This window comes from Zea mays, chromosome 1 (assembly GCF_902167145.1).
Source record: "Zea mays cultivar B73 chromosome 1, Zm-B73-REFERENCE-NAM-5.0, whole genome shotgun sequence".
In the NCBI taxonomy this organism is placed as follows: domain Eukaryota; kingdom Viridiplantae; phylum Streptophyta; class Magnoliopsida; order Poales; family Poaceae; genus Zea; species Zea mays.
The window spans coordinates 141120022-141191774 of record NC_050096.1 but is presented as its reverse complement, the minus strand read 5'-3'; the positions used below and the strand labels follow the sequence as shown (position 1 = coordinate 141191774).

Here is a 71753-nt window from a genome sequence, read left to right as displayed (position 1 = left end):
TGAAGGACGACTTCATCACCAAGCCAGGGCCATCGCCGCCATGGTCTTCTCCGAGAATCCAGCCCGAGCAGGCGGCTCGGCTGGTCACCCCGAGGCCTCGGCCAGCTGTCCTCCAAGGACATCAGCCTGGCCCGAGGCCTCGGCAGATCAATTCCGGCGTCGGTCCCGCTAACGGACGACCCGGCCAGGCTCCGGCCGACCAAGTCTTCTTTTTCAAGCCAACTCTGCCTCTGTCCATGCTGACACCGCTACCCTTGGCCTCGGCTCATCGAAGAGCGGTCGAGGGGTTCCTTTAACTAAGCAAGAGAAGCCTCGGGCAGCAAGGCCGACCGAGCCGAGGGACTCCTACGCCTCCGGGATACGGACACCTCACTTGTCACCTTTGCACGGGGCAACTCACGCTTGGTGAAGCGGTTCAGACAAACAACAGGCGAGTCTTAGTGCTCAGAAATGAGGAAAAAATACATACATGTTCAGGCCCCGACAGCCACAATGAACAAAAACACTGGCATTCAAAGTGCCATTACAAACGGAACTCCGGTTCCACCTCCGCGGGTATGAACAACCCCACTCGCTGGGGGGGGCCTGCGGAGCAACAGAAGGCCGACGAACGGCACGCCGTCACCTGCTCCAGCAGCGGCGACGACGACGACTTCTGCTCCGGGGGGCCGAACAGCGGCAACAATGACCTCAGGGCGGATGCTGCTGCCAGGAGGCCCCCGCCCATGCCCAAACTCGTGAGGCAAGGACGGGCAGAAGGCCGTAGAGTTGGAGGTCGGTCCGTGGGCGGCCCCGGCTATCTCGTCGGCAGAAGAACCTCTTCCAGCTGCCGTGGCGGAAGCCGGCGCCGAGAGCGGCTCCGAAGCCACTCGGGTCCGAGAGCCAGGCACAGGGGCAGCTGCCAGCGCCACGGACAACAACCGCCCTTCCCCCCGATCACTGAGGGAAGGAGCGGGCCACCGCCCACACGGGGGCCAACCCCAACTCGGCACACTCCCCTCCCCAGCCCTGGTGATGAAAATCCTTGAGGCTGAGGGAGGGGCAGAGGCCGTGGCCCGGTTTGCTTTCCCCCGCCATCGAACTGGAGGTCACCATCTTGGGTGACCGCCGGCGGAGGGGCGCAACCGGGCCGCGTGATGAAAATCCTTGAAGTCGAACGATGGCTGAAAGGTACCAACTCCCACGGAGTTGCGTTCCTCCAACGACAAGGCGGAAGGGCTGCGGGCATCCCCCATCCGGGGGGCTTGGAAGGTGGAAAGACACGATGCATAAGGGAGCACGAAGACATGGTCGCCTTTCAAGGGGGTCGTCCTCCTTTTAAAGGCGACTCTCCCTACTCGCGTCCTCAACCGTCGTGGGCTGAGTCTTCTCCAACACGCTCCAAGGTCCTCCCCCTGCGGCGCGGGGGCTGGGTCCCACACGTCATGCAAGCCGGCCCAGAGCAGAAGAAGCCAAACCACCGCGCGCGGTGCATGCAACCGCCCAGCGGTTACAAGCGGCCCTCCACTTTTGCCCAGACCAGCGGGCGAGAGGGCGGGCGGCCATGCAGGCGGCATGCAACCGCGCCAAGTGGACGCACCTCTCCGACTTCCAGCACGCCCAGCATGGAGGCCCAGGCCCACGCGTCATGCAACCGGCGCGCCGGATGCTACGTGCGAGCAACTGCACCGCCACTCGCACCACTGCCACGCCTCCTCGACTGCGGAACCTGTACCGCAACTCGAGGCAACCCTGCGCACGACCCAGCAGCGCCAGCCTGGCGCGACGGACAATGCGGCCAAAAATGGGCCGGCAGTAATGGCGGTGGCAGGCGGGCCGGAGCAGCGGTCACGTCGTCAGCCAAGCTTACGTCCCAATCCGGGGGCAGCGAGAGAACCCCCTCTCACGGCGTGAAGACGACGCGCCCGTGTTCCGTTCCTCGAACGGCTCGCGCACGCGCAACGGCCGCCCCGCGAACCGCACGCCCCGTCGCATTAACTCCGCGGTGGGAAGGGCGGCGCCCCTGGCAGGAGGAGCGAGCAACGCTTCGCCTTCGCCATAATGACCGCGTCAAAAAAGGTACGCCGCGTCGTTCAATTTCGTATCCTTTTCCTTTTCCTCTTTCTCTCTCTTACAACAGGGACCGGGAAAGGGGGATACCCTGAAAAGGATCCTTCCCCGTGAAGGAACCAGGCTCCGGGCCTCCCTACTGATCAGAGGTTCGAAGGCTGGCCCCTCGAAGGGTTCAATAGCCGCCTCAGAGCACGTGGGCTCTACACCCACTACTGGTTAGAGGTTCGAAGGCCGGCCCCTCAGAAGGGTTCAACGACCGCCTCAGGCTACTCGGGCTCTGCGCCCACTATTGATCAGGGGTTCGAAGGCTGGCCCTCGAAAGGTTCACAGCCGCCTCAGACACAGAGCGAGGGATGACCATGGGTACGTTCGATACATAACCAAGGCTCGGGCTACGCTCCTGAGGTACCCTAGGACATTTCCGAGACCAGCGGGAACGATCTTGTAACGGAATCCCATCAGAGGGAGGCATCGAGCCCTCGGACCCCGTCGACAGGGGACCGGGTCCGGCAGATCACCCGCAGGTACTTTTGGGCGCGCCTCTGGGCCTCTAGCCGACCCCTAACGAATGGGGCACGGACGTCCACTCGGATTACCCGCCAGCAGCTCACCGGAGACACCATGTTCGGCGCCCACCGAGGGCAACATGGCGCTTCCCCCCCTCCTCCTTGCGGAAAGGCGACGCAGGGGCGTATGTAAAAAAGTCGGGTCTGTCCCTGATCGTCCTCTCGCCCTGTGCAGAGGCTCGGGGGCTGCTCTCGCAAAACCGGCTCCGACCAATCCGTTGACAGCGTCAACATACCAGCCCGAGAACTTGGGACCCGACCGTGCACCCGGGCTACGACCAGCTCGCATGAGGGAACGACCAGACCAGCCGAAGCATTACGCGAGGCATTAAGACCTTGAAGGAGTCAAACCACTCCTCCGAGGCCTCGGGGGCTACACCCGGCGGGTGCGCTCGCGCGCACCCACCGGAACAAAATACAACCGAGAAAGGCTGGTCCCCTTGCAAAAAAGTGCGACAAAAGCCTCCAAGCGAGTGCTAACACCCTTCGAGGCTCGGGGGCTACTGTCGGGGACCATAATTAGGGGTACCCTCAAGACTCCTAATTCTCAGCTGGTAACCCCCATCAGCATAAAGCTGCAAAGGCCTGATGGGTGCGATTAAGTCAGGGATCGGTCCATTCGAGGGACACGATCACGCCTCTCCCGAGCCTAGCCTCGGACAAGGGCAGTCGACCCCGGAGGATCTCTGTCTCGCTCGAGGCCCCCCTCCAGCGACGAACATATTCCCGGCTCGCCCGAGGCCCTGTCTTCGCTAAGAAGCAACCCTGACCAAATCGCCGCACCGACCGACCAAATCGCAGGAGCATTTAATGCAAAGGTGGTCTGACACCTTTATCCTGACGCGCGCCCTTCAGTCGACAGAGCCGAAGTGAACGTCGTCACTTCGCCGCTCCACTGACCGGCCTGATAGAAAGACAGCGCCGCCTGCGCCGCTCCGACTGCGGTGCCACTTGACAGAGTGAGGTTGACAGGCAGTCAGGCCCGGCCGCAGGCACCATAGGAAGCTCCGCTTTGCCCAACCCAGGGCTCGGACTCGGGCTAAGCCCCGGAAGACGGCGAACTCCGCTCCGCCCGACCCAGGGCTCGGACTCGGGCTAAGCCCCGGAAGACGACGAACTCCGCTCCGCCCGACCCAGGGCTCGGACTTGGGCTCAGCCCCGGAAGACGGCGAACTCCGCTCCGCCCGACCCAGGTCTCGGACTTGGGCTCAGCCCCGGAAGACGGCGAACTCCGCTCCGCCCGACCCAGGGCTCGGACTTGGGCTCAGCCCCGGAAGACGACAAACTCCGCTCCGCCTGACCCAGGGCTCAGACTTGGGCTCAGCCCCGGAAGATGACGAACTCCGCTTCGCCTGACCCCAGGGCTCGGACTCTGCCCTGACCTCAGCCGACGGTCTCCGCCTCGCCCGACCCAGAGGCTCGGACTCGACCTCGGCCACAGAAGACAGACTCGACCTCGACCTCGGAGGAGCCTCCACATCGCCCAACCTAGGGCACGGACCGACCACGTCGACAGGAGGCGCCATTATCACCCTACCCCGAGCTGACTCAGGCTACGGGAAACGAGACCGGCATCCCATCTGGCTCGCTCCGCCAGATAGGCAATGATGGCGCCCCACATGCTCCATGACGACGGCGGCTCTCAGCCCCCTTACGGAAGTAAGAGGACGTCAGCAAGGACTCGACAGCCCCGACAGCTGTCCCTCCACCAGGCTCCAGCGCTCCTCCGACGGCCACGACACCACACGAACCGGGTGCCAAAACCTCTCCGGCTGCCACGATGGCATGTACTTAGGGGGCTAGCTCCCCTCCGCTAGACACGTAGCACTCTGCTACACCCCCCATTGTACACCTGGATCCTCTCCTTACGCCTATAAAAGGAAGGACCAGTGCCCTCTTACAGAGGGTTGGCCGCGCGGGGACGAGGACGAGACAGGTGCACGCGTGAGGCCGCTCGCTCCCTCACCCGCGTGGGCGCTTGTAACCCCCTACTGCAAGCGCACCCGACCTGGGCGCGGGACGAACACAAAGGCCTCGAGATTTCCACCTCTCTCACGCCCGCCTCCGGCGACCTCGCTTCCCCCCTTCGCGCTCGGCCTCGCGCCGACCCATCTGGGCTGGGGCACGCGGCGACATTCACTCGTCGGCCCAGGGACCCCCCGGTCTCGAAACGCCGACAATTATCTAATTATCCCTACACTTTCCTTTTACTTTCCATTGTGCTTCTAAATAAGCATTTTGAACTATCATGGTCAGATTACATTTTTCAAAAATGTCATAAAAATTACAGTGGGTAAACATTTACCATTGGGGTTATTTTAGAAGTTGAGGCTGAAATTAATTCAGATACTACTTGAGCAAAATTATCAAAAGTAAGGGGAAAAAGGGCACTTTATACTATAGCTCTAATTTAGGTGAGGTCTCTGTACTAAATTTTATTTTTGTCCAGATTCATAGGTGATATTAGGCCTCTGTGTTAAAAATCACAGAAAAAGACCTACTGGATATTTAGTTGTGATTTTCTAAAGTTTAATGCCAAAAAGATACTTATAACTAACTTGTTATTTGAAAAATATCAAACAATAAAACTCATATTTTTCCTATATTCATAATAACAAAATATTAGTTATCCCAAGGTTGGGGGTGGTTTTTCCTCAGGATTATTTTTCTAAGATTTTCCTAAGTTTTCATTGTTTTCATAAAATAAAAGGAAATGTATTTCTTGTGCACTAACAGAGGGTCTAATAAAACTTTCCAGTGAACTATACTAAATAAGTGAGCTACAAAAATGTGGTTGCCCCCTGGTTCTTATTTTAAACTACCTTTTCTATTTTCTTTAACTTTAGGCTAAAAATGATTTAGTTGGCAAACCCTACCTTTCTTTGGTGCACTGAGGGGTTTACTATTTTAAACAGATTAGGGAGTGATTAAGAACATCTCTGATTTTTCTTAACCCCAGTCTAACAGTGTAACTATTTTTCCCTCTTTTATTTAGCTTTTGTCCAGAACACTATTTAATTCAAAACTTTAAATTCTTCTACAACACTTAGGGGGTTTTGTATTTTTCCTAAGTAGTTCACAATATTCAAAACCTAGCAAAATTGGTTTGACTCAATTTGGTTGAATAAAACTGAAGTTATGAATTTTACAAGCTCTGTTTGTATTTAAATGAGAAATGTTTAAAAGGTTTTCTGGAAAACCAGTTTACACCGAGGACCCTGGGCTTTTCCTAAAACAATCCTTCAACTTATACCCCTACGCAACTATTCACTTGAGTCTCTGACAAATCAAAAACCCCCCTGACTTCCCTTCCTTCTTCCCCGAGGTCCCTCCCCCCTTTTGAACAGTACCCGCGGAAGTAAATAGGGCGGCGTGGCTTACCGGCGGCGAGGGAGGTCCGGCGAAGGGCGGGGTTGGCTCCGGGAAGTCTTTGCTGTCACGGCGAGGTACGGCTCGACGACGGTGATGGCCGGAATCGACCGGTCCACGTGCGCAGGCGGGCGAGCTCGTCGGCGCCGGGTGCTTCGGCCTATCCACGACGATATAGTTCAATCCAAGGGCACGAGAAGCTTCACAGGGGTGCTAAGGAGTCTACCCATGCAAGGAATTGAAGAAAGGCTCACCGTGGGGCTCGGTCTATGCTCGCCGACGGTCGGGTGAAGTCCGGTGACCTTGATCTGGTGTCTCCGGCGAGGCAGAGCTCGATTCCTCGCTCTGGGAGCTTCACCGAGGCACGCAGAGTCTCTCTCGGGGGTCGGACGGGGCTGGGGATGGCTCGGTTGGCCGGTCTATGGTGGCAGGTTCTTGGGCGGCCGCTGGCACGCCGTGTGCAGGGCAAACGCCGGTGATCTTGCGCTCCGGCGAGGTTGAGAGCGAGCGGGGGCATACGGTTGAAGCCTTGGCTGGCTTTATAGGCGCGGGCGCGAGCAATGGCACGGGCTCAGCTTGGCACGACGCGGGGCGCGCGGGGTCGGCGTCGGGCGTGCTTTGGCGAGTTCAGGGCGCGTCGAACACGTGGTGGTGTGTTTCTGCCCTTGTTCAAAAGCTTGCTGAGATCGCAAATGTGCGAATCTTGGCAAAAATCCGGCGTAGACCTCTTCCTGGCACCTAGGGCTGTCTCTTGTATGTGAGTTCCAATGACAGATATGCCCTAGGTAGGGAGATATGCAGACGCCAAATCTGGGTTGTCTCACTGTTCACCCCGAGACAAAAGTGTTGTCAAATCGTGTCAAACGAATTTGGCTCGGGTTCAAACTTTTCCAGTGGGTTCCTTAGGTAGTTTGGATCCTTTTTGGTATTCAGACCAAGTGGTTTTGGCGGCATTTACTAAGTGAACACGTCTGATCTTTATATTAGGGTTTATTTTTGACTTAGAGAGGATTAGAGAGCTCTATTGTGCTTTCCACTTAAAGAATGGATTTGGGGTCTTTAAGGGGCCTTTTTGTAATGTTTCCCCTCTGCATTTTGTAGATTATAATGTTACTTAAACTTTGGTTAAGGGTAACTCATGATCTGCACATTTGCTTAACCTTTCCCCTTAAATCAGGGTTTTGGGAGTTAAGGGCTCAAGAAGGGCCTAGGGTTTAATCTTCTCTTGCCCAAGGTGATAATTGCATAAATGCTTGGGTAATGCTTTTGTCATTAACATTCTTAGTTAATACATGGTTTCCAAGGTTTTGGGGCTCCCTCTCCTCCACATAACCACATGAGATAACATGTCATCAGTGCAAGTAGGGAGTCAGGGCCTTGGTAACACCTGGGGTGTTACAGAGCTGATTAATTAGAGGAGTCTAGGGTGTAGTTTGCTTAGTCGTTGTGCCGTCAATAGGGGCTGGGGCATAGTGCTTGCTCTTCTAAAGGTGAGGTCTGGGATTCATTCGATTTGGTTTTGTTAGTCACCCCCCTTAGGGAGGAGTATTGTGTTTGTATGACCAGCTAAACATAACGGGTGACTATACAATAGGGGAATCTTTGTAAAGGCTACATAGTGAATCCCTAGCCATTCACCTCGGTAGTGAAGATAAGTGTTGGGGGCCTTCCTCTTCCAAAGGTCCTCAAAAACACGGCTAACCATTTTCTTCCAACATACTACTAAATATTACATGAGCTTCGTCACAAGAAAAGCTTCGACAAAACACAAGAGGAGCACGACGAAGCGAGCTTCGTCTAACAGGCTTCGTCACGGTGAAACGGGAAGTCGACGTAAGGAGAAGGTGTTCAAGTTAACAAGTGCAAATGGCGATACTATCCTTGTGATATTTTGTAAACTCTGTATGTAATTGTTGAGAGAATGAATGTAATAACGCACAAAGCCTTATGGTTGCCTATAAATAGATGAACAGTACCCCCATACTGTTCACGCTTGATTGTAATTGCTCTCGCGTCATCACCTTCAAACAAGTCGAAGGTATCAATGTAATATAATTTTTGATGATGTTTGTATGTTTATTATGGAATAAATATATGAATGGACATCACATCTCGTGTGTATATAAATCTTTATTTTTATGAATGATAAAGACATGTTCTTCATGACCTTTGTCTGAAGATCATTATATCTGAAAGAAGATAATGCTTCAAAGGACGAAGGTCCTTAACAAACAACAACTATGTTGTCTTGTTCTTGATTCACAGCAGTTGAGAACAAGTGACCAACAATCAGGTCTTGCAAACCTAAGCTAGAAAGGGAATCACGGCTCTTGGGTAAAGTGTGCGACCTCTACAGAGGGTTAGAAACTGGTATATCAGTCGTGCTCATGGTTATGAGCAGCCTTGGGAGCTTTTTTGATTAGAGATAACCTAGATACATTTATGATGATGACTATAACTATTTTTTCTAGCATTTTCCTCTCTGAGGAGAGGCCATTTGGGATAATAACTTGGGGCTTATTATAAAATCTGGCTTCTACTTATAATAAATATCTAATGAACTAAAAACAACTGCCTTGAGCTTAACTCCACATAAAGCTATTCCACTTTAGCCGAACAAGACATTTGCTGAGTATGTTGATGTGTACTCACCCTTGCTTTAACACAAAACACCAGGTTGTCCACACTACAACCACTGCTCAGGAGAAGACGATGGTAACGTAGAGGAGTTTCAGGACTATGATGAGTTTTAGATCTGGATTAGTGGCAACCCTCGGTCAGCTTTAGCACTTTGATTACCTTTTAAGTTGATGACTATGTGGATTTCTTTGACGTCATGATGTAATAAGTTAATACCTCTTTATGATATTATTCGAGCACTATACAGTGATGTTCATTTATATAATCGAAGTGTACGTGAGTTCTGATCTTGGCACGTACATAGTTTGCATTCGGTTTGCCTTCTAAAACTAGGTGTGACACCACACAAAACAAAGAAAAGTAAGAAAAATCATAGAAAAAGGAGAAAAAGAGTGCGTATATCAGGAACACCATTGATCTGTGCACCTCTGTGATTGTTTTGCTTCCAACTTGTTTCCTTATTGTTCCTATATCCTTGTCACCTCCTTTGTGTCTTCCTCCAACTATGCTAATATATTTTCTTGGCCAGCAGATAGGACAAGTACTTTGGACACTTACTCAGCATTGCTATATGTTACTAACTTCTGTGCCACAGATATATATTTAGTGAGCCTTTCCAAAGCTCCACCTTTCTCTTGAGAAGAACATGTACTCATTTGCAATCACACCCGCGCCCTAAGTGTTATCACAACGGCCACTGTTTCCCACCTGCAGTGCTGGTAAAAACCTCGTAAGAGCAGGGTAAAATGCTTCATAACTTATTTTCCACCACCGCCCTTAAGATTAGTTGTAGGGTTTATACTATTTTTTTGTTGCCATTGTTTTTATTTTGTACTAACAATGACAGGACCAAAGACCCAAACGGACAAGGATAAGGGCCCTAAGCCTACTGATGGTAAGTGTGTCTCCGATATAGAATTGAAGGAGATGATGCACACATTGACTAAAGCTTTTGAGAGCCACACCATTGATGTTGATTCGTCTCCCTCAGGTTATATATATCCATCTTTCTCATCTTTTGATGCAAATATTGCAAATGAGTATACTGAATGGGGATTATTAATGGATAATATTTTTGCACGACGTCGTATATGTGATAGGCAAAACATTAAAATTGTGGCTAGTACTTTAGTGAATCATGTGTTAGTTTGGTGGAATAATTTTCATGACTATGTGAAACCACAAACTTGGACTGATGTGAAATCAGTTATGAGAGAACAATTTGTTTGTATGGATGATACTAAATATAATTTGAGTAATTCTACTGATGTCATGCCTTTAGATAAATCTGAGTTGCCCTTGTTACACGAGGATTGTCTTGTTGTTCCTTGTGATAAAGAAGAGTTGTGTGATGATAATGCTATTATTTCTATGCCACAACTTGAGAACAAACTTGATGTTGTTGCTTCTGATCCTATTAATTGTGCCAAAATTACAACATTCAATCCTATAACTAATGTGCAAGACGAGCTGAAATTGTTATCTTCTTTAAATACCTTGGGATATATTGAATTTGATGTTCTATGTAATCTAAATAATTTATAGGACAAACTTTTTTTAGTGCTTATTGAGGTTATATAAACATAAATATCATGTTATTGGAAGATATAAATGGAAAGGAGAATATATGGTGCATCGAGTATATATTTGTTCGAGTATGAAATCTCCTTTTGTCATGAAACAATATGATCAATTAGTGGGTTGTATTAAAGCTAACCATATCATGTCCAGTTTCACTTGTCCTTCTTTATATGTTTTACAACAATAGTGCCAACTTTAAGAAGGGAAGCAAGGTTGGACGACATCAAGCACTACATCAACCCCTTATGTAGGCACCAATGACTTTGAGTCGAGTACGACTCAAAACCAAGAAGGGAAGAATGATGAGTACATGGATGTCAACTATATGGTTAAGGTCCAATTGATCATAGATTCCCAAGCTTAAGAGGAGTGGAAGTCCAGTTTATTCGTGGATCTGGTTCGAACTTCAGGAGTGGGTCTCACTAAAACAGACGTCCAGGCCACATATGGACTCCATTTTCGAAGTTCTAGATACCGTTGGAAAGCTAAGAAGATAAGATTTCCAAACCAGATGGTACCATGTCAAAAATACTAGGAGTTCATGGGAATCTTCATAACAAGAAGACATCCAGAATCTGCCAGGAATTAGTGACGCCTATTTTTGAGCTTGAAGGTCTTGTATGCCCTAGTGTTTCTCGGCCACCCCCTTGGACATCGCTAGAGTCATGGAAAACTCCAATTAAAGTGGGGGAGGATTATGAGAGCATCACTCCCATACAAATAATGCACGGACCGACAATACAAACATGTGTGCAACCTAGTTAATTATGTTTTAGAGCTTACGCTTGGTGCCATGAATGTTTTCATGATTAGGGACCTTGGAGAGGACCAGCAAGGACTTGGTAAAGGCCAATATGTCATGGAGGATAAGCTAGGATGTTCACAACAAGAGAAAGCCAAGTCCGACTCAACTTCGTCTCCACCTTGGAGTTCAGGACCAGTCTGCACTAAAACAAATGCTTAGGATGCATCTTATCCAATTAGGTTGGACTTTATATGGATGGAAATATAAAGATATTGGCTTTCCAACCCAACTAGAACCAACTTCAAATTCATCCGGAGTCAACAGGAATTGTCAAAACAATTTAGTGTTCAGATTCTATTTTAGTGATGTGACACCGCCTGTTGTGTTGTTGGACCATGTATCATGTTGGATCCCATTAGGGGTACCTCTAGGTGTTGTGCACACCCTTAACCTCTATTTTATCAGTAACCGCTGCCACATTAGGGTTTGGGTTTTTCTTAGATCATATATGTCATCAAATAGTGTCGTCGTTCATCGATTTGTGAGACCCCAACTAGTAATCAACATAGTTTTGGTTGCATTCTTTCCGTTCTTCCTTGTGTTCTTGATTGCGCTTGCAGGAATAAGCCTTAGTGGTGAGGTCACTCATTTGTCACGATGATAACCAACGGGGCAGTGGTGTAGTGATTGTGAGGATCCATTCGCTCGGAGACTTGGATCATCAACGTCGAGATCTCCACCCAATCAAGTTATCCTACCTCACGAAAGATCGAGCCTCACCCTCTATCAATTATCACTTCGCACCTTCTTCATTTTTAAATTGAACTCATTTTGAGCTCTCCTTAGGAATCTCATGAGGGTCCCATGGGTTTCACTTTTATCCTGCAAAAAGAATACCCAAGTGAAGCATTTATAGTCATCAACAATTACAAGACCGTACTTACTCTCACTGATGCTAAGATAAGCAACGAGGCTGAATATGTCCATGTGCAATAACTCTAGTGGTTGTGATGTCGTCATTATGTTCTTTGGATGATGACTTGCTCCAACCTGCTTTGTTTCTTGACAAGCTACACAAGGCATGTCTTTCTCAAAATAGACATTTGTTAGTCCTAACACATGTTCGCCTTTTAGAAGCTTATGAAGGTTGTTCATCCCAACATGTTCTAGTCTATGGAGCCACAACCAACCCATTTGGTTTTAGCAATTAGACATGCATCAAGTTCAACTTTATCGTTCGAAAAATCTACTAGATAAGGTTTTCCCTTTAATATACCTTTAAATGCAACTGAACTATCACTCCTTCTAAAGACCGTAACATCGACATCAGTAAATAGACAATTATATCTAATAGAACACAGTTGACTAACAGAAAGCGGATTATAATCTAATGAATTAACCAATAATATATTAGAAATTGAATGCTTAGTGGTGATTGCAATTTTACCTAACCCTTTTACCTTTCCTTGATTCCCATCTCCACAAATAATAACATCTTGGGAATCCTTGTTCTTGACATAGGATGAGAACATGCACTTCTCACCCATCATATGGTTTGTGCATCTACTATCGATGACCCAGCTTGTACCCCCGGATGCATAAACCTACAAAACATGTTTGGGTTAGGCTTTTAGGTACCCAAACATAGTTGGGTCATTTAAGGTTAGTGATATAAGATTTTGGCACCCAGACACAAGTTTTACCATTCTTGTGCCTAGGTCCAACATGAGTAGCAATAACCTTTCCATATTTACACGACATCACATATGACACATCAAAAGTATGGTATGATATAAAAGGACCATTTGATGCATTATTATTTTTAGTCACATTAATAAATTTAGCATTATGAATATTAGGCATATTCCTACCATGAGATGCTTTAGCAAATAAAGATTTAGAGGAACTAGCAATCATGGCATGGGGAACATAGGCATTATGCACATTACGGATAGTATGAACATTTTTCACATGATCATTATGGGTAATATGATCATGATCATTATGAGCACTATAAGCACAAGGAGAATGAACATTTTGGATTACAGGAGCCATTCCCTTTTTCTTAACAAATTTGGGACCCTCATGGCTCCTGTTGGATTTGTCTTTAGCTCCCTTTTGGAAGCAAGACCCTTGTTGGGTCCATGCTTCGTCGCCGAAGGTCTTATAGGGAGAAGCTATCCCCGGATGAAGCTGTTTGTATAAGATAGCCGAAGGTCCCTCTTCGTAAAGCCTCGGCATTGCAAACCGACTTAAAGATAGAATGACCTTTTAGTCCATAAATGTCTGAGTCAATGTTGTAAGTTTTTATAAGGGGCATACTTGTAATTCCTCACAGGCTGTGACCTGTGCCTATAAATAGTGAACAGTATTCCTTTACTGTTCACGCATTCTGATTTTCGCAATCGCATCTCTCGGAATACAACCTTTGTCAAGGCATAGGTATTATTGTATTTAATGATTCAATGTATTAAGTGAATATGATATAATATATCTGTGAAACATTTATCCGTTTTATAACTTTTATTTTGTATTATCTTACAATGTTTCTTGAAAGTTCATTACGAAGGTTCAACTTCGTAATAAGACTTTTATCAACCTTCGTCCTAGACCCATTATCCTCAAAGGAATAATGCTTCACGGACGAAGGACAGTATCATTTAACATTTTATGTTGCCTTGTTCTTAATTCATAGCATTTGAGAACAAGTCCCCAACATTGGCGCCCACCTCCGGTGAACTCACTTCCACTTTTTGAGCTGATGGCTTCGTTCAACGACCAAGCTGGAGCTGCTTCGGACCCGAAGCTGGTGCTACCGATCACAGGTGGCTCGTCCTCAGAGCCAGCTAACAAGAAACAGAAGAAGGAAGCACAGAGAAGGGTACAGCATGTTGGGGTGCAAGGACCCTTCATCAAGACAAGATGGTCTCACATTCCTATTACCTTCTCCCAAGAGGACCTTCAGCTCAAAGATTACCCACACAACGATGCCATGGTTATCTCTTGTGTTATCAAAAGATTTCTGGTTCACAATGTCTTGGTTGACACAGGCAGTGCAGCTGACATCATATTTGCTAAAGCCTTCAGACAAATGCAAGAGCCAGAAGATAAGATTCATGATGCTACACATCCTCTCTGTGGCTTCGGAGGAAGACAGATTGTAGCACTGGGCAAGATCACCATGTCAGTGACCTTCGGATTCATCAACAACACTAGAACTGAGCAAGTTGTGTTTGACATTGTTGACATGGAATATCCTTACAATGCAATTGTTGGTCGTGGTACTCTTAATGCCTTCGAAGCAATCCTTCATCCTGCTTATCTTTGCATGAAGATACCTTCGGAACAGGGACCCATTGCTATCCATGGAAGTCAGGAAGCCGCAAGAAGGGCCGAAGGTAACTGGACTGACTCCAAAGCAATCCATAATATAGATCGAGCCGAAGCTTGTGAACAGTACAAATTCAGAAGGGAGAAAGTAGCTTCAGCAGATCAGCCGAAGCCTATGCTATTATGTGAGGACATAGCAGAGCAGAAGGTGCTGTTAGGCTCTCAATTATCTGAAGAGCAGGAAAAAACCTTGATAAGGTTTTTGTTCAATAACAAAGATGTTTTTGCATGGTCAGCCAATGATCTATGCGGAGTTAATAGGGATGTCATTGAGCACTCGCTCAATGTCGATCCATCCTTCAGACCCAGAAAGCAAAGGCTTCGGAAAATGTCAGATGATAAGGCCGAAGGTGCTCGCAACGAAGTCAAAAGACTCCTCAGTGCAGGAGTTATTAGAGAAGTGAAGTACCCAGAATGGCTGGCTAACACTGTTATGGTAAAAAAGGCCAATGGCAAGTGGCGAATGTGCATCGATTTTACAGATCTTAACAAGGCTTGTCCGAAGGATGAATTCCCACTACCAAGGATAGACTCTTTAGTTGATGCAGCAGCTTCGTCAGAGCTCATGAGTCTGTTAGACTGCTATTCAGGCTATCACCAAATTTGGATGAAGAAGGAAGATGAGCCGAAGACTAGCTTCATCACTCCAAGTGGCACATATTGCTATCTTCGGATGCCTGAGGGGCTCAAAAACGCTGGAGGAAGTTTCAGCCGAATGACTGCGAAGGTTCTTCAATCTCAAATAGGCAGAAATGTGTTAACTTATGTTGATGACATCATTGTCAAAAGCACGAAGCAGGAGAATCATATTGCTGATCTGCAGGAGACCTTCGCCAGTTTCAGGCAAGCTGGCTTAAAGTTAAATCCAGAAAAATGTGTCTTCGGAGTGAAGAAGGGGAAATTTCTTGGATGCTTGGTTTCAACAAAGGGAATTGAAGCCAATCCAAGTAAAATTGAAGCTATACTTCGGATGGAGCCACCAACTACAAAGAAGGGGGCTCAAAGATTGACAGGAAGGTTGGCATCTCTCAATAGATTCATATCCAGATCGGCAGAGAGAAATTTACCATTCTTCGAAGTGCTGAAATCGGCCGAAGTCTTTCAATGGGGACCAATCCAGCAGAAGGCTTTCGAAGAACTGAAACAGTATTTGATAGATCTAACAACATTGACTCCACCAATGCCAGGGGCTCCTTTATTGTTATATGTGGCAGCTTCGCACTCGGCGGTAAGTGCAGCACTTGTTCAGGAGAAGCTTGATGGTCAAGTCAAAAGGCAGGCCCCAATATATTTTGTTTCCGAGGTCCTTAGTTTATCAAAGAAAAATTATACAGAGTTGGAGAAGATACTGTATGCTGTCTTGATGGCCTCCAGGAAGCTTCGGCACTATTTCCAAGCTTACAACATAATTGTTCCTTCATCACAACCTCTGAAGGATATTATGAGGAATAGAGAAGCTACTGGAAGGATTGGAAAATGGGCTGCAGAGCTCAATGAATTTTGTATTGAATATGTTCATAGATCTTCGATTCAGTCGCAGGCACTGGCAGACTTTATTGCTGATTGGACACCAGGGGCTCAGGAGGAGGAAACAAATAAAGACAACGAAGCCTGGATAGTGTTTTGTGATGGATCTTGGGGAACCTTCGGAGCAGGAGCGGCTGCTGTGTTGGTTTCACCTTCCAAAGTCAAAACCTGTTATGCGGCAAAACTTGATTTTAATTGCACAAATAACATTGCTGAGTACGAAGCATTGATTTTAGGTCTTCGGAAGTTAAAAGCAATGGGAATCAGAAGGGCCATACTTAAAACTGATTCCCAGGTTGTTTCGGGTCATATTGACAAAAGTTGTAAGGCTAAGGATCCGAAGCTTGAAAAATATCTGGATATGGTTCGAAGAATCGAAGCTTCCTTCGAAGGGTTTTCTGTCAAGAATATCCCTCGAGGACAAAATGAGCATGCTGATCTGCTAGCTAAGTCAGCAGCACAGGGGCTGCCTTTACCTTCGGATGTGTTCTTTGAAACAATAAAAGCACCTTCGGTGGAACTCCTTGAAAGAGCAGTTCTTAATATATCTCCTGTTTTTAGTGAAGATTGGAGAACTGAGATCATCTCTTACCTTCAGGGTAAATTTCTTTCAGATGACGAAGCTTATAACAAGAGAATAGAGGCAAGAGCTCGTCCATATGTCATGATAGAAGGGGAGTTGTACAAACATGGAGTTTGTGCTCCGTTGCTCAAATGCTTATCCAGAACCGAAGGTATAGAGTTAATGAAAGAAATACATGCAGGCCTGTGTGGATCTCACATCGGATCTAGGCCGTTACTTGGAAAAATTTTCCGTCAAGGATTTTATTGGCCGAAGGCAGCTTCGGATGCAGCAGAATTGGTTCAAAAGTGCGAAGGTTGTCAGAAATGTGCAAGAGATCAAAAACAACCTTCGTCCTTGACACAGCTCATACAACCCACTTGGCCATTACAAAGGTGGGGCCTTGACTTGTTAGGTCCGTTGCCACCGGCCCAAGGGAACTTGAGATATGTTGTGGTAGCTGTGGAATATTTTTCTAAATGGATTGAGGCGAAGCCTTTAGCCACAATAACTTCGGCTACCGTCCAAAAGTTTTTCTGGCAGAATATTGTTTGTCGTTTCGGGGTGCCAAAAGCTATCACTGTGGACAATGGAACACAGTTTGACTCCGAAGCTTTCAAGGATTTCTGTGACCAAATTGGTACGAAGATCCATTTTGCATCAGTCAGGCACCCGGAGTCAAATGGACTCGTTGAAAGAGCCAACGGCATTATAATGACAGGAATAATGAAGCTAATCTTCAATCAACCTAGAGGAAAATGGCCAGATCAGCTAACCAAAGTGGTGTGGAGCCACAACACGACAACATCAAGGTCTACAGGCTTCACTCCATTTAAGTTATTATTCGGTGACGAAGCAATAACTCCAGAGGAGGCTAAAGCCGGATCAATAAGGATAGTAGCTTCGGCAGAATCAGATTCCGAAGCTGCTTATTCTATAGAAAAAGATGCTTTAGAAGGGATCAGACTGCAAGCCGTGGAGAATATTAATAAATATCAAGCTGAAACAGTCAAATGGCGGGATAGAAAGGTTCGGCTAAAAAATATTGAGCCAGGGCACTTGGTACTTCGGAGGGTGGCCAACCCGGAAACAGTGGGCAAATTGCAGTTGAAATGGGACGGGCCTTTCTTAGTAGCATCTTCGTCAAGGCCCGGTTCATACAGATTGAAAGATATGGACGGCAATGACATTCCTAGGTCTTGGAATGCGGATGAGCTTCGGCGATATTATGTATAATTCGATGTAATTTTTCACATTTTTACTTTTTCTTTCATGGCACCCTTTTCCTTTCCAAAGGGGGAGAAAGGTTTTTAATGGGGCCAGCATATGTAATTTCCTTTTTTAGTCCTATAAGAGCAAAATCCCCCAAAGAATGTAAATGTAAAAGCTGATAGCGCACCATCGAGTGCCGAAAAGTAAAAGGCGAAGAAGCTCCAAAGACGTTCCTAAGGGAATGCAGAGCTTATACCGCCTAAGTAAAAGGCGAAGAAGCTCCAAAGACGTTCCTAAGGGAATGCAGAGCTTATACCGCCTAAGTAAAAGGCGAAGAAGCTCCAAAGACGTTCCTAAGGGAATGCAGAGCTTACAGCGAAAAGTCAACGCTGATTCCGCCAAAAGTAAAGGCGAAGAAGCTCCAAAGTCGTTCCTAAGGGAATGCAGAGCTGAGGTGTGATTGTTTTTAAGGAAATAACGGCTATGAATTTAGCTTCGGATACGTGTTTGGCCATTCATTTGCACAACACATTACATCATAGCATTTGCATTCATAAACATTCATCTAGGCATATGTAGGATAATCATCTTCATCACATAAAATGGTTACTTCGCCAAGAAAAGGAAAAAGAAAGGGAAAAAAGAGCTTCGTACACAAAAAAGAAGGGAAACTGTTGTTTTTATGAAGGAGAGCTTCGGCAAAAAGGAAAATGTTGTTTTCTATGCTTCGTTGCGTACGAAAAGAAGGGAAGGTGTTTTTTCGCCTTCGGCTCAAAAAAGGAGATTTCGTCCACATCAAAGCATTTCTCATACATCAGTCAAAAGGTTAAGGATATATTACAAGGTATGGATAGTATACATGGAAGTTTTGTTTACATTTACAAAAGTTATCTCAAAAGTTTTTCAAGTACTGTCTGCAGTCTACTATCTAAACCACCAAAGAGCTTCGGCTTCGGCGTTATTTTTGATCATCAGCTTCGGCTTCGTCATCCTACATGAATAAGGTCATTGGAAGTCAGAATCAAGTTCATAGGAAAAGGTAAGCACAAGGTATGATTTCTTACTGGATCAAGGTGGCTACGAGCTTCGTCTCCAGCTTTCTCTCGACCACCTTTTGTCCATATCATTTTTACAAATCGATTCGAGATGCTTCGGGCGAGATCAGGGATGTCATCCAGGATTGATGGTGACAAAGTAAAATTTGGCCTATTGACAATTTTCCCATGATCACAACCAGCCTTCATGAAGGCTGCAGCAGTCCCTCGAGAAGCCACCCAGGCACAGAAGTCACCATGCCCAGCTATGACTTCGTCGAGCTCGTCAATCTCCCCCTCAATGTGTTCGAAGGTTTTTGGTAGGTCTTCAGCTGAGGGGGTAAATTTTTCGCTGCTAGCTCCAACCGAGTAAAAAATCTTTCTTAATCGTTGAATGCACTTGTTGCTAAATTCCAGGCATTTTTCTTGAAGATTTGTCAGTAGTTTTCTCAAATCCGAATTCTGCTGAGCTTCGGCTTCAAGTTTTTCATTGAGATCTTGTTTTTCTCGTTCGAACTGCTCAGACTGGCGGAGAAGCTTCGAGTTTAGTTCTGATATTTTTGCTTCAGCTTCCGCCAGTAAGCCTTCGGCTGCCTGGAGCTCAAAGTTCTTTTTCTCAAAAGCATCTGATTGCTTCTTTATTTTGTTTTCCAAATTTTCGATTATAATTGCATGCTTTTTATCTTCAAGATCTTGCTGCATTTGCAAGGCTTTGCTCAATAACATACTCTACACAAACACAACCTTCGTTAGACATGTTTTTATTAGAAGCAATAAAGGTTAATAGACGTCATTCACCTTGAAGTTGGAATAAAACAAACTACCAACGACATGCTGTCGTCGGTAGCGGCTGATATCTACTTCTAGCTTCGGGAATCCAATACTCTTGGACAGAGTACTGATAACTTTGGCCCCTATTTGGTCTCGAATACACTCTAATTTCTCATCATCAACGCCTCCGAAGAGGAGTGCCCCAGGTTTGTATCCACAGGATTGGGCGTATTCTTTAAGTTCTTCTATTTCAGCTTTTGATAGGTGTCCTCCAACTAAGTTTTGGAACACGAAGGTTTCGTCTTCCGAAGCTTCTTCAGCAACTCCTTTTCCTTTCTTTGACGTTGTAGTCATGGCCTCTTCGGCAGCAGTGTTGGCTTCTTCTGCAGCCATGTCTAGCAGTAATTGGTCAATATGTTCAATCGTGCTCTCCAAATTCACATCCTCAGCTGAGGCAGCTTCGGCAGCTGCGGCCTCCGAAGGTACAATTTCAGTATCTGCTCCCTCTGCAGTTGTTTGTGTTTTTTGGGCCGAAGCTCTCGGCGGTGTCTTGTCAATTACCTCTGTCACGGTAATGATTCTTTGTTTCTTTGCCTTGATTGTTTTCCTTGATTTCTCGGGCTCCTTGTCCTTCTGAAAAAATTTTGTCAGTTGATGACCCAGTGGACTTAGCTTCGCAGGTAAGGATTCAGTCATTACCTTCAGAATTTCCTCAACAACAGCAGCAGAAGGCGATGCGGGGGTTTCTTCTACTTCGGATATTTGTTGCTTCGGAGAGGAAGCTTTCCTTTTCTTTTGAATTTTCTTCTTTATTGGCTCTTTTTCACCTTCATCTAAGGCTTCAGTTGCCCTTTTCCTTTTTTGGCCCCCGGCACCTTTGTTCAGATCTTCGTAGTCTGGGTATTCGAAGCCCAAGGCGTCCAACACTTGATTCAACCTTCGTTTTGGACGGGTGCCGAAGGCTGCAGTCATCAATTGATCTTCTTTCTTGGAATAATTACCAAGTATTTCGTTGCACATCACTTCAATCGTGTCCAGCCACTCTTGGCAAGGAGCTTTAAAGTATTTCTTAAATTTGAAGTAGTAAGGCAAACGTACAAGTTCACCTTTTTTCTTTTCCCCCTCCAGCTTCGGCATTTCCCACTCTTTTACACTAGGGAAAACCTTGAAAGCCAAGAATTCCTGGACCAGGTCCCTTGTACTGATATTCTCTGCAATTATTTTGAATTCATACATTGCTTTTTGAGTCGGACCCTCTGGTAACATGTGGCACTGGGGGCGGGTTTCTCCGAAGGTCAATTCAAGTGGACTCTGTACAAGCTTTTCCTTATCGTCATCAACCTTGACGTAGAACCATTCCGATTTCCACCCTGCTGCCCATTTGCTTCGGTAGCTGATCACAGGATACTTCGTAGTTTTCCGATAAGCAAAATTATAGCAACCAAAATTCTCATGTAATCCATCTTTTCTAGCCTTTGTCTGATAGTGCAATTCGTGAACCCGGCAGAAGCTGTCCGCAAACGGTTCCATCGCCTGGCTTCGGAGTGCCCAGATATAAACATTGAGCCTAACGATAGCGTTGGGGGTCAGCTGGTGAAAATAGATTCCAAAATTCTTCAATATCTCTGCAACAATCCCATGAAGGGGGAATCTCAACCCAGCCTTTAAGAAGCTTTTAAAAATAACAATTTCATCTTTCTCCGGCTTTGGGGTAGTCTCTTCTCCCCCGAAGCGTAGTAGCTTCTTTTGATTTTCAGTGAAATAGCCTGACTTTACCATCTTGGACAAATCAGCCTTCGAAACAGTAGATTTCCCGAAGTCCAAATGGCTGGGTTTGCTTGGCGTAGCAAGGTGATAATCATCTTCGGGGTCAGTTTCCTCAGCATCTTCTCCTTCTGCTTCAGCAATTGTTTGTTCTGCATCATCAATAGGAGCCCTTTCCGAAGTCACTAACCCGGATCGTTGCATGGCTTCGGAGATAGGGACAGTCTCCGAAGCTTCCGTTTCGTCCCCCTCACGTTCAACTCTGGCGGTAGAGCGGACTCTGGCCATTTAGCTATGAACTTGTGAAACTTTAATACTTTTTTCTCCGAAGCAGGCTTCAAGATCGAGCTTCATTCAATTCTGACAAACAAGCTTCGGCGATGGTTAAAAATTTTGGCAGCAAAACAGTGCAAATAGCAGTAAATGCTGTGGTAACTTCACACCTACTCGTCTGTTTATATAGTGCCGCAGGTAAGAAGGCGAAGCGCCAGAAGTTTTACACCAGGCGGACACCCGCTCGCACTCGCTGTACGGTGGGCCGCAAAGACTGAACAGTAATTCTGCACGGTGGGGCCGCCACGCGCAGGGAAATTGAATCGTTTCTCGACAACGAGCTCAGGGAAGGTGTTTTTGAGACCTTCGGCGCTCCGAAGCTTAAGAAACTTTTTTCACGGATCAAGCTCGTTACGAAAAACGATCTAGCACCGCGAAAGGGGCTACTGTTGGGTCCATGCTTCGTCGCCGAAGGTCTTATAGGGAGAAGCTATCCCCGGATGAAGCTGTTTGTATAAGATAGCCGAAGGTCCCTCTTCGTAAAGCCTCGGCATTGCAAACCGACTTAAAGATAGAATGACCTTTTAGTCCATAAATGTCTGAGTCAATGTTGTAAGTTTTTATAAGGGGCATACTTGTAATTCCTCACAGGCTGTGACCTGTGCCTATAAATAGTGAACAGTATTCCGTTACTGTTCACGCATTCTGATTTTCGCAATCGCATCTCTCGGAATACAACCTTTGTCAAGGCATAGGTATTATTGTATTTAATGATTCAATGTATTAAGTGAATATGATATAATATATCTGTGAAACATTTATCCGTTTTATAACTTTTATCTTGTATTATCTTACAATGTTTCTTGAAAGTTCATTACGAAGGTTCAACTTTGTAATAAGACTTTTATCAACCTTCGTCCTAGACCCATTATCCTCAAAGGAATAATGCTTCACGGACGAAGGACAGTATCATTTAACATTTTATGTTGCCTTGTTCTTAATTCATAGCATTTGAGAACAAGTCCCCAACAACCCTCGTTGATCTGAGGATTCCTACCATTTAAATAGGCCCCCTAGCTAATTTAATTTTTTCAAGTTCATATTTGAAAATTTTAGCTTGAACATTTAATTTTGCAATTTGTTCATTCAAACCGGCAATCTTAGCAATATTTGCAATACAAGAATCAACATCAACATCTTTACATCTAATACAAATAGAAACATGCTCCATAGAGGCTAAAGATGCATGACATTCATTCAATTTACCAATCTTAACTTTTAATTCATCATTAGTAGCTTTAAGGTAGGAAATTGAAGAATGACAGTTAGGCAACACTTTAGACAAAATGTTATTGTTTTCTAATTCAAGAGCAAGGGCCTTTTCTACACTAACAATTTTTTTCATTTTTCTCATAAATAAGATCATGTTTTTCCAAAAGCCTATCCTTCTCATTGAGGGAATCAATTAATTCATTAATTTATCAACTTGTGTCCTATCAAGGCCGTTAAACAGCATGCTAATATCATCCTCATCATCATTAGATTCTTCGTCACCAATGGAAGTATATTTTTTCGTATTTCTAGGATATAGCTTTCTCTCCTTAACCATTAAGTATGTATGTCATTCGTTGGGAAATAGGGATGACTTGTCAAAGGCAATGGTGGCAAGTCCCTCATCGTTGAAGTCAAGGAGCTACAGTCTGAGTACCATTCCTTACCGCTGTGAGCCCCACCTTTGTTTTTCTTATAAAATTCGTTTTTCTCCACCTTTTTTGTATCACCTCAGGTGTTAGCTAAAGGGGGTTAATCCATCCCACACCCTTGACCCAGTATCACATGTGAGTCACTTAGGGCAAAAGTCACCACACTCATGGTTTAAGACCGTAATTAGTTGCTAGCCATCCTAGAGGGTCTACCTTAACCATCTCACACTAATCAAAAAGGCGAAATTGACCAAACCCTAAGAACATACACCCCTTAAGAGCAAAAGGAGCACCAAAAAGGAAATGAGTAAGAAAACTACTTAGATCACCTCATCATAAGATGGACCATTAATAAAAGTTGTAGTTTACTAACTGACTAACAAAGTCATTAAGGGTAAGGCACCAAAAAGATTTAGCAAAATCAAAATCATGGCAAAAAGGAATGAGGAGAGAAAGAAAAATCAGGATTTTCCTAATTCTAAAACTGACCCTCTAGCAAAGATCACACATGTTCATGGGGAATTAAAACTCAAACCTAATGACTCCATTAACAAAGTTGTGCCTAAATATCTAATCTAGCTCCTGGTGAAAGGAGGGCTCAAGATCAAATCCTTGACAAGACAAATCACTAGTTTTGCCTCGGTTTCAAGCAGGGAGATGTATCATTTTCCCATGCTCCATATCTCTTGCACCCTTAACCAAAATCTTTCGATGACCTCACAAAGAAGCTAGCTTAAGGGAAGGGAACAACTTTGGTGTAGTGACCAAAGCAATATCGGGCCAACACAAGTGACCACATGACTTAGAACAGCGGCACAAGCAAAGCCGCTTGGTGTTCGGTCCGGGCTGACATGCTCGAGCACGCACTGGTCGAGCTTGCTCAAGCCATCGCGCACTGCCGGACATCACAGTGTCGCGCCCATGCCCACGCTTATTTAAGCACCCTGCGGGCTTGGTTAAATGCCCTGACTCTCTGCAACTCTGCTCAAGCCTTGCTCACTGGTGATCACCCGAGCAAAGTGGGCTCCGTTGCTCGCCATTGTTTCCGAACCCCTATTCGCGTGGCCAAGCCCCCCACAATCGCTCCCCCACAAACTCAGCCGACCAAAAGCTTCCCTGCATCTCCCAGAGCTCTGAGACTCGCTCGCCTGAGCTCTACTACACAAGTGAGGATCATTTTCGTCCGTCGCTCGACATCCATCCACGGATGAGCGTGGACTGGCCATCCCATGCCGCCATTGCCAAATTAGAGCACACGAAGCACTTCAACAAGGCTTTGTGAAGCTCCCCGAGCTTTTCCTCGGAGCTCTACCTCACCAGCAAAGGTGATCACCGCCATAGGACCTTCCCCACCCGCATGCAAGAAAGGACCGACCACCTACGTCCGATCACTGCCGCAACTGTCACACCTGGTTTTCGAAGGTAAACCGAATGCAAACCATGTATGTGCCAGGATCAGAAACTCACGTACACAGTGATTACATAATTGGACATCATCACACAGTGCTCGAAATAGATAGCGGAAAGGTACTTTATTACATCAAGATGTCCAAGCCATCCACAGAGTCTATTACATAGCCATTGTTCAACATAATTATCAAAGTGCGGAAATACGAAACGTATATGATAAGCTTACACAGGCAGCTGATTGCGGGTTTGCCACTAAGAAAGAACTAGAACTCATCATATTTCTGGAACTCCTCGAAATCTTCCATGTTGCTAGCAACACCTTCTGAGCATTGGGTACACTAGGGACAACCTGGGGTGGGGTGGTGTGTAAAGCAAGGGTGAGTACACATCAACGTACTCAGCAAATGTCCCGTTTGGCTAAAGGGGACTAGCTGTATGTGGAGTTGAGGTTAAGCGGTTGCTTTTGGTTGGTCAAATATTTATTATTGTTAGTAGAGCCAAGTTTTAGTAATAAACCCAGTTATTAACCAAAAGTACCTCCTCAAAAGAGGAAATACCAGAGATCAGATTTTATAACATCATTATTAACCATCATCATAAAAGTATCCAAAGTTCTTCTAATCAAAGATGATCCCAAGGCTGCTCTTAACCGTGAGCTCTGCTGATATACCAATTTTTTAACACTCTGCAGAGGTTGTACACTTTACCCACAAGTTGTGATCCCTTTCCAGCCTGGGTTGTACAGACCCGATCTTCACTACCAAGGTGAATGGCTAGGGATACACTATGTAGCCTTTACAAAGACTCCCCTGGTGCATAGCTGCTCGTTAGGTTTTGCCAGTCGTACAAACGCAGTACACCTCCCCAAGGTGGGTGACTAACAAAACCAAATCAAAAGAACCTCTTCACCCCAACCTTGGCAGAGCGAGCACTACGACCCATCCCTCATTGACGGCCCTCCGGCAAAGCCAACTACACCCCTAGGTTCATCAAATTAATCAGCTAAGGGCATCCCATTCGACCCTCATGGTTGTACTATTATCCCAGGCGGTCACTCCATGCGAACAGGTCCTTACGGAGAGGTACTCAGGAAAAAGGCCTGAGCCCCCTATGGTACCACAAGATCATCCACATAATCAGGATAACAGTATCGTATCATAAATGTTCACATCATCTTCATTGATTAAGTTAAGGAAATAGCAACATGCTAACCATGATAACCCAAAAAGGTAAACAAGGATAAGTGAATACAAACAAGTCAATCCTTAGGTTTCATAAAGTAATGCGGGACAGTGAATTATAAAGTATGTAGGACATAATGGGTCAGAGGACACTTGCCTTCACCAGGTTGTTGCTCAGGGAGGTCTCCAACAACACGCTCAGGAACCTCGGACTGCTCGTTGTCTAAATAAAGCGAGCATGCATTCAATACATTTGGAAAGTACAAACGAACATCACACCAAACATGTACAAACATTGGAACACATCTTAAAAGGACACAATACTACCTAAGGGATAATGAATTTAAAGTATAACATAAACTATAACATACATTAACTTTATTTGAAAATAGATTATTATTTCCCAAAGTGTTATTTACAAGTACATAATCATAGGTCAATTTATTTTATGGTGGCCTAAAATTTAGAACAAAGATGAAATAAACAAGTTTGGGAATTCAAAATATGAAATTTGGTCTAATTCTGTGAGTATTTAAAAGTTTAGGGCTAAATCTGCAAGATTACAGGGGCCTGCGCACGAAAACCAGGGACGGCGGGTTGATTTCCAATAAACCGAGGGTCTCTTTAAGAAAACTACCACGCGAAGGGGTATCGGGTGAATCTAACCGTCGGATCAGAAACCGACGGCCAAGATTAGATCTGCGGCCGAGGGCGCGCGCGCGGGCGGGCGAGCGCTGACAGGCGGGACATGGAGTGACAGCGATAGAGGGGTAGAGCGCGCTGATCGAGCGGGCCCAGTGCCAGAGGGGAAACAGACGGCTGCAGGGATCCGAGGGAGTCCGAGCCGTTCGATCAAGATCGGACGGGGGGTCCGAGGGGGTTCGAGGGGGTCCGAGCCGTTCGATCAAGATCGGACGGGGGAAATCAGACTGGGAAGGATTTGCGGCTGCGGGCGGCGCTGACAGGCGGGACAGGGCGTCAGGCGCACGTGCGCGAAGCGGTACCCGCGGTCCGAGCCGTTCGATCTGAATCGGACGGAGGGGATCAGATCGGGGAAACAGACGGCTGCGGGCGGTGCCGCTCTTCTCCGTGGCGGTGAAGTCACCGGAGTTGAGGCTTGTAACACCCCAGGTGTTTATATTCCGCTTGACAACCAGTACGGATTTAAGCATGTGATATCAGTGAATAAGACGAACACTAAGGTCTAATTATTTTTGTCGGCGTTTCGAGACCGGGGGGTCCCTGAGCCGACGAGTGAATGTCGTCGCGTGCCCCAGCCCAGATGGGTCGAGCGCGAGGGCGAGCGTGAAGTGGGGAAAGCGAGGCGGCCGGAGACCGGCGTGAGAGAGGTGGGAATCCCGCGGCCTTCGTGTTCGTCCCGCGCCCAGGTCCGGTGCGCTTGCAGTAGGGGGTTACAAGCGTCCACGCGGGAGAGGGAGCGAGCGGCCTCAAGCGAGCGCCTGTCTCGTCCTCGTCCCCGCGCGGCCAACCCTCTCTAAGAGGGCCCTGGTCCTTCCTTTTACAGGCGTAAGGAGAGGATCCAGGTGTACAATGGGGGGTATAGCAGAGTGCTACGTGTCTAGCGGAGGAGAGCTAGCGCCCTAAGTACATGCCGTCGTGGCAGCCGGAGAGATTTTGGCACCCAACTGGTGTGATGTCGTGGCCGTCGGAGGAGCGATGGAGCCTGGCGGAGGGACAGCTGTCGGAGCGGTTGAGTCCTTGCTGACGTCCTTTTGCTTCCGTAAGGGGGCTGAGAGCCGCCGTCGTCACAGAGTATGCGGGGCGCCATCATTGCCTATCTGGCGGAGCGAGCCAGATGGGACGCTGGTCTTGTTCCCTGCGGCCCGAGTCAGCTCGGGGTAGGGTGATGATGGCGCCTCCTGTCGACGTGGTTGGTCTGCGCCCTAGGCTGGGCGATGTGGAAGCTCCTCCGAAGCCGAGGTCGAGTCTGTCTTCCGTGGCCGAGGTCGAGTCCGAGCCCCTGGGTCGGGCGAGGCGGAGGCCGTCGGCTGAGGCCAGGGCGGAGTCCGTGCCCTGGGGTCGGGCGAAGCGGAGTTCGTCATCTTCTGGGGCTGAGCCCGAGTCCGAGCCCTGGGTCGGGTGGAGCGGAGTTCGTCGTCTTCCGGGACTTAGCCCGAGTCCGAGCCCTGGGTCGGGCGGAGCGGAGTTCGTCGTCTTCTGGGACTTAGCCCGAGTCCGAGCCCTGGGTCGGGCGGAGCGGAGTTCGTCGTCTTCCGGGACTTAGCCCGAGTCCGAGCCCTGGGTCGGGCGGTGCGGAGTTCGCCGTCTTCTGGGGCTAAGCCCGAGTCCGAGCCCTGGGTCGGGCGGAGCGGAGTTTGTCGTCTTCCGGGACTTAGCCCGAGTCCGAGCCCTAGGTCGGGCAAAGCGGAGCTTCCTATGGTGCCTTCGGCCGGGCCTGACTGCCTGTCAGTCTCACTCTGTCAAGTGGCACCGCAGTCGGAGTGGCGCAGGCGGCGCTGTCCTTCTGTCAGGCCGGTCAGTGGAGCGGCGAAGTGACGGCGGTCACTTTGGCTCTGCCGGCTGGGGGGCGCGCGTCAGGATAAAGGTGTCAGGCCACCTTTGCATTAAATGCTCCTGCGATTTGGTTGGTCGGTGCGGCGATTTGGTCAGGGTTGCTTCTTGGCGAAGACAGGGCCTCGGGCGAGCCGGAAATATGTTCGCCGCTGGAGGGGGGCCTCGGGCGAGCCGGAAATATGTTCGCCGCTGGAGGGGGGCCTCGGCCTTGGGGGTACCCCTAATTATGGTCCCCGACAGTAGCCCCCGAGCCTCGAAGGGAGTGTTAGCACTCGCTTGGAGGCTTTTGTCGCACTTTTTTGCAAGGGGACCAGCCTTTCTCGGTTGCGTTTTGTTCCGGTGGGTGCACGAGAGCGCACCCGCCGGGTGTAGCCCCCGAGGCCTCGGAGGAGTGGTTTCACTCCTTCAAGGTCTTAATGCCTCGCATAATGCTTCGGCTGGTCTGGTCGTTCCCTCATGCGAGCTGGCCGTAGCCCGGGTGTACGGTCGGGTCTCAAGTTCTCGGGCTGGTATGTTGACGCTGTCAATGGTTCGGCCGGAGCCGGGTTTGCGAGAGCAGCCCCCGAGCCTCTGCACAAGGCGAGAGGGCGATCAGGGACAGACTCGTCTTTTTTATATACGCCCCTGCGTCGCCTTTCCGCAAGGAGGAGGGGGGGAAAGCGCCATGTTGCCCTCGATGGGCGCCGAACATGGTGTCTCCGGTGAGCTGCAGGCGGGTAATCTGAGTGGACGTCCGTGCCCCATTCGTTAGGGGTCGGCTAGGGGCCCGGAGGCACGCCCAAAAGTACCTGCGGGTGATCTGCCGGACCCGGTCCCCTGGCGACGGGGTCCGAGGGCTCGATGCCTCCCTCTGATGGGATTCCGTTACAAGATCGTTCCCGCTGGTCTCGGAAATGTCCTAGGGTACCTCGGGAGCGCAGCCCGAGCCTTGGTTATGTATCGAACGTACCCATGGTCATCCCTCGCTCTGTGTCTGAGGCGACTGTGAACCCTTCGGGGGCCAGCCTTCGAACCCCTGATCAGTAGTGGGCGTGGAGCCCGAGTAGCCTGAGGCGGTCGTTGAACCCTTCCGAGGGGCCGGCCTTCGAACCTCTGACCAGTAGTGGGTGTAGGGCCCACGTGATCTGAGGCGGCTGTCGAACCCGTCCGAGGGGCCAGCCTTCGAACCTCTGATTAGTAGGGAGGCTCGGAGCCTGGTTCCTTCACGGGGAAGGATCCTTTTTGGGGTATCCCCCTTTCCCGGTCCCTGCTGCAAGAGAGAGAAAGAGGAAAAGGAAAAGTATATGAAATCAAACGACGCGGCGTACCTTTTTTGACGCGGTCATTATGGCGAAGGCGAAGCGTCGCCCGTTTCTCCTGCCCAAGGCGCCGCCTGTCCCGCCGCGGAGTTAATGCGACGGGGCGAGTGGTTGGCGGGGCGGCCGTTGCGCGTGCGCGAGCCGTTCGAGGAACGGAACACGGGCGCGTTGTCTTCACTTCTCATCACCTAGCAAGACGAACGACTTGGCGCACCGCGCCACCCGCCGAGCCTCGGCTCGGTCGAGGGGTAGCTCTCCTCGGTGGAGATATTGCAGGTACGGGGTCTGCTAGTTTTGGTTAGGCGTGACCCCGCATTGCTCCCCCTCGACATGCAGCGTCTCGCCCTCGGGGGCCGAGGGTACCTCGGACTGAACCGAGGCCGCCTCGGGCCGAGCCGAGGGTGCCTCGGGCCGAGCCAAGGGTGCCTCGAGCTGTGCCGAGGGTACCTCGGGCTAGGCCGAGGGTACCTCAGTCCGAGCCGAGGGTGCCTCAGGCTCGGGCGTGTCGTCGATCTTGACGGAGGGTTGATGCAGATCCCGGGAGAAGACGTCCGGGGGAACCGTTGTTCGCCCCGAGGCTATTTTAGCCAGCTCGTCCGCAGTCTCGTTGTAGCGCCGAGCGATGTGGTTGAGCTCGAGCCCGTAGAACTTGTCTTCCAGGCGCCGAACCTCATCGCAGTAGGCCTCCATCTTCGGATCGCGGCAGTGGGAGTTCTTCGTGACTTGGTCGATGACGAGCTGCGAGTCACCGCGAGCGTCGAGGCGTCGGACCCCTAGCTCGATGGCGATCCACAATTCGTTGACCAGAGCTTCGTACTCAGCCACATTGTTGGATGCCGGGAAATGGAGGCGTAGCACATAGCGTATGTGCTTCCCGAGGGGCGAGATGAAGAGTAGGCCTGCGTCGGCTCCCGTCTTCATCAACGACCCGTCGAAAAACATGGTCTAGAGCTCTGGTTGGATCGGAGCCGTCGGTAGCTGGGTGTCGACCCATTCAGCCACGAAGTCCGCCAAGACCTGGGACTTGATGGCCTTCCAAGGGGCGAACGAGATTGTCTCGCCCATGATTTCCACCGCCCACTTTGCAATCCTACCCGAGGCCTCTCGGCACTGGATGATCTCCCCCAGGGGGAAGGATGACACCACAGTTACCGGATGAGACTCGAAGTAGTGTCGTAACTTCCGCCGTGTCAGGATCACCGCATACAGCAGCTTCTGAACTTGTGGGTAGCGGATCTTGGTTTCGGACAGTACCTCGCTGACGAAGTAAACTGGCCTCTGAACGGGCAATGCATGCCCCTCTTCTTGCCTCTCGACCACAATCGCGGCGCTAACCACCTGAGTGGTCGCGGCGACGTAGACCAAGAGGGCTTCTCCGGCAGCTGGGGGCACCAAGATAGGCGCCTTCGTGAGGAGCGCCTTTAGGTTCCCGAGGGCTTCCTCGGCCTCAGGGGTCCAAGTGAAGCACTCGGCCTTCCTCAACAGGCGGTACAGAGGCAGACCTCTTTCGCCGAGGCGTGAGATGAAGCGGCTCAGAGCCGCGAGACATCCCATGACCCTCTGTACGCCTTTCAAGTCCTTGATGGGCCCCATGCTGGTGATGGCTACGATCTTCTCCGGGTTGGCTTCGATGCCCCGCTCGGAGACGATGAACCCCAAGAGCATGCCTCGGGGTACCCCGAAGACACACTTCTCGGGATTGAGTTTGACGCCTTTCGCCTTGAGACATCGGAATGTCACTTCAAGGTCGGAAAGGAGGTCGGAGGCTTTCCTCGTCTTGACTACGATGTCATCGACATAGGCCTCGACCGTGCGGCCGATGTGTTCGCCGAACACATGGTTCATGCACCGCTGGTACGTCGCACCCGCATTCCTCAAACCGAACGGCATGGTGACATAGCAGTACATGCCGAAGGGTGTGATGAAAGAAGTCGCGAGCTGGTCGGACTCTTTCATCCTGATTTGGTGATACCCTGAGTAGGCATCGAGGAAAGACAGGGTTTCGCACCCAGCAGTGGAATCCACGATTTGATCGATGCGAGGCAGAGGGTAGGGAACCTTCGGACATGCTTTGTTTAGACTAGTGTAGTCTACACACATCCGCCATTTCCCCCCTTTCTTTCTCACAAGCACAGGGTTGGCAAGCCATTCGGGATGGAATACCTCTTTGATGAAGCCCGCCGCCATTAGCTTGTGGATCTCCTCGCCTATGGCTCTGCGCTTCTCCTCGTCGAATCGGCGCAGAGGTTGCTTGACGGGTCGGGCTCCGGCTCGGATGTCCATCGAGTGCTCGGCGACATCCCTCGGTATGCCGGGCATGTCCGAGGGACTCCACGCGAAGACGTCGGCGTTCGCGCGGAGAAAGTCGACGAGCACTGCTTCCTATTTGGGTTCGAGCCCGGAGCCGATCCAGATCTGCTTGGAGGCGTCGCCGCTGAGGTCGAGGGGGACGGACTTAACCGTCTCCGCTGGCTCAAAGTTGCCGGCATGTCGCTTCACGTCTGGCACCTCCTTAGAGAGGCTCTCCAGGTCGGCGATGAGGGCCTCGGACTCGGCGAGGGCCTCGGCGTACTCCACGCACTTCACGTCGCATTCGAACGCGTGTTTGTACGTGGGGCCGACGGTGATGACCCCATTGGGGCCCGGCATCTTGAGCTTCAGGTAGGTGTAGTTGGGGACGGCCATGAACTTCGCGTAGCATGGTCTTCCCAGCACCGCATGGTAGGTTCCTCAGAACCCGACCACCTCGTACGTCAGGGTCTCCCTTCGGAAGTTGGAGGGTGTTCCGAAGCAGACGGGAAGGTCGAGTTGTCCGAGGGGATGGACGCGCTTCCCGGGAATGATCCCATGGAAGGGCACAGCGCCTGCCCGGATGGAGGACGGATCGACATGCAGGAGCCCGAGGGTCTCGGCGTAGATGATGTTGAGGCTGCTGCCTCCGTCCATGAGGACCTTAGTGAGCCTGACGTTGCCGATGACGGGGTCGACGACGAGCGGGTATTTCCCCGGGCTCGGCACATGGTCGGGGTGGTCGGCTTGGTCGAAGGTGATGGGCTTGTCGGACCAGTCTAGATAGACTGGCGCCGCCACCTTCACCGAGCAGACCTCCTGGCGCTCTTGCTAGCGGTGCCGAGCCGAGGCATTCGCTGCTTGCCCACCGTAGATCATGAAGCAGTCGCGGACCTCGGGGAATTCTCCTGCCTGGTGATCTTCCTTCTTGTCGTCGTCGCGGGCCCTGCCACCCTCCGCGGGTGGCCCGACCCTGTGGAAGTGGCGCCGAAGCATGACGCACTCCTCAACGGTGTGCTTGACGGGCCCCTGATGATAGGGGCACGGCTCCTTGAGCATCTTGTCGAAGAGGTTGGCACCTCCGGGGGGCTTCCGAGGGTTCTTGTACTCGGCGGCCGCGCTGAGTTGACGCCTCGGGGGCATCTTCCGATGGGCGGCCCTGGGGCTGCTTGTCCTTTCGGAAGATAGCCTCGACCGCCTCCTGGCCAGAGGCGAACTTGGTGGCGATGTCCATCAGCTCGCTCGCCCTGGTGGGGGTCTTGCGACCCAGCTTGCCCACCAGGTCGCGGCAGGTGGTGCCAGCGAGGAACGCGCCGATGACATCCGAGTCGGTGATGTTGGGCAGCTCGGAGCGCTGCCTCGAGAATCACCGGATGTAGTCCCGGAGAGACTCTCCCAGCTGTTGTCGGCAGCTTCGGAGGTCCCAGGAATTCCCGAGGCGCACGTACGTGCCCTGGAAATTACCGGCGAAAGCTTGGACCAGGTCATCCCAGTTGGAGATCTGCCCCGGAGGCAGGTGCTCCAACCAGGCGCGAGCGGTGTCGGAGAGGAACAGGGGGAGGTTGCGGATGATGAGGTTGTCATCGTCCGTTCCACCCAGCTGGCAAGCCAGATGGTAGTCCGCGAGCCACAGTTCCGGTCTCGTCTCCCCCGAGTACTTTGTGATAGTAGTCGGGGGTCGGGAACGGCGCCCGCCGGATGGCCCGGCTGAAGGCCTACGGACCGGGTGGTTCGGGCGAGGGACTCCGATCCTCCCCGCTGTCGTAGCGTCCCCCACGCCTGGGGTGGTAGCCTCGGCGCACCCTCTCGTCGAGGTGGGCCCGACGATCGCGGTGATGGTGCTCGTTGCCGAGGCGACCCGGGGCCGCAGGCGCGGTGTTGCGCGTGCGCCCGGTGTAGACTGAGGCTTCCCGCATGAATCGGGAAGTCGCGGCATGAGGTTCCGAGGGGTACCCCTGCCTTCGGGAGGCGGAGGTCTCGGCCCGTCGGACCGCGGCGCCTTCCAGAAGATTCTTGAGCTCTCCCTGGATTCGCCGCCACTCGGTGGTTGATGGCTCCGGCATCGCGCGGAGGAGCATTGCCGCTGCAGCCAGGCTCTGGCCGACCCCACTAGATGCGGGTGGTGGCCTGACCCTGACGTCGTCGGCGATGCAGTGCTGGAAGCCCTGGGGTAGATGACGTATTTCTCCGGCCGGAGGCTGGCCCGCCCATGCCTGCCCGACGTCCCGGCGGATCGGCTCAAGCGCTCCTGCTCCCTCGTCGAGCCTGGCCTGCACCCCGTGGATTTGCTCGAGCTGTGGGTCATGGCCCCCCGCCTGAACAGGGACCACAGCTAGCTCCCGTGGGATGTCAACGCGAGGCACCGGCCTAGGGAGATCACCGTCCTCCGGCATGCCGAGATGGTTGCCTTCGGAGGGACCCCCTAGATCGTCGTGGAAGCATTCGCGACTTGGGCCGCAGTCCTCGTCGCCGAGGCTACGGCTACCGTCGGAACAGTCGGAGAGGCAGTAGTCACATGCGGTCATGAAGTCCCGCACGGCACTGGGGTTGCCAAGTCCAGAGAAATCCCAACAGAAGCTGGGCTCGTCGTCTTCCTCGGACCCGGAGGGCCCGTAGGTCGAGACGTCCGTCAGCCGGTCCCAAGGTGACCGCATGCGAAACCCCAGAGGGTTTGGACTCGCCTCTACAAGAGCACCCGCCAAAGCGAAGCCGCTAGGCGGGTTGAGGCTGAACCCAAATGACGTGGGATGAGAATCGGTCGGTACCTCTTGGTCGACGGGCGGTGATGAAGTCACGTCGGGGACTGAATGCACCGTCGTCTCAGGTACGAGGGTGACGCCCAGCAAGCCTTTCGCGAGCGTGCTGGCGTCGTCCGCTTGCTCGGGATTGGCGTGTCGCGGGGAGACGGTGCTCGTCTTCGTCTCAAGCGCGAAGTCGATACCCGGCGCGCCCACCGTTGGGGTGCTGGCGCTGTCGACTCGCTCGACAGCCGACGAGGCGCTGCCTCCTGCTTGGCCTTGGTTGCCCCGCCTTCCCCTCCTTCGGCGGGGAAGAGGGCGGGATGAGCTCGAAGGTTGTTCTTCCACCACGCGGAGAAGACGTCGTCGATTCCGCCGCCGGCGGGCGGACTGTCGGCCGCCATTGCCGCTGTTGCCCAGCGGTGGAATGAGTATCATGTCGTAGCTGCCGTCGAGGGACATGAACTCAAGACTCCCGAAACGGAGCACCGTCCCGGGTTGGAGAGGTTGCTGGAGGCTACCTGGCGCGCCAACTGTCAGCGTTTCGAGACCGGGGGGTCCCTGAGCCGACGAGTGAATGTCGCCGCGTGCCCCAGCCCAGATGGGTCGAGCGTGAGGGCGAGCGCGAAGGGGGGAAAGCGAGGCGGCCGGAGACCAGCGTGAGAGAGGTGGGAATCCCGCGGCCTTCGTGTTCGTCCCGCGCCCAGGTCGGGTGCGCTTGCAGTAGGGGGTTACAAGCGTCCACGCGGGAGAGGGAGTGAGCGGCCTCAAGCGAGCGTCTGTCTCGTCCTCGTCCCCGCGCGGCCAACCCTCTCTAAGAGGGCCCTGGTCCTTCCTTTTACAGGCGTAAGGAGAGGATCCAGGTGTACAATGGGGGGTATAGAAGAGTGCTACGTGTCTAGCGGAGGAGAGCTAGCGCCCTAAGTACATGTCGTCGTGGCAGCTGGAGAGATTTTGGCACCCAGCTGGTGTGATGTCGTGGCCGTCGGAGGAGCGATGGAGCGTGGCGGAGGGACAGCTGTCGGAGCGGTTAAGTCCTTGATGACGTCCTCTTGCTTCCGTAAGGGGGCTGAGAGCCGCCGTCGTCACAGAGTATGTGGGGCGCCATCATTGCCTATCTGGCGGAGCGAGCTAGATGGGACGCCGGTCTTGTTCCCTGCGGCCCGAGTCAGCTCGGGGTAGGGTGATGATGGCGCCTCCTGTCGACGTGGCTGGTCTGCGCCCTAGGCTGGGCGATGTGGAAGCTCCTCCGAAGCCGAGGTCGAGTCTGTCTTCCGTGGCCGAGGTCGAGTCCGAGCCCCTGGGTCGGGCGAGGCGGAGGCCGTCGGCTGAGGCCAGGGCGGAGTCCGTGCCCTGGGGTCGGGCGAAGCGGAGTTCGTCGTCTTCTGGGACTGAGCCCGAGTCCGAGCCCTGGGTCGGGCGGAGCGGAGTTCGTCGTCTTCCGGGACTTAGACCGAGTCCGAGCCCTGGGTCGGGCGAAGCGGAGTTCGTCGTCTTCTAGGACTTAGCCCGAGTCCAAGCCCTGGGTCAGGCGGAGCGGAGTTCGTCGTCTTCCGGGACTTAGCCCGAGTCCGAGCCCTGGGTCGGGCGGAGCGGAGTACGCCGTCTTCTGGGGCTGAGCCCGAGTCCGAGCCCTGGGTCGGGCGGAGCGGAGTTCGCCGTCTTCCGGGACTTAGCCCGAGTCCGAGCCCTGGGTCGGGCGAAGCGGAGATTCCTATGGTGCCTTCGGCCGGGCCTGACTGCCTGTCAGTCTCACTCTGTCAAGTGGCACCGCAGTCGGAGTGGCGCAGGCGGCACTTTCCTTCTGTCAGGCCGGTCAGTGGAGCGACAAAGTGACGGCGGTCACTTCGGCTCTGCCGGCTGGGGGGCGCGCGTCATGATAAAGGTGTCAGACCACCTTTGCATTAAATGCTCCTACGATTTGGTCGGTCCGTGCGGCGATTTGGTCAGGGTTGCTTCTTGGCGAAGACAGGGCCTCGGGCGAGCCGGAAATATGTTCGCCGCTGGAGGGGGCCTCGGGCGAGACGGAAATCCTCCGGGGTCGGCTGCCCTTGTCCGAAGCTAGGCTCGGGCGAGGCGTGATCAAGTCCCTCGAATGGACTGATCCCTGACTTAATCGCACCCATCAGGCCTTTGCAGCTTTATGCTGATGGGGGTTACCAGCTAAGAATTAGGAGCCTTGGGGTACCCCTAATTATGGTCCCCGACAATTTTCATCTATCGCGATTTTAATATGGCATCTATTTCGTCTGTCGTGAGTTCGACATCATTTTTATCTATCTGGGCTCCTCCTAAATTTTCGTGATGTTCGGAACATCGTTATTCCGAAAATCGGTGTGTCCGGTGATTATTTAAACTCATCGCCCGCACGAATACGAAATTCGGAAGCCCGACTCACTCGGATGATTTTTATCCCGGGCAAATTAATTTGAACTCGACGACTAAAATATTCAGGGTAAAATAATTCCAATCGCGCGAAATCTTGCGCGAGGTTAGGATCCAAATTATCCTTCAGCACGCTGTTTTGGCAACGAAATCATGTGTGCATTAGCAGATATGGTTTCCGCTAATTTTAGTCGAATTCCACAGAGCAAATTATCGAAGACGAAATCAGTCGTTTCTCGCCCCGATCCAAAACTTCGGGTATAAATAACTAGTAAAAAAACTCATATGATTCCGAGAGTATTCACCAAATCAAATTCTATCTAACTTTTTGTATCCAACACTATTCTGATCCAACTTATTTGTGTCTTTTTTAAACTCTAATTCTAAAATACATATTTAGTTGTTCTAACAAAAAAAGAAAATCTTTTTTTCCTTGCTGCAAGCAATCGGCTGTGGGAAAACAAAATCCGTTTCTCTCCCAGCCTTTTCTTTTCCACGTATCAAACTCTCCCTTGCATGGCGGACGACGCTAGATATTTTTTCTTGTGCTCATCCACTCATCGCTTCCATCCGATTTGCCGTACGCAGGTTCTTCAAGCGGCGCCTGAGCTCATCTTCTTCCTTATCCCCGCCGCTCCTCTGCTCAGGATTTTTCTCTCGTCATCGCGCGTGGACATTTGATGTGGGCACAGCTCGCCGGTTGCCACCGCTCAGCTTCAGAAATATCCCGCCGCCGTTCGGTGGTATTTATCTCCCCAGCTCGCTCGATCCTGGCCTTCCCCTGCCGGCGCGCCTGTTCCCTGGCCAAAGCCACCTAGTCCCAGGTCCGGTCGGTCGGCTCAATTTTTTTTCCAGTACCGCGCGTCTTGCTTCCCCTTCCAGCCGACTGAAGCTCCCAGCTCTAGTCATGGCGCGTCTGGTTCCCTCTCCCATGGCTCCCTGTCCGACCGGCCGAGATCCCTCCATGGCCACGAGCTCAGCCCCTGCTCTGCTCTCGCTGCCGAGTTCCTCTGCGCGTCTTCTCTCCCTGCTGGCGCGCTCAAATTCTTGTGCTCGCCGGAGCTCTCCCTGCCGTGCGGCTACAGCTCCTGCGCCCGGCCAAGGTTCTCTGCGCGCCACAGTTCACCCAGCCCCTCTCCTCGCCGAGCTCTATCCGCTCCCCATGGCCGAGCTTCCTACGCGTGCTGCCAGATCCCTGCACCAGCGCCGTAGCTCCCTCTGTCCAGCAGCTTCTCTCTCCTGGAGTTTCTTTGTGTTCTGCTCAGATCCTGCTCCATTCCCTCACCGGCCGGTCACGTGCCCTGGTCGGATTCCCTGCGCGCCGCGTGAGCTCGCCGGCGTGCTCCCCATCCGGCCATGGTGCCCTGCGCCGGTCGAGTTTCTCTCTGCCGCGCGCAGCTCGCCCAATCCTCCGTGCTCGTGCCGTCGTCGAAGCTTTTGGATGCGCGCGCCCAGCTGACCTTCCTGTTAGGATTTATGGGCTTGGCCCAATTAAGAAATTCAAATAAATCTCAGAAAATCTCAAAAGCCCATACAAGAGGATGGCTAGAGGATAGGTGGAACCATTAGCACCATATTGCTAGCTCTAGTGGAGTAGAGCTAGCTTAAATATGGAAGCCACACTCACTCACCAAGTCATGGATGAGAGGAGAGAGTGTGGAGAGCCACGAGCGCGCGCTCGCTCGCCTGGCCGGGCCAGGCCATAAAGTTGCCATGGTGGAAACCCAGTCTATGTGATCGGAGATCCCGTGAATTAGGTCCTGGGAAGAACAAGCCATTGGTGAACTGAGGAGAGTAACCTTTGACCCTCTCTAAGTAAAGATGCAATACTCTCAAATGCTGTAAGGCAGGTTGGCTTTGTGGTCATGACTTCAAGTGAAACCCATTCACGCAAAACTTGCAATTCAAGGCATAGTCCATTGTCCAAGTTGTGGGTTGGTGTAGCTTGGAGTTCTAGGCGGAAGTTCAACTTAACAGTCTTCGCTGAAAAACTAGTATATTAAACAGTAGTGAACAGTGGCGAAAACTGCAGATGGGCATTTGAGATCTGGTGGGGGATTGTTAGGATTTATGGGCTTGGCCCAATTAAGAAATTCAAATAAATCCCAGAAAATCTCAAAAGCCCATACAAGAGGATGGCTAGAGGATAGGTGGAACAATTAGCACCATATTGCTAGCTCTAGTGGAGTAGAGCTAGCTTAAATATGGAAGCCACACTCACTCACCAAGTCATGGATGAGAGGAGAGTGTGTGGAGAGCCACACGCGCGCGCGCTCGCTCGCCTGGCCTGGCCTGGCCGGGCCGGGCCGGGGCGGGGCGAAGGGCGCGGGCGCACGACATGCGCGTGAATGGTCCGCCGAAATCCGGCCCCTCGCCTTGCGGGGGCGCGGCTACCTTTTGCCGTTTGATTTTTTGGTTTCTTGGCTGTTACGCTTATCCTAACCGATCGCTATAAAATCTCAACTGATTGCGAGATTTTCGTGGGCGGATAAGCACGGGGGGTCGCGGACTCGGCCCTATAAAAGGAGCCCGGCAGCCAGCCTCCAAATCATCCCAGATCCCACTTCGCTTTCGCCTCTCTTCATAGCTGAGCCGCCTTTTAGTTCCCTTCGTCCCGACCGCAGAGGTGCATATGCGATCAGGAGAGCAGGTCTCTGGAACCCTTCGTCTTCTAGATCCTGCACCGGGAGAGGGTGAATAAGGTTTTTGGGAAGCGTCTTCACACGACTGCTCGTGATCTTCTGACCTCGTCGACCCTGTTGATTCGCTACTTCGACATCGTCGACCCTGCTCATTCTGGCGCGCGCCAACTATCAGTAAGTCTAATCAGTTCGCATCATCTGATTTGGCTTTTATCTCAGTTCTTCTGATTTGGTCATGATTTATATTCGAAATTTAATTTGGAATTTGTCTAATTATTCAACAATCCAAAAACCTTATTGTAGACAATTTCCTATTTTTTCTATGGCTGCTTTTGCCGACGCACTGAAGCCAGAAAAGTTTAATGGTATTCACTTTAAGAGATGGCAAGTCAAGGCCACGCTCTGGCTTACTGCTATGAATGTCTTCCATGTTAGTAAAGGCAGACCTAAGGGTCCACTGACTCCTGAACAGGAGAAAGAGTACGACCATGCCAATACTATGTTCACGGGAGCCGTTCTTAGCGCCCTTGTTGACCGTCTGGTTGATGCGAATATGCAGTACACAGACGGGAAAGAGTTGTGGGATGCACTTACTACTAAGTATGGTGCATCAGATGCTGGCAGTGACCTGTATATCATGGAGAGCTTTCATGATTATAAGATGGTTGATAATCGCTCTATTGTAGAGCAAGCTCATGAAATACAGTGTATAGCCAAGGAGCTCGACCACCTTAAGATAGTCCTTCCTGACCGATTTGTGGCTGGGTGCATTATTGCAAAGTTGCCTTCTACATGGAGGAACTTCGCCACAGCTCTGAAACATAAGAGACAGGAGATATCAGTTGAAAATCTGATAGCGTCTCTGGATGTTGAGGAGAAAGCTCGGGCTAAGGACACGGGATCTAAAGGAGGCGAGGGCAACTCCAGCGCCAACATGGTTCAAAGGAACCACAACAAGGGGAAAGGAAAGCCAAAATCTAACAAGCCCAACAAAACTACCAACTTCAAGAAGAAGAAGAACAAGGCTGAATTGACATGTTTCGCATGTGGCGAGGCGGGTCATTTTGCCAAGGATTGTCCCGATCGAGCGGATCGCCGTGGCAAAAAGGGCAATGTCAACACAGTGGTCGCTAGCAATGAGGAAGACAAAGGGTATGATAATTTACCTTTCATCTTCTCAGTATTTCAATCACCTAGCTGGTGGCTTGATACTGGTGCTAATGTTCATGTGTGTTCTGACATTAACTTGTTCTCTTCTTATCAGGGCGCCCGGGATTCTTCCGTGCTAATGGGGAATGGGTCACATGCTTCTGTTCATGGCACTGGCACGGTGGATCTGAAGTTTACTTCGGGAAAGATCGTGCAGCTGAAGAACGTGCATCATGTCCCTTCTATACACAAGAATCTCGTTAGCGGAACCCTTCTATGTAGAGATGGGTTCATGGTAGTTTTGGAGTCCAATAAATTAGTTGTGTCCAAGTCTGGACAATTTATTGGTAAAGGCTATGATTGCGGAGGCTTGTTCCGCTTTTCTTTGTTAGATTTCAATAATAAGTCTGTGAACCATATTTGTGCTAATGTTGATGATCTTGCGAGTATTTGGCATTCTCGTTTGCGTCATATTAATTTTGGCTCTATGTCTCGGCTTGCAACCATGAGTTTAATTCCAAATATCACCATAGTCAAAGGTTCTAAGTGCCATAGTTGTGTGCAGTCGAAGCAACCTCGAAAGCCTCATAAGGCTGCTGAGTAGAGACACCTGGCACCACTAGAACTCATACATTCTAATCTTTGTGAGATGAATGGTGTGTTGACAAAAGGTGGTAAGAGATACTTCATGACATTGATTGATGATGCGTCTAGATTTTGCTATGTATACTTGCTAAAAACTAAAGATGAGGCTTTAGACTACTTTAAAATCTATAAGGCTGAGGTTGAAAACCAACTAGAGAGAAAGATCAAACGTCTTAGATCAGATCGTGGTGGCGAGTTCTTTCCCAAAGTCTTTGATGATTTCTGTGCAGAACATGGCATTATTCATGAGAGGACTCCTCCCTATTCACCCGAGTCAAACGGGATTGCTGAAAGGAAAAACCGTACGTTGACTGACCTGGTGAATGCCATGTTAGACACTTGTGGTTTATCTAAGGCATGGTGGGGGGAGGCAGTCCTGACTTCATGTCATGTTCTGAATAGAATTCCTATGGGCAAAGAAGAGAAAACCCCTTATGAGAAGTGGGTTGGGAGAAAACCATCACTTTCATACTTGCGCACTTGGGGGTGCATGGCGAAAGTCAATGTACCAATTAATAAAAAGCACAAGCTTGGTCCAAGGACAGTGGATTGTGTCTTTCTTGGATATGCTTCGTGTAGCATAGCATATAGATTTTTAGTAGTTAAATCTGAAGTTCCTGATATGTATATTGATACTATTATGGAATCACGTGATGCTACTTTCTTTGAGCATATATTTCCAATGAAAGACATTCATAGCAATTCTAGATACTCTTCTGAGATAATTCCTGAACATAATACACCTATTGAGAGTTTTGAACAGCCACATGAAATTGTCCTAGAGGAGGATGACAATGATGCTCCTAAAAGGAGCAAGAGACAAAGGGTTGAAAAATCCTTTGGTGATGATTTCATTGTGTACCTTGTGGACGATACTCCTACTACCATTGCAGAAGCATTTGCATCTCCAGATGCAGATGATTGGAAAGAAGCAGTTCATAATGAGATGGACTCTATTCTTTCAAATGGTACGTGGGAAGTCACTGATCGACCCTATGGATGCAAACCTGTGGGTTGTAAGTGGGTGTTTAAAAAGAAGCTCAAGCCTGATGGTACAATTGAAAAGTACAAGGCTAGGCTTGTGGCTAAAGGCTATACTCAGAAAGAAGGAGAAGACTTCTTTGATACTTACTCACCTGTTGCTAGAATGACCACTATTCGAGTACTACTTTCTTTGGCTGCCTCGTATGGTCTCCTTGTTCATCAGATGGATGTAAAGACAGCTTTTCTTAATGGAGAGCTGGACGAGGAAATCTATATGGAACAGCCTGATGGATTTGTAGTAAAGGGTCAAGAAAGCAAGGTGTGCAAGTTATTGAAATCTTTGTATGGTCTGAAGCAAGCACCAAAGCAGTAGCATGAGAAGTTTGACACGACTCTAACGTCTGCAGGCTTTGCCATTAATGAGGCAGACAGGTGTGTATATTATCGCTGTGGTGGGGGCGAAGGAGTTATATTGTGCTTATATGTTGATGATATATTGATATTTGGCACAAACATTGATGTGATCAATGAAGTCAAGTCTTTTCTATCAAAGAGTTTTGATATGAAAGATCTGGGAGAAGCTGATGTGATTCTAAACATCAAGCTGATTAAGGCAGATGGTGGGATTACTCTCTCGCAATCTCACTATGTTGAAAAGGTTTTGAAGCGATTTGGCTTCTCTGAGTGCAAACCTTCTCCAACACCTTATGATCCCAGTGTGACACTGCGAAAGAACAAGAGAATTGGTTTAGACCAATTGAGATACTCTCAGATTGTCGGTTCACTCATGTATCTTGCTGGTGCAACAAGGCCCGATATCTCGTTTGCTGTGAGCAAATTGAGTAGGTTCATGTCAAACCCCGGGACTGATCATTGGCATGCACTTGAGCGGGTTATGCGCTACCTGCAAGGTACAATGAGTTATGGAATTCACTATTCTGGTCAGCATGCAGTACTTGAAGGATATAGTGATTCGAACTGGATATCTGATGCAGACGAGCTTTATGCCACCAGTGGTTATGTCTTTACTATTGGTGGAGGTGCGGTATCATGGAGGTCATGCAAGCAGACCATTTTGACGAGGTCAACCATGGAAGCCGAGCTAGCTGCACTTGACACAGCAACCGTTGAGGCAGAATGGTTGCGTGAACTCTTGATGGACTTGCCGGTGGTTGAGAAACCAATACCAGCTATCCTTATGAACTGTGACAATCAGACAGTGATTGCTAAAGTGACGAGTTCTAAGGATAATGGAAAGTCATCAAGACATGTCAAAAGACGATTGAAGTCTGTCAGAAAGTTGAGAAACTTCGGAGTTATAAGTGTGACTTATATTTCAACAGATAAAAATCTGGCAGATCCTTTTACCAAGGGACTACCACGTAATGTGATAGAAATCGCATCGAGAGAGATGGGTATGAGACCCGAATAAAGTTGCCATGGTGGAAACCCAGTCTATGTGATTGGAGATCCCGTGAATTAGGTCCTAGGAAGAACAAGCCATTGGTGAACTGAGGAGAGTAACCTTTGACCCTCTCTAAGTAAAGATGCAATACTCTCAAATGCTGTAAGGCAGGTTGGCTTTGTGCCTTAATGTGTTCTGTTGGCTTGTATTAGCGAAGATGTTGTCCTGCAGAATATTCTTTGAAAGAACACACCTATATGAGTTAGACTGTCCAACGTCGCAGTCTATGAGATTTGGGTGATCTCTAGTAAACTCATGAAGAGACCTTGGAGTACGACGTATATGCTCCACCCGAGAAGGGGACTACTGGTAGCCAAGTACTGGTCATGACTTCAAGTGAAACCCATTCACGCAAAACTTGCAATTCAAGGCATAGTCCATTGTCCAAGTTGTGGGTTGGTGTAGCTTGGAGTTCTAGGCGGAAGTTCAACTTAACAGTCTCCGCTGAAAAACTAGTATATTAAACAGTAGTGAACAGTGGCGAAAACTGCAGATGGGCATTTGAGATCTGGTGGGGGATTGTTAGGATTTATGGGCTTGGCCCAATTAAGAAATTCAAATAAATCCCAGAAAATCTCAAAAGCCCATACAAGAGGATGGCTAGAGGATAGGTGGAACCATTAGCACCATATTGCTAGCTCTAGTGGAGTAGAGCTAGCTTAAATATGGAAGCCACACTCACTCACCAAGTCATGGATGAGAGGAGAGAGTGTGGAGAGCCACACGCGCGCGCGCTCGCTCGCCTCGCCTCGCCTGGCCTGGCCGGGCCGGGGCGGGGCGAAGGGCGCGGGCGCACGACATGCGCGTGAATGGTCCGCCGAAATCCGGCCCCTCGCCTTGCGAGGGCGCGGCTACCTTTTGCCGTTTGATTTTTTGGTTTCTTGGCTGTTACGCTTATCATAACCGATCGCTATAAAATCTCAACTGATTGCGAGATTTTCGTGGGCGGATAAGCACGGGGGGTCGCGGACTCGGCCGTATAAAAGGAGCCCGGCAGCCAGCCTCCAAATCATCCCAGATCCCACTTCGCTTTCGCCTCTCTTCATAGCTGAGCCGCCTTTTAGTTCCCTTCGTCCCGACCGCAGAGGTGCATCTGCGATCAGGAGAGCAGGTCTCCGGAACCCTTCGCCTTCTAGATCCTGCACCGGGAGAGGGCGAATAAAGTTTTTGGGAAGCGTCTTCACGCGACTGCTCGTGATCTTCTGACCTCGTCGACCCTGTTGATTTGCTACTTCGACATCGTCGACCCTGCTCATTCTGGCGCGCGCCAACTATCAGTAAGTCTAATCAGTTCGCATCATCTGATTTGGCTTTTATTTCAGTTCTTCTGATTTGGTCATGATTTATATTCGGAATTTAATTTGGAATTTGTCTAATTATTCAACACTTCCTGTGTCGCGCGCGCGAATTTTCTTCGCGTGGTCTTAATTCCCGTCGCGTCGTCGATCTCGCCAAATGCGTTCGTCGTTTGGCCCTGTGTCGTTAGGCTCGTTGACCGTGTTCGCTACCGCGTGCGCTTGTTCCTAATGCACATCGCACAGTAGTAGGGTCTCGCGCGTGTGATTTTGAAGCTATGCTCGTTCGTCGTGCCGCGCCGTGTACCGATATTCTCTCCGGCAGACCTCGGCATCGACCATATTCAAGTAATTGTTTGGCTCCTCGCATCCCACTTATTCGATAAAACACCCAAATCCATAGACTGTCAACATATTGCTGCCATACGCGGCTCTCTCTCGCTTGTGTCAGCTCGCCAAACCTACAGCTTTATATAACCCCTCTCGTATCGTCGTCGAGCTTGCCGAACCTCGTTCTTCCCTACTCGATCTCGTCGAACCCCAAATCCCGGACGTTAGGGAAAAATAAGCGAGGTCCCTATGCATCGCTTATCAAGTGCTCGGTTGGAGACTTCAATCGAAGGTTGTCGTCGATCCATGCATCATCAAGAATCCCAAGAGTCGGGTGAAGACGGAGGCCAACAGCGTGATATTCCCCAAGTGCTCGACACCAGAGCTGAATCAGAACCCTTGCCGTGTTCGCGGATAGCGCGTCAGATTTAGAATGGTAAGCCGATTCAAAATTTCTGTTAGCTTGATTATTAAAGTAGTTCGATGAATGTGGTATGCTTATTTTCATGATTTTGAAGCAGTTGCATCGCGGTAGGATTAAATATATTTGAAGCACGATGGAGTTAGGAATGCGAAAGATAGATTAAATAGAATTATTGGTCTCAATAAATGTTAGTAATTTAGCCTGCGTATATTGTGATGATCGATTTAGATAAATCAGTAAATCAAGTTAATTAGGATACATAGTTTATAGAGTTAATAAAAAGTTAGAAATAAAAATAGATGTTCTAGTATCAATTTGGTTAATGGATGTAGTCGATGCCCTACTATGATATCCATAATGCTTACTGCTTGGTTTTAAGTGTTTCATCCTTTTTAGCGTAGATTATTTATCTCGTACTATGTATACTCGTGCTCATACATGTGCATCGTGCATCTCATGAGGTACGATAAATAATCGCGTATGCGGAAGATGACCCAAGTCGACCCCAAGCGCGGGCTACTCCGTATGGTGATGCTGATGGACGAACCTGCCTGATCAAGTGCTCGGACAAGGATGATTATCAAGTGGTCGTCGTCTAACAAACACTAACCTAGTGTTCCTTCAGGCAAGCCCCGGTGCATTTGCCACCTCCTTGTGTTTTAAAAATCTTTTTCACTTGCTTGATGCATTAAGTGATAGGAGTTGATTGCTAAAACAATTCCTGCATTACCTTCCTTAGATTTGATTACCTTCCTTGAAATCCCTGTTTTACAAAAAGATTTTTGATGCTTAGCCTTGCTTTAGAAAAACAAAATGTTTTGTTTTTACAAAAGATGATGTGGCAAAAGTGGGTGGGATGTTTTCGAAAATAAAACTTGATGGTGGATCCATCATGGCCATGATGGGTTCAACATCGGAAAAGATGTACCTCTGCCAGGTACCAAACTTTGGGTTTGAAATGATTAAGCTGAGACCGGGCGGGTGACTTGCACGAGAAAGGAGTATCGGTGTAGTGTCTCCGTCTGAGTCGATTAAGGACCGTCTCGATGTAGGCCTGCTGACCGAGGACCCTTTAACTGGTCACATGCCTCGTCATGGGTAAGCTTTGCCTCGGGCAGACTAAGGCCAGAATAAGATAACACGCAATGGGAGTGGAGCGATGGTGAGAGTAGCGTGTACCCTCCGTGGCAAGAGGCTGGACGGTGGTGTATCTGTGCTCTCGGTTGACGTGAACCTGATCTGGTCTTAAGAACCCCGGTGGCGGGTTGACATATGCAAGGGTTAAGTGCTACATATGTCGTGGGATTGGAGATCCTCAGCTGAGTATAATCGATTCGGATCGCCGTACCTTCGCGGTTATGAAGACTTGGTCACTGACCTATACGTAGAAATCCAGTAAAGATACAGGGTTGTTAAGAAATTGGCTAGTGCAGGTCAAGTGATTGATTTAGAGTAAAAAGAACTCTAGATGCAGGTAATTCTACCTAACCTGACAATAAAATTGAATTTTTAAGGATCCACTTTTAGTAAGCATCTCTGCAAAACAGAGTCTTTGATCATTGAGAAACCTTATCTTGACTCCCTTATAACCAGCATACCCTTGAGAGTCTTTTATTTAGTCGGGTAAGTCTTGCTGAGTAATTCCATACTCAGGGTTTTATTCCCTATTGTTTTTAGGTGAAGAAGCAACAAACTTTTGTTGTTTCTGTTCCAAGGTGGTCACAAAAGAAGAAAACCAAGAGTAAAGTTGCGGGAGGAAGGGTTCCTCCATAAGAACTTTTGTTTAAAACTTAATGGGAGGGGGTTTTGCCTCCCTTGGTTCTGTAATAATAATACTATGCACTCATAGGTTATATTCTGGTCTGTAAATATTCTACTCTATTTTACTTTTAAATAAAGGTAAGTTCATATAATTGCTTCCGCATTCTCGTAACTCTGATGCTTGTAATGTCTGCGTGACGGGTGAAACGCTCTTGGGAAAGGTAAGAAAAGCAGAAACCGAACTTGTCAAATGATTCAGGGGCACCTACAGGGTTGTCTGAGGTCCGTTGGACAAGGACAACTGTAGGTGGGCCTAATGACTTGGGAGGTTCCGTCACAGCTGGTATTGGAGTAGGATTAAGCATATACGGTCACATACGTATTTTCAAAACAAAAGTTTTGGTTTTAGAAAACCTATTTTCAACTAAACACATTGTTTGGCTTTGAAAAACTATAATGCTAGCGACATCCTCTATTAAGCCCTAAGTTAAGGACTATCAGGTGGCTTAGTTTAAAACCACTAACCCACAACCAGGGGTATTGCATACATGTGTATTGTTATTTTTGAGGCCATTCAGTTCTGAATGGATCGACGCTCAAGGTAAGGTGAGATGTGAGAGCATGACCGAACAAACGTCGGGCTAGGGAAGTGCTTAATTATGGCGCTTGATTATATACATGTTTTACATATGTATATATGAAGGCTGCGATGTGGAGTATTTACTTTTCTGGGAATTCAGTACCCCATGGATGTGTATGGGTATACAGCCATGGGAATACTGAGAAGTGTAATGTACTGGTAACGACGCACCTACGCTCAGGTAAGAAGGTAAGTTACCATAATGGGTTGCCCTATGGTTAAAATGTGGCAACGGCGCTTATGTGTGGCTCGGCGCTTAATGATGAGCTGGCCTCCATATAGCAATATATGGAGTATAAACTATGATAAACTGTCATGTGTGAACTGCATCATTGGGAAAAATGGGCTGTGATGGATTTTTCTGCAGTTACACTAACCTCGAAAACGTATGTGTAGCTGACGACTAGCAAAATATCGTAAGAATCGTAAGTATGCCACCGATATAGAACGCTATTGCCACATTATGTTGGCAAAACTCGTGAGGACGAATAGGACGAGCATGCATCTTGATTGTTGCATCATGTTTGTCACCTATACACCCAAAATGCTTCTCTCATCTTTATTCCAGTAGACGATGATTGTAGATAATGTGGTGTAATGCTGTATTATGGACTTCAATGAAATAGTTGTCCTCCATTCTTTAGATAACCTATTTAGGTATTATATATGTGTTTGCTCTGGTGCTTGATGTACTGATATAAGGTTAGTGACTTGTTGCCTAAACCCAAAACTAGGCCCTGTTCTTATTTAGTACACCACGACCCAAATTTGAATTTTCCGTTATCACTCCATGACCAAACACATACAAATAAATGCTTAGGTAATTTCCTTGTTGGACATAAATTGTACTTAGGCTTAAACCAAGAATCTCGAGTCATGTCTCCATCCTAAACCATGTCCTTATTCAGTTGGTGCAAGCTGATGTACCTTATCCAGTTTGCCTGTTCTTAAGGATTGCCATGTTGCTTTATCAACCTAACCTAGGAAAGACATGTCCAACCATTTTTCTAGAATTTGATGCCTTTGGTTTCCCCATATCTATCGAAGGCATACCAACTTAATCTTAGGATTGTTTTCCCTACGTATCTAATCATATACTAATCCTTGACCTTGTAATCTCTACGATGGGCATAGTAATATGCTTGGGGCTGAAGTAACAGTCTCCCGTTGTACTCCTTTCATCAAATCTAGGTTATGGCCATGCCTTATTCATTTCATCGGGCCATGATCTATTTGGATCTCTACTTGTAACCATCCTTACAGGTGGAGTATCTCTTTATACATTGTCACCCTTGCCCAATTCATTTGTGTCGCGTGAGATTTCTTATTGGATATGTCTGATAATGGTGTTATGACTAAAACTAGTGGTGCCATGACGAAACCGAGGGCCTTCTGTGTGTGCGCACATGGTTGCGCTACTCGGCACATGCTAGTATCACAGTTAGTAGTCATAATCCATTATGAGATTATATCAATATGTTATCTTCCGTAGACCTCTTCCTTGAAACAATTTCTATGTTGTTTGTGAAGTGATCAAGCAACATCTATCGTCTCTATTGGATCAAAAGGGCATATCACTTTCATGTGTGGTCTTATTTCTTTGATCTTGGTAGTGACTACTCATATAAGTTCCCTTTACATCCTTTGTGTAAAGGTGAAGCCTTGGAGTTTTTTAGTGTTGAGAGACAACTGATTAGCTCTCAAGATGGAGATCTGTTTCCCCTGCTACTGTAGTGCAGGAGTTTGTTCATTCGCTCTCTTATTTAACCCATATATTCCCTAATCAAGTCTGTTCATCTTGCATGAAGAAATGGATCATCAATCTGACAAATGGATTTCTACCCAAATGCATGACCTTTTGCTCGCAAATGTGAACTCTCAACCCTTGGCTTACCGATGGTACTGAGAGGATTAGCTCAATGTCAAAAGTAGTTTAACAAGTTGGTTTTACTAACTTGTAACTGCCCAATGAACAAGGATTGAGTTTAGAGATCGTTTTATCGATTTGCCTGAACTCACTTTGGTTCAACCCATCTTAAGGAAGTACTTTCAAGAATCGAGATTAAGTCGGCCAATAACCACCTAATTATCGCTCTAGTCATGCCTCGATTGCCTCACGTGTGCTTTTCTAGCATTGGTGATCAGGTCGAGCCATGATTGGTGCTGGATAAAATGGATTGGTTGCAAAGTCCGCATCTACAGATCCCTCCGCTGGTGAGTTTCTCGAATCTATACTATCTTTTGTGGACTTGAATTCTTTGGTTAGCCATATGTTAACCGCGACAGTATTCAACATCCACACCCGTCCCTTGTGCTATGAATTTCCTGTAACCACTTGTTGGTAAACCTCTTTCTGTGTGTTTTACACAAGAGGTTGCATTTGATTCTGTTTGGGTAAAGTCGCATATCTGTCGCTTGCTCAACAGACTCAAATAGTACAGTGTCATCAGAAAAAGCAAACTGCACACATAGAACATTATGTGTTCTTCTGGCAGACATCGTCTCTATTGGTGGACATCTCTAAATTGGCTTAAGTCGATACATGTTATGTCCACTAGAGAAACCCTATCCTGAGGTCCTCGCCCTTGTTTGGAAATGTCTCACGATTATCGCTGATATGGACATGGGTTACATGCTTCTTTACTCTTAAAAGTCTTTCGCTCCGAATCTCAGGACGAGATTCTTTTAAGGGGGGAGGGCTGTAACACCCAGGTGTTTATATTCCGCTTGACAACGAGTACGGATTTAAGCATGTGATATCAGTGAATAAGACGGACACTAAGGTCTAATTATTTTCATCTATCGCGATTTTAATATCGCATCTATTTCGTATGTTGTGAGTTCGACATCATTTTTATCTATCCGGGCTCCTCCTAAATTTTCATGATGTTCGGAACATCGTTATTCCGAAAATCGGTGCGTCCGGTGATTATTTAAACTCATCGCCCGCGCGATTACGAAATTCGGAAGCCCGACTCACTCGGATGATTTTTATCTTGGGCAAATTAATTTGAACTCGACGACTAAAATATTCAGGGTAAAATAATCCAAATCGCGCGAAATCTTGCGCGAGGTTAGGATCCAAATTATCCTTCAGCACGCTGTTTTGGCGACGAAATCATGTGTGCATTAGCAGATATGGTTTTAGCTAATTTTAGTCGAATTCCACAGAGCAAATTATCGAAGACGAAATCAGTCGTTTCTCGCCCCGATCCAAAACTTCGGGTATAAATAACTGGTAAAAAAACTCATATGATTCCGAGAGTATTCACCAAATCAAATTCTATCTAACTTTTTGTATCCAACACTATTCTGATCCAACTTATTTGTGCCTCTTTTAAACTCTAATCCTAAAATACATATTTAGTTGTGCTAACAGAAAAAAAGAAAATCTTTTTTTCCTTGCTGCAAGCAATCGGCTGTGGGAAAACAAAATCTGTTTCTCTCCCAGCCTTTTATTTTCCACGTTTCAAACTCTCCCTTGCATGGCGGACGGAGCTAGATATTTTTCCTTGTACTCATCCACTCATCGCTCCCATCCGATATTTTTGTCGTACGCAGGTTTTTCAAGCGGCGCCTGAGCTCATCTTCTTCCTTATCTCGCCGCTCCTCTGCTCAGGGGGTGTTTGGTTTGCCCCTGCTAAAATTTAGCCCCTATCACATCGAATGTTTGAACCTCCGTTCGGGGTATTAAATGTAGTCGGATTATAAAACTAATTTCTCAGCCGAAGATTAAAAAGTGAGACGAATCTAGTACAGTTGGTTGGGTTTATATTTCATACTCCTATTTAAATGTCAAACGTTTGATGTGACCCGGGCTAAACTTTAGTCCACATAACCAAACACCCCCTCAAGATTTTTCTCTCGTCATCGCGCGTGGACATTTGCTGTGGGCACAGCTCGCCGGTTGCCACCGCTCAGCTTCAGAAATATCCCGCCGTCGTTCGGTGGTATTTATCTCCCTAGCTCGCTCGCTCCTGGCCTTCCCCTGCCGGCGCGCCTGTTCCCTGGCCGAAGCCACCTAGTCCCAGGTCCGGTCGGCCGGCTCAGTTTTTTTTTCTAGTACCACGCGTCGTGCTTCCCCTTCCATCCGACCGAAGCTCCCAGCTCCAGTCATGGCGCGTCCGGTTCCCTCTCCCATGGCTCCCTGTCCGACCGGCCGAGATCCCTCCATGGTCGCGAGCTCAGCCCCTGCTCTGCTCTCGCTACCGAGTTCCTCTGCGCGTCTTCTCTCCCTGCTGGCGCGCTCAAATTCCTGTGCTCGCCGGAGCTCTCCCTGCCGTGCGGCTACAGCTCCTGCGCCCGGCCAAGTTTCTCTGCGCGCCGCAGTTCGCCCAGCCCCTCTGCTCGCCGAGCTCTATCCGCTCCCCATGGTCGAGCTTCCTGCGCATGCTGCCAGATCCCTGCACCAGCGCCGTAGCTCCCTCTGTCTAGCAGCTTCTCTCTCCTGGAGTTTCTTTGTGTTCTGCTCAGACCCTGCTCCATTCCCTCGCCAGCCTGTCGCGCGCCCTGGTCGGATTCCCTGCGCGCCGCGTGAGCTCGCCGGCGTGCTCCCCATCCGGCCATGGTGCCCTGCGCCGGCCGAGTTTCTCTCTGCCGCGCGCAGCTCGCCCAATCCTCTGTGCTCGTGCCGTCGTTGAAGCTTTTGGATGCGCCCGCCCAGCTAACCTTCCTGTGTCGCGCGCGCGAGTTTTCTTCGCTGGGTCTTAATTCCCGTCGCGTCGTCGACCTTGCCAAATGCGTTCGTCGTTTAGCCCTATGTGGTTAGGCTCGTTGACCGTGTTCGCTACCGCGTGCGCTTGTTCCTAATGCGCATCGCACAGTAGTAGGGTCTCGCACGCGTGATTTTGAAGCTATGCGCGTTTGTCGTGCCGCGTCGTGTGCCGATATTCACTCCCGGCAGACCTCGCCATCGACCATGTTCAAGTAATTGTTTGGCTCCTCGCATCCCGCTTATTCGATAAAACACCTAAATCCATAGACTGTCAACGTACTGCTGCCATACGTGACTGTCTCTGTCACTTGCGTCAGCTCGTCAAACATACAGCTTTATATACGTTACCCTCTCGTATCGTCGTCAAGCTTGTCGAACCTCGTTCTTCCCTGCTCGATCTCGTCGAACCCCAAATCCCGGACGTTAGGCAAAAATAAGTGAGGTACCTGTGCATCGCTTATCAAGTGCTTGGTCGGAGACTTCAATCGAAGGTTGTCGTCGATCCATGCGTCATCAAGAATCCCAAGAGTCGGGTGAAGACGGAGGCCAACAGCGTGATATTCCCCAAGTGCTCGACACCAGAGCTGAATCAGAACCCTTGCCGTGTTTGCGGATAGTCCGTCAGATTTAGAATGGTAAGCCGATTCAAAATTTTCGTTAGCTTGATTATTAAAGTAGTTCGATGAATGTGATATGCTTATTTTTATGATTTTGAAGCAGTTGTGTCACGGTAGGATTAAATATATGTGAAGCACGATGGAGTTAGGAATGCGAAAGATAGATTAAATAGAATTATTGGTCTCAATAAATGTTAGTAATTTAGCATGCGTATATTGTGATGAACGATTTAGATAATTCAGTAAATCAAGTTAATTAGGATACATAGTTTATAGAGTTAATAAAAAGTTAGAAATAAAAATAGATGTTCTAGTATCAATTTGGTTAATGGATGTAGTCGATGCCCTACTGTGATATCCATGATGCTTACTGCTTGTTTTTAAGTGTTTCGTCCTTTTTAGCGTAGATTATTTATCTCGTACTATGTATACTCGTGCTCATACATGTGCATCGTGCATCTCATGAGGTATGATAAATAATCGCGTATGCGGAAGATGACCCAAGTCGACCCCAAGCGCGGGCTACTCCGTATGATGATGCTGATGGACGAACCTGCCTGATCAAGTGCTCGACCAAGGATGATTATCAAGTGGTCGTCGTCTAACAAACACTAACCTAGTGTTCCTTCAGGCAAGCCCCGGTGCATTTGTCACCTCCTTGTGTTTTAAAAATCTTTTTCACTTGTTTGATGCATTAAGTGATAGGAGTTGATTGCTAAAACAATTTCTGCATTACCTTCCTTGGATTTGATTACCTTCCTTGAAATCCCTGTTTTACAAAAAAGATTTTTGATGCTTAGCCTTGCTTTAGAAAAACAAAATGTTTTGTTTTTACAAAAGATGATGTGGCAAAAGTGGGTGGGATGTTTTCGAAAATAAAACTTGATGGTGGATCCATCATGGCCGTGATGGGTACAACATCGGAAAAGATGTACCTCTGCCAGGTACCAAACTTTGGGTTTGAAATGATTAAGCTGAGACCGGGCGGTGACTTGCACGGGAAAGGAGTCTCGGTGTAGTGTCTCCGTCTGAGTCGATTAAGGACCGTCTCGATGTAGGCCTGCTGACCGAGGACCCTTTAACTGGTCACATGCCTTGTCATGGGTAAGCTTTGCCTCGGGCAGACTAAGGCCAGAATAAGATAACACGCAATGGGAGTGGAGCGATGGCGAGAGTAGCGTGTACCCTCCGTGGCAAGAGGCTGGACGGTGGTGTATCTGTGCTCTCGGTTGACGTGAACCTGATCTGGTCTTAAGAACCCCGGTGGCGAGTTGACATATGCAAGGGTTAAGTGCTACATATGTCGTGTGATTGGAGATCCTCAGCTGAGTATAATCGATTCGGATCGCCGTACCTTCGCAGTTATGAAGACTTGGTCACTGACCTATACGTAGAAATCCAGTAAAGATAAAGGGTTGTTAAGAAATTGGCTAGTGCAGGTCAAGTGATTGATTTAGGGTAGAAAGAACTCTAGATGCAGGTAATTGTACCTAACCTGACAATAAAATTGAATTTTTAAGGATCCACTTTTAGTAAGCATCTCTGCAAAACAGAGTCTTTGATCATTGAGAAACCTTACCTTGACTCCCTTATAACCAGCATACCCTTGAGAGTCTTTTCTTTAGTCGGGTAAGTCTTGCTGAGTAATTCCATACTCAGGGTTTTATTCCCTATTGTTTTTAGGTGAAGAAGCAACAAACTTTTGTTGTTTCTATTCCAAGGTGGTCACAAAAGAAGAAAACCAAAAGTAAAGTTGCAGGAGGAAGGGTTCCTCCATAAGAACTTTTGTTTAAAACTTAATGGGAGGGGTTTTTGCCTCCCTTGGTTTTGTAATAATAATACTATCCACTCATAGGTTATATTCTGGTCTATAAATATTCAACTCTATTTTACTTTTAAATAAAGGTAAGTTCATATAATTGCTTCCACATTCTCGTAACTCCGATGCTTGTAATGTCTGCGTGACGGGTGAAACGCTCTTGGGAAAGGTAAGAAAAGCAGATACCGAACTTGTCAAGTGATTAAGTGGCACCTACAGGGTTGTATGAGGTCTATTGGACAAGGACAACTGTAGGTGGGCCTAATGACTTGGGAGGTTCCGTCACAAGGCTGGCGCAAGCTAGGGTGGCTCCGGGGTCGCTAGAGTTGGGTAGAGGGGAAGAGGGCGCCACGACGAACTCAATGGCGGGGAAGAGGCCATGAATCCACGGGCAGAGAGGGGAGAACGGTCGTGACAGAGTCTCGGGCGGGCCGGAGAAACTCCGGTGAGCGATTCCAGCCACGAGGAGGGGACTTAAGGCGCGCTAAGGCCTAGGCTAGCTTCAGGAGAGGCAGGGGAGATACAGGGACCTACTCCGATGAACTAGACTAGGCTAAATTGGCTGGCCACCGCGCGAGCACGGCGGACCGCCGTGGCCGAGCACCGGCAAAGGTGAAATTAGCGTAGCATAGGGCGCAATAGAGGAAATTGGGCACGAGGACGGGTGTCTCACCTTGGGGCAGAGCTTGGGGAGGCTTGGAGCGGTCTTCGGCGAGCTGGATGGTCGGGAACCCGGGCGCGGGTCTCCGACGGCGGCTGGCGGCGTGGGCAGAGCGCGAGAGAGGGCGAAGCTATGCGGAATGAGGTGAGGGGTGTGCGCGGGGCACTGGCGGGGCTCTATGAAGGGAGCTGGACGCGTGGGCGGGCGTCATGGCCGAGAAACCCGGCGACGTGCGTGAGTGCACACTCGCCGGTCCACGGCGAGAGCGGGGAAGGCGGAACTGACAAGGCAGGCCCACGGCGTAGAGAGAGAAAAGGGGACGCGCGGGGGCAATGGCTCGGCTCTGGTGAACTGGGCCCATCAGACACATAGAGAGAGAGAGAGAGAGCGAACGGGCGAAGGAAACTGGCGCCAACAGGTCGGCCCCACTAGGCAGCGAGCGAGAGAGGGAGGGCGCGCACGAGGGAGAACCGCCACTGACAGGTGGGGTCCGCCTGTCAGGCGGCGCGGGCGCGTGGCCTGGCTGGGCTTAGTGGGCCGGCTGGGCTGCTTTCTCCTTTTCTTTTTCTCTAGATTTTCTAATTCCTTTTCTATTTCTTTTTCTATAGGGTTTTCAAATCCAAATTCAAACTAGGTTTCAAATTCAAATAAATTCAAACTTGTGCAACACTTCAAAGAATATTTTAAGCTCAGCATGATGCAACATGTCATGACTCATAAGGTTTTCATAAAAATAAATAATTAACCTCCACCAGTTAAAGCTATTTCTAATAAAAAGGAAAAAGAGAGAAAGAATCTAGAGAGAGAGAGAAAGCCTAGAGTGAGAAAAGGAAGAGTAACACATGATTTTGGGTGATAATTAGAAAGAAATTTTATACCCCCAAAATCAGGGTGTTACAGTCCTATCCCACTTAAAAGAATCTCGCACTCGAGATTCAGGGCTGGCTAGAAAAGAGCTCAGGGTACTTGGCTTTCAAATCATCTTCTCTTTCCCAGGTTGTTTCTTCTTCTGAGTGGTGACCCCATTTGACTTTGCACATCCTGATGGTACTTCTCTGGGTGACCCGATCTGCTGTCTCCAGAATTTGAGTTGACTTCTCAATATAGGTCAGGTCCTCTTGAACTTAATGATCCTCTACTGGCAACTGCTCCTCTGGCACTCTCAAGCATTTCTTTAACTCAGACACATGGAACACATCATGCACAGCGAACAGATTCTCCGGTAAGCTGAGTTGATAATCCACTTCTCCACGTCTTGCTTGAATCTTATATGGCCCAATATAACGAGGTGCTAGCTTGCCTTTGACTCCAAACCTTTTGGTTCCTCTAATGGGTGAAACTTTTAAGTAGACATAGTCTCCCACTTCGAAACTGAGTTCCCTTCTTCTGGTGTCAGCTTAGCTTCGTTGTCTGGACTGTGCTGCCTTTAAATTCTCTCGGACCATTCTGATGTTCTCTTCGGCTTCAAGCAAAATATCTGGACCGAACACCTGTCTTTCACCAGGTTGGTCCCAATGCAATGGAGTTCTGCAATTCCTCCCATAGAGCGCTTCGAATGGTGACATCTTCAAACTGGCTTGGTAGCTGTTGTTGTAAGAGAATTATGCATATGGTAATCTCTTGTCCCAACCTATCTTATCTTGCAAAGCACAAGCCCTCAACATATCCTCCAGAATTTGATTGGTTCTCTCTATTTGACCATCTGTCTGTGGGTGATAAGTTGAGCTGAACTTCAAGTGTGTGCCTAAAGCTTCATGCAACTGCTGTAAAAAATGAGAGGTGAATTGGGTGCCTCTATCTGATACTATCTTCTTCGAACGCCATGCAAGCACACAATCCGAGCCATGCATAGTTCGGCTAACACCGCACTGTTGTAGGTGGTCTTGACTGGTATGAAATGGACCGCCTTTATCAAACGGTCCACTACTACCCAGATGGAGTCATAATCAGTACGAGTGCGGGGCAAACCGACTATAAAGTCCATTCCGATCTCATCCCATTTCCACTGAGGAATCTGCAACGGTTGCAACAAACCTGCATGTTTCTGATGTTCTGCTTTAATCCTCTGACAACTGTCACATACAGCCACATACTCTGCTATTTCTCTTTTCATATCGTACCACCAGAATCTTTTCTTCAGGTCTTGGTACATCTTCTCACTACCAGGGTGTATAGAGTATGTTGTCTCATGGGCTTCCTTGAGAATCAGTTCCCGGATCGATTTGATGTCGGGAACACACAATCTATCCTTGAACCATACCACTCCTTCTGCATCTTCATGGAAATCCTTGCCTTTTCCATCCATGATCAACTGCTGGATCTCATTGATCTTCTCATCATCATTCTGACCTTTTCTGATATCTTGCTCTAGGGTGGGTCCCAACTCAATTGTCACTCCTTGAGTGTTGTTCAGAAATCTAAGACTCAATCTGTCGAACTCCTTCGCTAGCTCATACGGCATCGGGTAAGCGACCAACATATTAACTTGACTCTTTCTACTCAGAGCATCTGCAACCACATTCGCTTTGCCTGGGTGATAATGAATCTCCAGCTCATAATCTTTGATCAATTCTAGCCATCTTCTCTGTCTCATGTTTAACTCTGACTGAGTGAATATGTACTTGAGGCTCTTGTGGTCCGTGTAGATATCACACTTCTGCCCATAAAGATAATGTCTCCAGGTCTTTAATGCATGAACCCCGGCTGCTAATTCCAAATCATGAGTAGGATAATTCTTCTCATGAATCTTCAACTGTTGGGACGAGTATGCCACTACTCTCCCTTCCTGCATCAACACACATCCCAGTCCGGTATACGAAGCATCGCAATACACTGAGAACGGCTTGTGAACATCTAGCAGAATCAGTACTGTGTCGTTGTCAACTTCTCCTTCAATGTCCCAAAGGACTTCTGGCATGCTGGGGTCCACTTGAACTCAACCTTCTTTGCCAACAATGCTGTCATTGGTCTGGCAATCTTGGAGAAACCTTCAATGAAACGTTGATATTAACCAGCCATTCCGATGAAACTCTTGATTCCTCGGACATCTTTTGGTGCTTTCCAGTCCAAGAAATAATGTGACCCAAAAATAGGACTTCACTGATCCAGAACTCGCACTTGCTAAGCTTAGCATACAGCTGCCAATCTCGTAGCCTCTGAAGTACTTTCCTCAAATGCTCCTCATGTTCTTGTTCATTCTGGGAACATATAAGAATGTCATCAATGAACGCTACTACGAACTTGTCGAGGTAGTCCATGAACACACTGTTCATTAGGTACATGAAGTAGGCTGGCGCATTCGTCAAACCTAATGACATGACCGTGAACTCATATATTCCGTACTTAGTGATGAAGGCTGTCTTCGGTATATCTGAGGGTCGGATTCTGAGCTGATGGTATCCTGACCTTAGATCTATCTTTGAGAACACACTGGCTCCTCTCAACTAATCGAATAAATCTTCAATTCTGGGCAGGGGGTACTTGTTCTTGATAGTAACCTCATTCAAGGATCTATAGTCAATGCACATCCTCTTTGTTCCATCCTTTTTCTCCACAAATAGCACTAGGGCTGCCCCAAGGCGAGGTACTCGATCTGATATAACCTTTTTCTGACAACTCATCAATCTACTTCTTGAGTTCCACCAACTCTGGTCCGAACACTCAATAGGCTCTCTTGGAAATAGTGGCGGTGCCTGGAATAAGATCTATGGCAAATTCAACCTTCCTTTCAGGTGGCATACCCGGTAACTCCTCGGGAAACACATCTGGGAAATCTGATACTACATTGATAGCTTCTGATGGTTTAATCTCTTCAATATGAGCGGTGACTTGGTGACAACTCTCTTTCCTTGGTCCTGACAAGAGCAATTTCACTAACACTTCTTCTCCTGATAGGGACACTAACTTCAATGTTCTCTTATCACAACTAAGACTGGCTTGATACTTGGTTAACCAATTCATCCCTAGGATGACATCTATAGTTGTATCCTGGTTACCCATAACTATTAAATCAGCGGGGAACTCTATCCCTCTTATTTGAACCTTTGCACTAGGGCAAAATCTATCAATTTGGGTCCTTCCACCAACTGAACTAACTCTCATAGGTGGATACATGGGTGCTACTAGTATATTATGTGATTCTACCCATGATGCAGTTACAAAAGAATGCGTGGCTCCAGTATCAAATAAGACATTTGCAGAATGGTACTCGACTGAAAACGTACCTAGTGCCACTCTTGGAGTCTCCTGGACTGTGCCAGCCTCCAAGTGGTTCACCTTTCCATACTGGGCACGAGGTTGCCCACGGTTGTTGCCTCCTTGCTGCATTGCATTATGTCTGACTGGGGCATTCGGAGCTGGTTGCTGCTGAGCTGCTTTCTTTGGGAAATGATTCTCCCAATGGCCTTGTTCCCCATAGTGGAAACATGCACGACTTCCTCCTTGAGCTGGCACAGCTTGATTGTTCTGGTTGGTTGCTAGGGCAGGAAGACGGGCTGCCTGGTTGCTCTGACGCTGGTATTGATTTCCTCCTTGCTGGTTGTTCTGACGGTACTGCTGCTGCTGAGGAAACTGCCTCTCGTACTGCTGCGGCTGGTTCTGACGCTGATGCTGGTGCTGGTGACCTTGCTTGAATTGCTGAGGTGGGTTGCCTGAGTAGTGAGGACGGCTGCTACTCCCAACCTGAGGTCCACCAATCTTACATTTCCTGTCCTCCATCTCCCGACGCTTCCTTTCTATCATGATTGCTCTGTCTATCAGATGCTAGAAGGTAGGGAAGGTGTGGTTCATTAGCTTATAGTGGAGGGGATCAACCAATCCTCTGAAGAAGCGGAACTATCTCTTGGCATCCGTGTTGACATCCTCTGGGGCATAACGCAACAGCTGCAGAAACTTGTCCCTGTACTCACTGACGAACAGGGGACCTTGCTTCAGGGCGAGAAACTCCTCATTCCTCACTATCATCAGTCCCTCGGGAACATGGTAGCGACGGAAGTTGTCCCTGAACTCCTCCCAAGTGATGGCTTCAAGGTTGGCATAGGTGGCGAGGTAAGACTCCCACTAAGACTGTGTTGCTCCCCTCAACCATCGGGGACCGTACAACACCTTCTCACTATCATTGCACTGGGCAGTGTGCAACTCACGTTCCACGGTACACAGCCAACCTTCGGCGTCCATGGGATCAGCAGAGTGGGCAAAAACAGGGGGATGGCCCCTCATGAATTCTGCCTGCTTGTCTCTAGGCACTTATGGCATCTGGACTTGCACTGGAGGCTGAGGCGGTGGTGGCTGCTGCTGCACCTGCTGCATGGCTGCTAATGTCTGACCAATTGCCTAGACTGCTTGGGTCTGCATCAAGAACATCTGCTCGATAGTCATCGGTGGTGGCGGTGGCAACTGCTACTGCGGAGCTGCCTCCTCTTGGGGTGCCTACTATTCAGGCTGAGCATGCCTCGCACCTCTGTGCCTGTTCTCAGACATCTGTAGAAATCATACACATATTTCAAATCTGACTCTGCAGTCTTTCAACATAAGAAAAGATGTATAGAAAAATCTCCATAGCACTGAACAATTGATCATCTTCACTGACAGCTTCTCAGATAAGGAGGAAAGTGGAAATAGATGGATTACCAAACTAAATAACTGAATTTATTAATAGCTACACCAAGTTGCAGGGGATACCCACACCTTGGTGACAATCATTACAAAGATCCAACTTCAGTACATGTCCATCATGACAAGCATCCAACCTAAGATAAGCGAAATAACTCGAATTAAGACTAATTAGACTTAGACACTAAACTAAGAATTATTACAGACTCAGACTCTGTCGATCTAGGGATCCAAATCTATCCGGGTCCTGCAGTTTGGGGTACCATAGTCGAAGCGACCACGGGGCGGTGAACGGTAAGGGTGCTGAATCCCAACAGGGGCTGGAGAACCACCATCAAGATAGTGGCGTGCCGCGCATTCAGCACGCAATTCCGCAACCTCCGCCCGATCCTTGCCCAACTCGTCAAGGGCGTGGTCCAACTCTGTGTTGAGCACGGCGACCAAGTTGACCATGCTGCTCAGCCTGGGATTGCCCTCACCAACTAGCGAGACAATCACACCACTAGCACTGCCTGTCGAACGACGAGGGTAGTACTTCAGGTCAAGGCCATCAGCTACCCCGCTGAACAATGAGCAATACTAAGAAAGTGCCCGTCGTGCTGCATCTTGCATGGCTGCCTCGGCAGTATCCCTCTCAGTAATATAATTGTCGGGGACCATAATTAGGGGTACCCTCAAGGCTCCTAATTCTCAGCTGGTAACCCCCATCAGCATAAAGCTGCAAAGGCCTGATGGGTGCGCTTAAGTCAGGGATCAGTCCATTCGAGGGACTCGATCACGCCTCGCCCGAGCCTAGCCTCGGACAAGGGCAGCCGACCCCGGAGGATTTCCGTCTCGCCCGAGGCCCCCCTCCAGCGGCGAATATATTTCCGGCTCGCCCGAGGCCCTGTCTTCGCCAAGAAGCAACCCTGACCAAATCACCGCACCGACCGACCAAATCGCAGGAGCATTTAATGCAAAGGTGGCCTGACACCTTTATCCTGACGCGCGCCCCCCAGCCGGCAGAGCCGAAGTGACCGCCGTCACTTCGCCGCTCCACTGACCGGCCTGACAGAAGGACAGCACCGCCTGCGCCACTCCGACTGCGGTGCCACTTGACAGAGTGAGACTGACAGGCAGTCAGGCCCGGCCAAAGGCACCATAGGAAGCTCCGCTTTGCCCGACCCAGGGCTCGGACTCGGGCTACGTCCCGGAAGACGGCGAACTCCGCTCCGTAGGACCCAGGGCTCGGACTCGGGCTAAGTCCCGGAAGACGGCGAACTCCGCTCCGCCCGACCCAGGGCTCGGACTCGGGCTAAGTCCCGAAAGACGGCGAACTCCGCTCCGCCCGACCCAGGGCTCGAACTCGGGCTAAGTCCTGGAAGACGACGAACTCCGCTCCGCCCGACCTAGGGCTCGGACTCGGGCTCAGCCCCAGAAGACGACGAACTCCGCTTCGCCCGACCCCAGGGCTCGGACTCCGCCCTGGCCTCAGCCGACAGCCTCCGCCTCGCCCGACCCAGGGGCTCGGACTCGACCTCGGCCACGGAAGACAGACTCGACCTCGGCTTCGGAGGAGCTTCCACATCGCCCAACCTAGGGCGCAGACCAGCCACGTTAACAGGAGGCACCATCATCACCCTACCCCGAGCTGACTCGGGCCGCAGGGAACAAGACCGGCGTCCCATCTGGCTCGCTCCGCCAAATAGGCAATGATGGCGCCCCGCATACTCTGTGATGACGGCGGCTCTCAGCCCCCTTACGGAAGCAAGAGGATGTCAGCAAGGACTCAACCGCTCCGACAGCTGTCCCTCCGCCGGGCTCCAGCACTCCTCTAACGGCCACGACATCACACCAGCTGGGTGCCAAAATCTCTCCGGCTGCCACGACGGCATGTACTTAGGGCGCTAGCTCTCCTCCGCTAGACACTTAGCACTCTGCTATACCCCCCATTGTACACCTGGATCCTCTCCTTATGCCTATAAAAGGAAGGACCAGGGCCCTCTTAGAGAGGGTTGGCCGCGCGGGGACGAGGACGACACAGGCGCTCGCTTGAAGCCGCTCGCTCCCTCTCCCGCGTGGACGCTTGTAACCCCCTACTGCAAGCGCACCCGACCTGGGCGCGGGACGAACATGAAGGCCGCGGGATTCCCACCTCTCTCACGCCGGTCTCCGGCCGCCTCGCTCTCCCCCCTTCGCGCTCGCCCTCGCGCTCGACCCATCTGGGCTGGGGCACGCCGCGACATTCACTCGTCGGCTCAGGGACCCCCCGGTCTCGAAACGCCGATAGTTGGCGCGCCAGGTAGGGGCCTGCTGCGTGTTGACGAACAGCTTCCCGTCAAGCTCCAGATGGGCAGCCTCCAGCAACCTCTCCAACCCGGGACGGTGCTCTATTTCGGGAGTCTTGAGTTCATGTCCCTCGACGGCAGCTACGACATGATACTCATTCCACCGCCGAGCGACAGCGGCAATGGCGGCCGACAGTCCGCCTGCCGGCGGCGGAATCGACGACGTCTTCCCCGCGTGGTGGAAGAACAACCTTCGAGCTCATCCCGCCCTCTTCCCTGCCGACGGAGGGGAAGGCGGGGCAACCAAGGCCAAGAAGGAGGCAGCGCCTCGTCGGCTGTCGAGCGAGTTGGCAGCGCCGGCACCCCAACGGGGGGCGCACCGGGTATCGACTTCGCGCTTGAGACGAAGACGAGCGCCGTCTCCCCGCGACACGCCAATCCCGAGCAAGAGGACGACGCCAGCACGCTCGCGAAAAGCTTGCTGGACGGCACCCTCGTACCTGAGACGACGGTGCATTCAGTCCCTGACGTGACTTCATCACCGCCCGTCGACCAAAAGGTACCGACCGATTCTCATCCCACGTCATTTGGATTCAGCCTCAACCCGCCTAGCGACTTCGCTTTGGCGGGCGTTCTCGTAGAGGCGAGTCCAAACCCTCTGGGGTTTCGTATGCGGTCACCTTGGGACCGGCTGACGGACGTCTCGACCTACGGGCCCTCCGGGTCTGAGGAAGACGACGAGCCCAGCTTCTGTTGGGATTTCTCTGGACTTGGCAACCCCAGTGCCGTGCGGTACTGCCTCTCCGACTGTTCCGACGGTAGCCGTAGCCTCGGCGACGAGGACTGCGGCCCAAGTCGCGAATGCTTCCACGTCGATCTGGGGGGTCCCTCCGAAGGCAACCATCTCGGCATGCCGGAGGACGGTGATCTCCCTAGGTCGGTGCCTCGCGTTGACATCCCACGGGAGCTAGCTGTGGTCCCCGTTCAGGCGGGGGGCCATGACCCACAGCTCGAGCAAATCCGCGGGGCGCAGGCCAGGCTCGACGAGGGAGCAGGAGCGCTTGAGCCGATCCGCCGGGACGTCGGGCAGGCATGGGCGGGCCAGCCTCCGGCCGGGGAAATACGTCATCTACCCCAGGGCTTCCAGCACCGCATCGCCGACGACGTCAGGGTCAGGCCACCACCCGCATCTAGTGGGGTCGGCCAGAACCTGGCAGCAGCAGCAATGCTCCTCCGCGCGATGCCGGAGCCATCAACCACCGAGGGGCGGCGAATCCAGGGAGAGCTCAAGAATCTCCTGGAAGGCGCCACGGTCCGACGGGCCGAGAGCTCTGCCTCCCGAAGGCAGGGGTACCCCTCGGAACCTCATGCCGTGACTTCCCGATTCATGCGGGAAGCCTCGGTCTACACCGGGCGCACGCGCAACACCATGCCTGCGGCCCCGGGTCGCCTCGGCAACGAGCACCATCACCGCGACCGTCGGGCCCACCTCGACGAGAGGGTGCGCCGAGGCTACCACCCCAGGCGTGGGGGACGCTACGACAGCGGGGAGGATCAGAGTCCCTCGCCCGAACCACCCGGTCCGCTGGCCTTCAGCCGGGCCATCTGACGGGCGCCGTTCCCGACCCGGTTCCGACCCCGACTACTATCACAAAGTACTCGGGGGAGACGAGACCGGAACTATGGCTCGCGGACTACCGTCTGGCCTGCCAACTAGGTGGAACGGACGATGACAACCTCATCATCCGCAACCTCCCCCTGTTCCTCTCCGACACCGCTCGCGCCTAGTTGGAGCACCTGCCTCCGGGGCAGATCTCCAACTGGGACGACCTGGTCCAAGCTTTCGCCGGCAATTTCCAGGGCACGTACGTGCGCCCCGGGAATTCTTGGGACCTCCGAAGCTGCCGACAGCAGCCGGGAGAGTTTCTCCGGGACTACATCCGGTGATTCTTGAAGCAGCGCACCGAGCTGCCCAACATCACCGACTCGGATGTCATCGGCGCGTTCCTCGCTGGCACCACCTGCCGCGACCTGGTGAGCAAGCTGGGTTGCAAGACCCCCACCAGGGCGAGCGAGCTGATGGACATCGCCACCAAGTTCGCCTCCGGCCAGGAAGCGGTCGAGGCTATCTTCCGAAAGGACAAGCAGCCCCAGGGACGCCCATCGGAAGATGCCCCCGAGGCGTCAACTCAGCGCGGCGCCAAGAAGAAGGGCAAGAAGAAGTCGCAAGTGAAACGCGACGCCGCCGACGCGGACCTTGTCGCCGCCGCCGAGTACAAAAACCCTCGGAAACCCCCCGGAGGTGCCAACCTCTTCGACAAAATGCTCAAGGAGTCGTGCCCCTATCACCAGTGGCCCGTCAAGCACACCCTTGAGGAGTGCGTCATGCTTCGGTGCCACTTCCACAGGGCCGGGCCACCCGCGGAGGGTGGCAGGGCCCACGACGCCGATAAGAAGGAAGATCACCAAGCAGGAGAGTTCCCCGAGGTCCGCGACTGCTTCATGATCTACGGTGGGCAAGCGGCGAACGCCTCGGCTCGGCACCGCAAGCAAGAGCGTCAGGAGGTCTGCTTAGTGAAGGTGGCGGCGCCAGTCTATCTAGACTGGTCCGACAAGCCCATCACTTTCGACCGAGCCGACCAACCCGACCATGGGCCGAGCCTGGGAAAATACCCGCTCGTCGTCGACCCCGTCATCGGCGACGTCAGGCTCACCAAAGTCCTCATGGACGGAGGCAGCAGCCTCAACATCATCTACGCCGAGACCCTCGGGCTCCTGCGTGTCGATCTGTCCTCCGTCCGGGCGGGCGCTGCGCCCTTCCATGGGATCATTCCCGGGAAGCGCGTCCAGCCCCTCGGACAACTCGACCTTCTCGTCTGCTTCGGAACACCCTCCAACTTCCGAAGGGAGACCCTGACGTTCGAGGTGGTCGGGTTCCGAGGAACCTACCACGCGGTACTGGGAAGACCATGCTACGCGAAGTTCATGGTCGTCCCCAACTACACCTACCTGAAGCTCAAGATGCCGGGCCCCAACGGGGTCATCACCGTCGGCCCCACACACAAACACGCGTTCGAATGCGACGTGGAGTGCGTGGAGTACGCCGAGGCCCTCGCCGAGTCCGAGGCCCTCATCGCCGACCTGGAGAGCCTCTCTAAGGAGGTGCCAGACGTGAAGCGGCAAGCCGGCAACTTTGAGCCAGCGGAGACGGTTAAGTCCGTCCCCCTCGACCTCAGCGGCGATGCCTCCAAGCAGATCCGGATCGGCTCCGGGCTCGAACCCAAATAGGAAGCAGTGCTCGTCGACTTTCTCCGCGCGAACGCCGACGTCTTCGTGTGGAGTCCCTCGGACATGCCCGGCATACCGAGGGATGTCGCCGAGCACTCGCTGGACATCCGAGCCGGAGCCCGACCCGTCAAGCTGCCTCTGCGCCGATTCGACGAGGAGAAGCGTAGAGCCATAGGCGAGGAGATCCACAAGCTAATGGCGACAGGGTTCATCAAAGAGGTATTCCATCCCGAATGGCTTGCCAACCCTGTGCTTGTGAGAAAGAAAGGGGGGAAATGGCGGATGTGTGTAGACTACACTGGTCTAAACAAAGCATGTCCGAAGGTTCCCTACCCTCTGCCTCGCATCGATCAAATCGTGGATTCCACTGCTGGGTGTGAAACCCTGTCTTTCCTCGATGCCTACTCAGGGTATCACCAAATCTGGATGAAAGAGTCCGACCAGCTCGCGACTTCTTTCATCACACCCTTCGGCATGTACTGCTATGTCACCATGCCGTTCGGTTTGAGGAATGCGGGTGCGACGTACCAGCGGTGCATGAACCATGTGTTCGGCGAACACATCGGCCGCACGGTCGAGGCCTATGTCGATGACATCGTAGTCAAGACGAGGAAAGCCTCCGACCTCCTTTTCGATCTTGAAGTGACGTTCCGATGTCTCAAGGCGAAAGGCGTCAAACTCAATCTCGAGAAGTGTGTCTTCGGGGTGCCCCGAGGCATGCTCTTGGGGTTCATCGTCTCCGAGCGGGGCATCGAAGCCAACCCGAAGAAGATCGCAGCCATCACCAGCATGGGGCCCATCAAGGACTTGAAAGGCGTACAGAGGGTCATGGGATGTCTCGCGGCTCTGAGCCGCTTCATCTCACGCCTCGGCGAAAGAGGTCTACCTCTGTACCGCCTCTTGAGGAAGGCCGAGTGCTTCACTTGGACCCCTGAGGCCGAGGAAGCCCTCGGGAACCTGAAGGCGCTCCTTGCGAAGGCGCCTATCTTGGTGCCCCCAGCTGCCGGAGAAGCCCTCTTGGTCTACGTCGCCGCGACCACTAAGGTGGTTAGCGCCGCGATTGTGGTCGAGAGGCAAGAAGAGGGGCATGCATTGCCCGTTCAGAGGCCAGTTTACTTCGTCAGCGAGGTACTGTCCGAAACCAAGATCCGCTACCCACAAGTTCAGAAGCTGCTGTATGCGGTGATCCTGACACGACGGAAGTTGCGACACTACTTCGAGTCTCATCCGGTAACTGTGGTGTCATCCTTCCCCCTATGGGAGATCATCCAGTGCCGAGAGGCCTCGGGTAGGATTGCAAAGTGGGCGGTGGAAATCATGGGCGAGACAATCTCGTTCGCCCCTCGGAAGGCCATCAAGTCCCAGGTCTTGGCGGACTTCGTGGCCGAATGGGTCGACACCCAGCTACCGACGGCTCCGATCCAACCGGAGCTCTGGACCATGTTTTTCGACGGGTCGTTGATGAAGACGGGAGCCGGCGCAGGCCTACTCTTCATCTCGCCCCTCGGGAAGCACATACGCTATGTGCTACGCCTCCATTTCCCGGCATCCAACAATGTGGCTGAGTACGAAGCTCTGGTCAATGGATTGTGGATCGCCATCGAGCTAGGGGTCCGACGCCTCGACGCTCGCGGTGACTCGCAGCTCGTCATCGACCAAGTCATGAAGAACTCCCACTGCCGCGATCCGAAGATGGAGGCCTACTGCGATGAGGTTCGGCGCCTGGAAGACAAGTTCTACGGGCTCGAGCTCAACCACATCGCTCGGCGCTACAACGAGACTGCGGACGAGCTGGCTAAAATAGCCTCGGGGCGAACAACGGTCCCCCCGGACGTCTTCTCCCAGGATCTGCATCAACCCTCCGTCAAGATCGACGACACGCCCGAGCCTGAGGCACCCTCGGCCCAGCCCGAGGTACCCTCGGCCCAGCCCGAGGCACCCTCGGCACAGCCCGAGGCACCCTCGACTCGGCCCGAGGCAACCTCGGCTCGGCCCGAGGTGCCCTCGGTTCAGCCTGAGGTACCCTCGGTCCCCGAGGGCGAGACGCTGCACGTCGAGGGGAAGCAAAGCGGGGTCACGCCTAACCAAAACTGGCAGACCCCGTACCTACAATATCTCCACCGAGGAGAGCTACCCCTAGACCGAGCCGAGGCTCGGCGGGTGGCGCGGCGCGCCAAGTCGTTCGTCTTGCTGGGTGATGAGAAGGAGCTCTACCACCGCAGCCCCTCTGGCATCCTCCAGCGATGCATCTCCATCGCCGAAGGTCAGGAACTCCTGCGAGAGATACATTCGGGGGCTTGCGGCCATCACGCAGCGCCTCGAGCCCTTGTCGGGAATGCTTTCCGACAAGGCTTCTACTGGCCCACGGAGGTGGCCGACGCTACCAGAATTGTTCGCACCTGCAAAGGGTGTCAATTCTACACAAGGCAGACCCACCTGCCCGCTCAGGCTCTGCAGACGATACCCATCACCTGGCCTTTTGCTGTGTGGGGTCTGGACCTCGTCGGCCCCTTGCAGAAGGCACCCGGGGGCTACACGCACCTGCTGGTCGCCATCGACAAATTCTCCAAGTGGATCGAGGTCCGACCCCTGAACAACATCAGGTCCGAGCAGGCGGTGGCGTTCTTCACCAACATCATCCATCGTTTTGGGGTCCCGAACTCCATCATCACCGACAACGGCACCCAATTCACCGGCAGAAAGTTCCTAGACTTCTGCGAGGATCACCACATCCGGGTGGACTGGGCCGCCGTAGCTCACCCCATGTCAAATGGGCAAGTAGAGCGTGCCAACGGCATGATTCTACAAGGGCTCAAGCCTCGGATCTACAACGACCTCAACAAGTTCGGCAAGCGATGGATGAAGGAACTCCCCTCGGTGGTCTGGAGTCTGAGGACAACGCCGAGCCGAGCCACGGGCTTCACACCGTTCTTCCTAGTCTACGGGGCCGAGGCCGTCTTGCCCACAGACCTGGAACACGGCTCCCCGAGGACGAGGGCCTACACCGACCAAAGCAACCAAGCTAGCCGAGAAGACTCGCTGGACCAGCTGGAGGAGGCTCGGGATAGGGCCTTACTACACTCGGCGCGGTACCAGCAGTCCCTGCGACGCTACCACGCCCGAGGGGTCCGGTCCCGAGACCTCCAGGTGGGCGACCTAGTGCTTCGGCTGCGACAAGACGCCCGAGGGCGGCACAAGCTCACGCCCCCCTGGGAGGGGCCGTTCGTCATCGCCAAAGTTCTGAAGCCCGGAACGTACAAGCTGGCCAACAGTCAAGGCGAGGTCTACGGCAACGCTTGGAACATCCAACAGCTACGTCGCTTCTACCCTTAAGATGTTTTCAAGTTGTTCATATACCTCGCACCCACGCAAAGTTTAGTCATCAAGGAAGGGTCGGCCTTGCCTCGGCAAAGCCCGACCCTCCCTCGGGGGCTAAAAGGGGGGGAACCCCCTCTGCGTCGAAATTTTCCTCGAAAAAAGATCTTTTCTACTAGAATGTCTTTCGTGCTTTTTGACTACTTCAAAAGTGGATCCTGAAAACGACGGAGTACACGTAAGCAGCCAAGGCTGACCAAGCCGAGGGACTCCTACGCCTCCGGGATACGGATACCTCACTCATCACCTTCTGCGATAAGTAACTCACGTTCGGATAAGTGATTCCGCGGACCGAACAAGTCCTCACGTTCGGAAGCTCTTCTGCCGAAGCGATCCTTCGAGCCTTCTCGACTGCGTCGGTGATAGAGCCCCATGGACGGGCAAGAGTGCGCGTAAGCGGCAAGGCCGACCGAGCCGAGGGACTCCTATGCCTCCGAGATACGGATACCTCACTCATCACCTTCCGCGAGAAGCAACTCTCGCTCGCACAAACAGTTCTGTTACCGACAAAAAAGTCCAGATACTCGAAACAAGAGGAAAAGAGACGCAGCTTTACAACACGGCGAGGGTGTGTTTTGGCCTCGGCGGCCGCAGGGAACACACGCTACAAGACAATCCGATCCTACAGGCTCGGATCCTGACGCTTGAAGGGAGCAGCAGCACCCTCGGCGTCGACAACACCTTCGGCGAGGTCCGACCTAGCCTCGGATGGCGACGCGGTCCGAAGATCTCCACTCCGAAGGACGACGTCATCACCAAGCCCGGGCCATAGCTGCCAGGGTCTTCTCCGGGAATCCGGCTCGGGCATGCGGCTCGGCTGGTCACCCCGAGGCCTCGGCCGGCTGTCCACCACGGACATCAGCCCGACCCGAGGCCTCGACTGGTCAATTCCGGCGTCGATCCCGCTAACGGACGACCCGGCCAGGCTCCGGCCAACCAGGTTTTCTTTTCGAGCCAACTCTGCCTCTGTTCATGCTGACACCGCTACCCCTGGCCTCGACTCATCGAAGAGCGGCCGAGGGGTTCCTTTAACTAAGCTAGA

General features: G+C 50.6%; 2 protein-coding genes across 2 annotated transcripts; both read left to right on the top strand.

Annotated features, from left to right (window-relative positions):
* The first annotated feature begins 37932 nt into the window (after nt 1-37932).
* LOC109943271 (DBF4-type zinc finger-containing protein 2 homolog) lies at nt 37933-38484 on the top strand. The gene has a single exon (XM_020546174.1). It carries the CDS (start codon nt 37933-37935, stop codon nt 38482-38484), a length of 552 nt encoding a protein of 183 aa, XP_020401763.1.
* Nucleotides 38485-52475: 13991 nt separating this feature from the next.
* LOC109943272 (uncharacterized) lies at nt 52476-53000 on the top strand. The gene has a single exon (XM_020546175.1). The coding sequence runs from the start codon at nt 52476-52478 to the stop codon at nt 52998-53000; it is 525 nt and encodes a 174-aa protein (XP_020401764.1).
* Nucleotides 53001-71753: the final 18753 nt, after the last annotated feature.

Coding starts and splice junctions, on each gene's coding strand:
- LOC109943271 (XM_020546174.1), top strand. CDS start 37,933: ATGGCGCGTCTGGTTCCCTCTCCCATGGCTCCCTGTCCGACCGGCCGA.
- LOC109943272 (XM_020546175.1), top strand. CDS start 52,476: ATGGCGCGTCCGGTTCCCTCTCCCATGGCTCCCTGTCCGACCGGCCGA.